The sequence below is a fragment of the Neolamprologus brichardi genome, chromosome 7, assembly GCF_056152115.1.
Source record: "Neolamprologus brichardi isolate AB-2024 chromosome 7, ASM5615211v1, whole genome shotgun sequence".
Classification (NCBI taxonomy): domain Eukaryota; kingdom Metazoa; phylum Chordata; class Actinopteri; order Cichliformes; family Cichlidae; genus Neolamprologus; species Neolamprologus brichardi.
The window spans coordinates 57,328,044-57,400,132 of record NC_142110.1 but is presented as its reverse complement, the minus strand read 5'-3'; the positions used below and the strand labels follow the sequence as shown (position 1 = coordinate 57,400,132).

The 72,089-nt window shown below is 38.9% G+C and overlaps 2 protein-coding genes, 3 long non-coding RNA genes and 1 pseudogene across 5 annotated transcripts in view; 5 read left to right on the top strand and 1 right to left on the bottom strand.

Annotated features, from left to right (window-relative positions):
- Window positions 1-5,297, top strand: part of LOC102779155 (protein phosphatase 1F) — a 15,206-nt gene extending 9,909 nt beyond the window's left edge. The window contains exons 5-8 of the mRNA XM_087843932.1: window positions 1-87; window positions 219-362; window positions 719-812; window positions 4,376-5,297. The exon at window positions 1-87 is cut by the window's left edge and continues 102 nt beyond it. Of these exons, the coding sequence (XP_087700058.1) occupies window positions 1-87; window positions 219-362; window positions 719-812; window positions 4,376-4,701 (651 nt within the window). The 3' untranslated portion in view covers window positions 4,702-5,297. The remainder of the gene's footprint in view (window positions 88-218; window positions 363-718; window positions 813-4,375) is intronic.
- Window positions 5,298-17,860: 12,563 nt separating this feature from the next.
- On the top strand, window positions 17,861-19,275 carry LOC148102243 (uncharacterized; annotated as a pseudogene).
- A 9,373-nt stretch (window positions 19,276-28,648) lies between these two features.
- LOC118454897 (uncharacterized) lies at window positions 28,649-30,158 on the bottom strand. The gene is made up of 3 exons (XR_004843936.2): window positions 29,995-30,158; window positions 29,210-29,298; window positions 28,649-29,010 (listed from the first exon to the last, which is right to left on the bottom strand). It is a non-coding gene; the product is annotated as an uncharacterized LOC118454897 (long non-coding RNA).
- A 2,959-nt stretch (window positions 30,159-33,117) lies between these two features.
- On the top strand, window positions 33,118-33,879 carry LOC148102242 (uncharacterized). The gene has a single exon (XM_087842714.1). It carries the CDS (start codon window positions 33,133-33,135, stop codon window positions 33,877-33,879), a length of 747 nt encoding a protein of 248 aa, XP_087698840.1. The 5' UTR covers window positions 33,118-33,132.
- Window positions 33,880-36,007: 2,128 nt separating this feature from the next.
- On the top strand, window positions 36,008-50,859 carry LOC148102241 (uncharacterized). The gene is made up of 7 exons (XR_015719308.1): window positions 36,008-36,523; window positions 42,005-42,036; window positions 42,983-43,014; window positions 43,927-43,953; window positions 46,456-46,486; window positions 48,262-48,288; window positions 49,851-50,859. It is a non-coding gene; the product is annotated as an uncharacterized LOC148102241 (long non-coding RNA).
- Window positions 50,860-59,904: 9,045 nt separating this feature from the next.
- LOC148102240 (uncharacterized) lies at window positions 59,905-60,726 on the top strand. Its single transcript, XR_015719370.1, has 3 exons — window positions 59,905-60,228; window positions 60,406-60,542; window positions 60,628-60,726. It is a non-coding gene; the product is annotated as an uncharacterized LOC148102240 (long non-coding RNA).
- Window positions 60,727-72,089: the final 11,363 nt, after the last annotated feature.

Here is a 72,089-nt window from a genome sequence, read left to right as displayed (position 1 = left end):
GAGATGCTGCAGAGTGATGCAACCACAGCCTTTAAAACAGCCTTCAAACGCACAGATGACATGTTCAGAAACAAGGCCAAGAGAGAGGTACTGAGAAAGCAGCAGCGCAGCATCTTGAGCACAATGTTTTCTGCTGACATTTACATGCTATAGTACTCAACTTGGTGTGCTGTCTTGCTCCGTCTTTTGTCTTTAAATTACACTTGTGTGTGCTGCAGCGTCTCCGGAGTGGCAGTACAGGAGTGGCAGTACTGATCCAGGATCAAGAGCTGACTGTTGCTTGGCTGGGAGACTCTCAGGCAATACTGGTCAGAGATGGGCATGTTGTTAGACTCATGGACCCACATAAACCAGAGAGAGAGGTAAGAATCCCACATACAAACACACAACCTCTGCTGCCTCAAATTTCATGCTATGTTGTATTCCAAAATGGGAATGCAGATAAAATATTTGAAAAGTTTATTGCGTGATATGGGTCAAACATTCCTCAGAGCTCTTTCTCACACACTCTGTGTGTGTGTGTGTGCGTGTGTGCGTGTGTGTGTGCGTGTGTGCGTGTGTGTGCGCGCGCATGTGTGTGTTTTTTAACTATTACTAACAAATGCAGTTACTTCATGTGAAGTTAAATTACTCATGCACTTATTTTTACATACTCACATATAATGGTGAGAAGCAAGCCAGAAGCTAAACTCCTTCTCTGATGTGTTAAACTGTCCAGGATGAGAAACAGAGAATTGAGGATCTTGGAGGCTGCATTACTTTCATGGGTTGCTGGCGTGTTAATGGCACATATGCTGTATCGAGAGCCATAGGTAAGTCAGTCCCAACTCACAAAACCACAGAAATGTAGATGTGATTTGACTGGCTGTATCATATAGTAGTTCTCAAAGTGTGACCTTAATTGACCTCCACTGCTACATAAACTGAGGTTGCTCATGTTAACTGAAAGTAAACGACAAACTTGGTTCCAAAAAAAGTTGAAACAGTGTGTAAATTGTAAATTAAAAGGGAAATCTAATGATTTGCAAATCTCATTAACTCATATTTGCAATCGGTGTTTAGATATTTAGAAAATGTACCATTTCATATATATAAAAAACTCATTTTAAATTATATGATGAAAAAAGATAAGCTTATTTCAGTTTTATTTAAACTGAAATAGAAATAAAAACAGAAATGAAAAACTGCTATTTTAGTATTATTGAAAGTGCATTGATAAGTATTATTGATAGTAAGGCTACAGCTAGAATAATGGATAGATACTTTATTGATCCCACAAAGGAAATTTTTGTGTTGTAAGCACGTATTCTGTTGATCATTCTTTTGATTGAGATACAGGTCTTGATGAAATGTTCACTGGTTTAGGTGTTTGAAATTGCAATGTTTTTAGTAGTTTACTGTAGTGCGAAAAAGTTTTTGCCCCCTTCCTCATTTCCTACTTTTTTGTATGTTTGTAACATTTAATTGTTATAGATCAAACACATTTAAATACTAGACAAAGACAATACAATTAAACCAAAATACAGTTTCTAAATGAAGGGTTTACTATTAAGGGGGGAAAAAATCCAAACCTACATGGTCCTGTTCCTGTGTGAAAAAGTGATCGCCCCCCCTAAGCCAAGTAACTAGTTGGGCTGCCCTAACTGGCAATGAGTCTTTTACAGTTCTGTGGAGGAATTTTGGTCCACTCATCTTTTCAGAATGGTTGTAATTCAGACAGATTGGAGGATTTTCAAACATGAACCGCCTTTTTAAGGTGACCCACTGGATGCTACTCATTTGATTCAGCCCTGCTTGCCACAGGTATCACTGTTCAATATTTATATAGCGCCATACCACAACAGTTGTGTTAAGGTGCTTTATATTGTAATGGAAAGACTACAGTAATCACTGCCAAATAAAGCAAGATAGCTGCCAACAACCTTCAGCAAGCAGAAGAATTTAAATAATGTGTCACCTGGACACATACATAGGGATTGGTATTAATAAGATTTTCACGATTCCGATTCCATTTTCGATTCTGTTTAACGATTCGATTCTTTATCGATTCTCTTATCGATTCTTTTTAAAAAAAGGAAAACACTAAGGTCGATTAGCTTAGAACTTTGTTTTATATCTTCTCTTTGAACAAGAAAGAAATTTAGGAGTAACATGGCCTTACAAACCCAGCAGTGAGATCCTTAAGAGATCGAGCCTACGGCTCTTCAATGTGGTGTCACGGGGTCCCCAGGGAAAAAAATTGTAAATGTAAAATAATAAAATAAATATTCTTCTGTAGCAATAACAAAGTATAACATAAATTGTTCTGTAGCAATTACACAAGAATATCCAGTAATGTCCCTGCCTACAATTAAACACATTCACTTACCGAAAATTGACCGTCTCACACTTCTGGGTGCAAATGGGTGCAAGCCTTTTACCACAAACTTAGACACTGCTCGGTGACATTCGTATATCCTGGCCTGAAAGGAGACGCTAACGGTAGACTGCAGCGAGAACTGGCAGCATCTGAGCCAACCAATGCGTCCTTCATTTCCCCGAATTTGAAGGATGGGTCAGGTGTGTCCTTCGTGGCCCACCATATCCCAGAATTCATAGCGCGGCCAAGCCAAATTTCAGCTGGCAACAATGGCGGCCGCTGCTAAGTTTTAAAATTAGTCTTATTACTCTTTCTGGGTCACAAAAGAAACTTTTAAGATATTTTCAGGCGAGAAAGAAGCTGTGTAAATTTCAAATATCTGCTTGGTTTATCAAGACAACGCATATTTGCAAAAGTACGCCAACGTTTTTGGAGACGTCTGTTAGCCACCCACTGGATAGCAAGCCGGGGGGTTCAGTGGTCACTCGAGCCGGCGAGAGCAGCGGAATCGCAGCTTCGTCGTTTTCAGATCCCCGCTCTTTCGCTACTCAGGTTAAACATGATATATAAGTCACTCGGTGAACTTAAAAATGTAATTGTTTGCCTTTTTTTCAGTGTTTTATTTGTTCCGGAGTAAATCGGTTTGGCTGAGATCAAAGTTATAAGATTATTAGATTAAATAAAACGTTATTAATCTATCTGGTGGGTTCCTCCGGGATTTTCACACAGCTGAATAAATGTCAAACAGAAAACTGATTAAACAGAAGTGTGAGACGGTCGAGAATTTACGCCAGTGTCCTGTTATATTTTAGATAGCAAGGAGCAGACAGCCGAGTTTATTAAACTCCACCGAGACAGCGGTGACGCAAATCTGAAGGCTAGACCGTTCCGTTTCACAGCCTCGCACTTCCGGCCTTCTCGGTGTTCGAAGGACCCAGCCCACGTAGACCGCGAAGGCCAGGTCCTCCGAAGGATGCAGCCGACGTTTTGGAACACAGCTTCTGTCTGTCTCTCTCATCATGGTCACCTAAATGCAGCGCACAGGTTTTGTAATAAGGCAGATCGCGCTAACATAATATGCACTGTTAGTTGATTATTTACCTGCCGCATTAACGGGAGAGGACGTACAAACGTTACCGCTGCTGCTGGGTTGAGATTCATGAGTCCGGAGCGGAATTAAAAACACGGCATTCATTTAAGGTCATCGCGTGTTTTGTGAGCAAATGCTTTTGCATATTCGTAGTGTTTCCTCCCTTAAATGAAATATCTACTTGCAAAGTATTGCAAGTTGCCCTGTCGTCATCCGTAAAGTATAACCAAACTTTTGAGCGTTTGAGCCGCTTAGTAAATGACGCTCCGCAACGTGGTGACCTCATTCGGGGCGACTGGAATCGATAAGGGAATTGTTTGCAACAATGGCAAACAATTCCAAGGAATTGAAACAGTGGGAACCGGTTCGCAACAAGAACCGGGTTTCGATACCCATCCCTAGACATACACGTTTTTTTATTTGCATCACTGTAAAGGCTGCCTCTTTGTTCTTCACCATGTGTGTAGACAGAACTAGACTGCAGCTCCATGTTAAACTACTTAGATGGTGACAAGTAATCCACACCTTACATGCAATATCTGTAAAAACAAATGTTGTGTGCAGTGCATGTGTTGGAGTTACTTAAATTGTTGCAGTCTTAATTGAGAGTCAGGGAGTCTTTATAGACTTTATTAATCCCACACTAGGAAACTGGGAATGAAAAAGTGACTTAGAGATATTAGAGAATTAAGAAAAATAAAGTAAAAAACAAGAGTAACTTGTGTTATGTACAAATGGTTACTATATACAGTAAAATATACTAAAAGGGAGGGGTTTTGTATACATAAAATGCAGTGTGAGTGATTATGTACACGTGTTTTGCCTGTTGATTTAATAAATAGTTTTCAGGCAATGACTGCAACAGTCTGATGAGGTTCTGCAGTATTCACTTGCAGCTGTTAACCACTCATCCATCCCTCGTTCAGGTGACTTTGACCAGAAGCCCTTTGTGTCTGGAGACGCTGAAAGCCTAACAATGAAACTGCAGGGTGATGAGGACTATGTGCTTCTGGCATGTGATGGTTTCTTTGATGCAGTTAAGGCGTCAGCAGTCCCACATCTAGTTATGGATGCACTAAAGCTGGCTGGTAAACCAGAAGGAGGAACTGCTCCAGTGGAACAGTCCGAGGATGATGTGGGGGCAAGAGTCGCCCAACAGTTGGTGGGTAATGCTAAGACAGCTGGTTCTAGTGATAACATCACAGTAATGGTGGTGTTCCTGCGCCCACCAGAGCAACTGCTGGCTCAGTAGACCACCCTAGGAGTACACAAGCTGCTCAGTACTCCACTTCTCGACATGCACCACAGCAATACAGGAAAGGTGTGGTGCACAGACACCATTGTGCCAAGCTGTTGCCTGCTTTTGTCCTCAGGTGCATTAAGACATGCTGCAGATTGACGCTAGTCCAGGGATGTCAAACTCGTTTTAAATTGTGTCCCACACAATTTGATTTTAAGTTGGGCGAACCAGTGAAAATATAAGAAAAATAAATGCAATTTTAACTGTACATCTCAGTTTCCATAGAATAGAGTAGAATAGAATAGAAAAAATAGCTCTTTATTGTCATTGCACAAGGGTTTAAGGGTGCCAACTGTGGAATGCCAGGACTGCCATAATGAATTAATTAAATACACCATTAAATAATTAATTAAATGTGGCAATAATTAATTAAAATGGGAAATAATTAATTAAATAAATAGTTATGACACATGTAATTAATTAATTATTGACACATTTAATTAATTATTTATGTATTTCACATTTTAATTAATTATTGACACATTTAATTAATTAATTATTGACACATTTAATTAATTATTTATGTATTTCACATTTTAATTAATTATTGACACATTTAATTAATTATTTAATGATATATTTATTTATTTCATTTTGGCAGTCCTGGCGCCTGGCTCTCACCATGAAATAATTTTATCTGTCAACCTCACCCATCAAACTCAGGGGGCGGAGTTAACGCTGATCGACTCAAAACCATTGCTTTGGCCTGGTGGCCATTGTTTTTAGCACACAACAACCAGCATGTGGAAACTAACAGAACTGAACTTTGAAAAACCCTGTTTGTGTGTGTCACCAAATACAGTTTTAATATTTTTTTAGCCGAGAATATAGTGGTTTAATCTTCATGTGTCTGGTCGGTTTGTCAAGATAGAGCCTCTTTGCAAAAGTGCTTCGATGATTTCGGAGATGTCTGCCCAGTCTCACTGCAAAGCGTGGGATAGACCCGCTCGCCTCGCAAGCAGTCGAGCTGTTATTACCGCCGACAAAGCGCAGGCCCCGGTACACAGCTGTAATAATCCCCGCTGACACGGACTTATTTTACTGAGGTTATATTTATCGGGGTTTTATTTCCTGATGTTCTTATGTGTCCTACGTGTTTCAGTCGCCAATTCTGAATTATAACTAACATTAAAAACATGTTTAAGGAGGAGAGAGAGCAAATAAATTCGATTAACAGCTGATCTTTGGGTTTTTGTTCAGTAATCAGCGTGACCTGTGTATAAACGCATAAAAGAGATAACGTTGGTGTTTCCTCATGTAGTAACTGCTGGCTTTACAAAGGTTGTTCGACACTATGACACACATACAGACTTCATGATGTTCGGCTAATATTTTTATTGTGAATATTAATCATGAGGGTAAACGGACCTGTACACCATGGAGCAAGATCAGCATATCCACGATATCTTCAGCTCTCTGAGTTAACCCAGAGTTTAACAGCTGACTAATCTAACTGTCATCTACAAATAATTCACTGGTCATATCAATATGATTTTACAGAAAAGCATCCTTAATACTGCCAACTATTCCAGAGACGTGAAAATCTACAGCATAAAGAACACAAAAATATAGCAGTCTAACGCAACACTGTAACAGAGATGAACCGTCAGTTTGTCACAGATCAAAGTGGAATGAAAGCGATTGGTTGAACAGGTGTTCGTGATCTGTGTTTTCTGCATTTTCATCAGCGTAAGAGACTCAGCAGTTATAACAGTTATACATTTAATAAATTACCAAATGAACGCAAGAAACGAGCAAACCTGTTCCAACAATTTGAGTTTGTGTTCCCTCAGCTGCAGACTCGCTGCTGTTTAAATGTTTGAGAGGAAGATTAGATATAAAGCAAACGTCAAACATAGACTCAGTCTGCGTTCACATTTGGTATGAGGCCAGGACGGATAATGGCTGTGTCCTGTTTTAAGATCTTAGATGTAAAATTGTTGTCTGACCTCCGTCGATCCAGCCGCTCAGAGTTAACTGAAGTTAACTTGGATAAATTATAGTTAAGGAGTATCACAGATAACACCCACGTGAGCTGTGTGACTGTTCACCACTACACTGAAATCAGTAGGCTATTACTGAAATACACGTGCTATTTCATAAACTATGATATAAATAGGGAGGTCCTACTAACATGTTTAGTTTTAAAGGACACCTTCCTGCCTTTAGTCTCATTCATGAGCACTATTAGTTTTCTTCTAACATCCAGAAGTCTGCACGATGTGTTTCATAGTTTGTAACAAACCTTTGACAGTTAAACATAACATGACCGAAAAAGCAAAAAAATAAATAAATTAATAAAAAGAGAGAGAGAGAAAAAAAATCACATAAATTATATGTTAACCTCATTTATTTTTAGTTAAGTAAACTCTAAAAATTCTAACAGATCGCTGGTGCTTAGAATACAGTTGAATAACTATTAAAAAACAGATGATATAATATTTCTGTCCAGGTTGCAGTCTGCATTATGAACATGTAGTTGGAAACTCTGCTCCTCTCGGTGGAAATGCGCCTTCTCTTTCCTCTTTGTATAAAAACATTTTAAAAGTCAGTTTAATCTCAAAATTCACTGTTAAATCCAAAACACACCAGATAAATAGTTCAGTCTAACACATGTGCCAGTGAACCATTAAACGTCTGTAAAACTGTGCAGTTCTGAAACGTAACTTTAACCTCAGCCAAACTGATTTGCTCAGTTGTAAATAAAACAGCGAAGTAAACGTGACCCGACAGACAAAACGTGAGTGAATTAAGTCCAGCGTTTAACCACTGAGAGCTAAAACTCAGGTGAGGGTTCAAAGCTGTGTGCCGGTGACATCAGCTGCTGATGAAGTGGGTTCGCCTATAAAGTGCTCTGTTGGGAAACGAGCTCCAGCAGCTCTGCGCTCGGGAAAAACTATATTTACTTATCTTGTGCAGAAAAATGTGCTGACATTGCGTTATATTGTGCACTGGCTGCCCAGTTAAACTGTGACAGGTAACTATCACCAGGTAACGTGGGCGTGTTTCTTGAATTAGTAGCAGGTGTTAAACAGGTGACAGGTGAGGAGGAGGATGCATGCAGGTAAACTGAGGGTCTGTTGAGCTGATCGCTGGTTTCGTGAGAAAAATGTCAGCTCGTTCTTTATGTTACAGAAGCACAGAGACACAAGACCAGGTGGAAAGAGACGATCGTTTGGTGAAAATGAGAATCTGCTAATGCAACATGTGGAACACGGAGAGTGGAATATGTAAACAAACCGGTTAACGTAACCCCCTCGGTGCACTCTGCATGCTGACTGTTAGCAGAGCAAGTGACATCTCTGAAAACATCTGTGCACTTTTGCAAACATGTTCTATGTTGACAACCTGACCAGACATGTGAAGATTACAGCGCGACATTCGCGGCTAAAACACTGTTAAAAGTGTAGTTGGTGACAGAAAAACGGGGTATTTTAAAACTACACCACCACCATTGCTGCCTGTGATTTGAAATGCATTCTGGGATACCTGGCTGCCCCAAGTCTACACAAGCAATCGATTATCTAGGATCGACCTGTTTTGACTTACTTTGCACGGCAACCAATCAAATGTTAGAGAAGCTGCATGGGCAGCGTTAACCCCGCCCCCTGCGTTTGATGGGTGAGGTTGACAGATAAAATTATTTCATGGTGAGAGCCAGGCGCCAGGACTGCCAAAATAAAATAAATAAATATATCATTAAATAATTAATTAAATGTGTCAATAATTAATTAAAATGTGAAATACATAAATAATTAATTAAATGTGTCAATAATTAATTAAAATGTGAAATACATAAATAATTAATTAAATGTGTCAATAATTAATTAATTACATGTGTCATAACTATTTATTTAATTAATTAATTCCAATTTTAATTAATTATTGCCACATTTAATTAATTATTTAATGGTGTATTTAATTAATTCATTATGGCAGTCCTGGCGTTCCATAGCCAACTGTGGAAAATTGAACTTTTATGTCCTTTAATCTTTTAGAGTCTTTATCAATAGAAATATGAATTATAGTAGTACAGTTAAAATCAATGAAATACTGCACATTTTCTGAAGTCTTCCAGCGGACCACATTAGAGTCTTTGCTGGGCTGATTCCAGCCTCTGGGCCTTATGTTTGACACCCCTGATCTAGTCTCACTATCGTGCTGCTTTGAAATAAAAGCTTACACTGCTGTATTGAGGCAACAGTGTTTGAAAAGTTCTAATAGATAATGCAAGGGCCACACTAACCCCCAGTGCTGCAACCTGTACATCCCAAATGTGCCTGCTCTCTAAAATAGCTACTTCACTTTTCCACTTGTTTGACTGTTACTGAATTTAAGGACAGCTTGTCCAGTTTTTGTTGTCAGTATTGATCTTAAAATATTGAAATATTGCATCAGAAATTATTATCATTTGTATTTCTATAAAAATACAACTGATAATAATTTCAAAAATTTTATATATGTTTCTGTTATGTTCCATTGTCACTCTGATGTGTGATTATGACAGAAGTCTTACTGAGTGATTCTGTGGGGGAAGCAAAGAAAGCCACAACTTGAACTTTATGAGCAGCTGAACACCCGTTTGTATAATGTATAATAATGTATATGTGTTAGTCCCCATAGGGAAATTGCTCCTCTGCATTTAACCCATTCACCCAGTGAAGCAGTGGGCAGCCACCAATGCAGCACCCGGGGAGCAGTCCCTGCTCCCCAGGTGCTGTAGGGACAAGGTACTGTAGGGACGGTACCTTGCTCAGGGGTACCTCAGGGTAGCCGTTCAGTGGAGTCGAACCCCCGACTTTCCGATCATGGGGCCACCACTCTACCTACTGAGCTATCCCTGCCCTGTTTGCGAGATGAAATAGCTACAGAATACTCACTGCTCAATAATCAAATCTCAGTTTAACCACAAAAATGGAGACTGTTTTTTAATATTTTCAGTGTTACCTCTGCTTGTTACTAACATCATATCCTGACACCTTTTTCTGTTTAAGATAGAAAGGTTTTCCTCCTCTTGGCCTACATACCGTTAAGACATTCTGTTACCCTTTTAATCTCTTCATTATCATGTTTTATTCATTTTTTTTGTTCTTGTTCACCATGCCTTATCAGTATGTCCTTATTGCAATATTAACATATAATGGAAATCACAGACAATGGCGGATAATGACATTATAAATGTGCTTTGTTTTTAATGTGCAAGTGATACCTTTATGTTACAAAATGAATAGTTTTTGTGTCAGTCTAAAAAATGCATTCAAGAGCTGGGGGATGGGGCGGTCACCTAACTCAGTTGAAGCGAGGGACCACTGATGTGGAACATTGATAATAAATTCTGATGCAATTCCTGTGTGTGTTTGTTTGTTTGTTCTAAAATGTCAGAATCTTTCAAACTGAAGTCTTGACAATAATGTTTCTCGTAACACACAAAGAAATAATAATACACTTCATATTGTGTATTGCAGAGAAGAAGATTTAATATTGTCTCAATAAACAGCCGTGCAAACACAATCTGGTCAGCATCTGTTTGTTTTGTCCTTATCGACAAGGTTTACAATATTCTCTGATGATAATCGATCCATTTCAAATTTTATTTATATAGCACCAAATGACTACAACAGTTGCCTCAAGGTGCTTTATATTGTAAGGTAGACCCTCCAATACATACAGAGAAAAACCCCAAAGTGATGTGATCCCCTATGAGCAAGCGCTTTGGTGACCGTGGGAAGGAAAAAGCAGGCTCGGGAAGGTGTGGCCATCTGTTGCACCCCGTTGGGGCGATAGAAGGAAGTCAGGACAAAAGACATGCTGTGGAAGAGAGACAGATTAATAACGGGTATGATTCAGTGCAGAGAGGTCTATTAACACATAGTGAGTGAGAAACGTGACTGAAGAAGAAATATACAGTGGGGCAAAAAAGTATTTAGTCAGCCACCGATTGTGCAAGTTCCCCCACTTAAAATGATGACAGAGGTCAGTAATTTGCACCAGAGGTACACTTCAACTGTGAGAGACAGAATGTGAAAAAAAAAATCCATGAATTCACATGGTAGGATTTGTAAAGAATTTATTCGTAAATCAGGGTGGAAAATAAGTATTTGGTCAATAACAAAAATACAACTCAATACTTTGTATCATAACCTTTGTTGGCAATAACAGAGGTCAAACGTTTACTATAGGTCTTTACCAGGTTTGCACACACAGTAGCTGGTATTTTGGCCCATTCCTCCATGCAGATCTTCTCAAGAGCAGTGATGTTTTGGGGCTGTCGCCGAGCAACACGGACTTTCAACTCCCGCCACAGATTTTCTATGGGGTTGAGGTCTGGAGACTGGCTAGGCCACTCCAGGACTTTCAAATGCTTCTTACGGAGCCACTCCTTTGTTGCCCGGGCGGTGTGTTTTGGATCATTGTCATGTTGGAAGACCCAGCCTCGTTTCATCTTCAAAGTTCTCACTGATGGAAGGAGGTTTTGGCTCAAAATCTCACGATACTTGGCCCCATTCATTCTGTCCTTAACACGGATCAGTCGTCCTGTCCCCTTGGCAGAAAAACAGCCCCATAGCATGATGTTTCCACCCCCATGCTTCACAGTAGGTATGGTGTTCTTGGGATGCAACTCAGTATTCTTCTTCCTCCAAACACGACGAGTTGAGTTTATACCAAAAAGTTCTACTTTGGTTTCATCTGACCACATGACATTCTCCCAATCCTCTGCTGTATCATCCATGTGCTCTCTGGCAAACTTCAGACGGGCCTGGACATGCACTGGCTTCAGCAGCGGAACACGTCTGGCACTGCGGGATTTGATTCCCTGCCGTTGTAGTGTGTTACTGATGGTGACCTTTGTTACTTTGGTCCCAGCTCTCTGCAGGTCATTCACCAGGTCCCCCCGTGTGGTTCTGGGATCTTTGCTCACCGTTCTCATGATCATTTTGACCCCACAGGATGAGATCTTGCGTGGAGCCCCAGATCGAGGGAGATTATCAGTGGTCTTGTATGTCTTCCATTTTCTGATGATTGCTCCCACAGTTGATTTTTTCACACCAAGCTGCTTGCCTATTGTAGATTCACTCTTCCCAGTCTGGTGCAGGTCTACAATTCTTTTCCTGGTGTCCTTCGAAAGCTCTTTGGTCTTGGCCATGGCGGAGTTTGGAGTCTGACTGGTTGAGGCTGTGGACAGGTGTCTTTTATACAGATGATGAGGTCAAACAGGTGCCATTCATACAGGTAACGAGTGGGGGACAGAAAAGCTTCTTACAGAAGACGTTACAGGTCTGTGAGAGCCAGGGATTTTCCTTGTTTGAGGTGACCAAATACTTATTTTCCACCCTGATTTACGAATAAATTCTTTACAAATCCTACCATGTGAATTCATGGATTTTTTTTTTCACATTCTGTCTCTCACAGTTGAAGTGTACCTCTGGTGCAAATTACTGACCTCTGTCATCATTTTAAGTGGGGGAACTTGCACAATCGGTGGCTGACTAAATACTTTTTTGCCCCACTGTATATTTATTAAGTGTGCCTATGCCAAGAGGCACACCTATTACTATTCGTCGGATTTATTATTGTGTGGATGCCTCAAAAGGCATCCACACTATTGAGTTCCTGTTTCTCTTTATTCTTTATTATTCCTCTAGTTGCTTCCGTACGTTTTTGCCGATTAACTACTCCCTCAGTTTTCAGCCGATTTTCTCCATTCAAACTTTAAAAATTCTGCTCTTTCTGCTAATGCCAGCTATGACTTTTGGTGCTCATAACTTCTATACTTTTTGAGATATTGAATTTTTTCTGCAATATTTTTTGCCCATTTCTGCCATATTATCAGTGGCCTCACTGATTTTCCTTGCCGGGCTGAGCTGTGTTTTAGCTCAGTGAGATGAGCAGCCGTTCTCAGACTGGGAGGCCCGGGTTCAAATCCCGCTTATGGCAACATTTCTTTCAGTTAACAGTTAAACTTTTTTTTAACTCTTTTCAGCAGAAATTCTGCTCATTCAACTCTTTTCAGCAAAATTTTCAGCCTTTTCACCTCTTATCAGCACAAATCTCAGCTGTTTTCAGAAAAAAACTCCTTTGAGCAGAAATTCTGCTGATTCCTCTCTTTTCAGCGCAACATTTTGCTTCTTTACCTCTTTTCAGCAGAAATTCTTCTGATTCACCTCTTCTCTGCAAAATTTTTAGCCTTTTCACCTCTTTATAGCACAATTCTCAGCCGCTTCTGCTCATTTCAGCAGAATTGTCAGTCTCTCCACCTTTCCTTTGTGAGAATGACTTTGGCTCAGTGAGATGAGTAGCCGCCTTGAGACCTATGGAGGACCACAAGAGCCACGCGCATCGAAATAAAACATTCTGTGCTTAAATAATGAATTGTAGAATAAAATGTGCATTTGTAAATTTATTTTTGAATTCCAATTTAATAAACTGATTTTTAAAATGCTTTTTAAGTCTTCATTTCAAAAAACATTTTTGAATTGCACTTTAATAAACTGCATTTCAAAAATCTTTTTCGAATTGCACTTTAATAAACTGCATTTCAAAATCCATTTCCCTTTCTTGTTCGCTCAGGGATCAACATGTGGATTAGCATTTGGATTAGCAGTTGGATTAACAACTTCATTTTAAAAATCCTGCTGCTATTCAAATTAGCCACACCGTGGGATGTAAGGAGCTCTCTGATTGGTTGGTCAGACACAGGCTGTCTGCCAGCCTGGATTTTTCTAGCTCATAGCTGCTTGTACAAAGGCCGTTCAGCCTCGGGATTTACACTCGGCTCGACACGGATATATAAAGAATGAAGGGACCCTGCAGCGAAACGGATAGCCCAACCTCTGACTGAGTGCCTGTTTTCGCAGTCTGACCACCTGTGAAGGTAACGTGCTAACGTGGCTAACGCTAGCATCACCACACGTAGCCCCGTTATTTTAAGGTCATCTTAGCTTATGAAAGTTTTACGTCGCAGCTGTACGAGCTAGCTACGTGTTTTGTAAGCTGCTGTGCTCTTCACAAATAAAGCTGGAAGCAGCTCAGACTATTAGAACCAGCACTGAGCCCTGTTACATTTATACAGTGTTAGAGCAACGGCTGCAGCCTATAGCCTTTAAACTAGCGATTAAAATGCTGACAGTAAACTCGTCAGTCCAGATGTTACCACATTACTTTGTGATACTTGTGAGATCACACTACTGATTTCAGCTCATTTAATATGTGAGTGCACAGATTCATTCTCAACTGGAAAGAAACGATGATCACAGGTTGTATATATATATATATATAACCCCACTGCCATGAGACTTTTTAACAGCGACTCTTGACATGTTCATTGCACATTTGTTTCTTTTATTCTAATACATATTGGTTGTAATCATATGAATTCTGAGTTGCTTTAAAGCTGAAGCTGTCTGCTAAAACTAGCTGAAAAAGCTGAAAAGTTGCAGAAATTGTAAAAACTTTGCAGAAGCAAAGGAACTTTGCTAAAAAGTAATAACTTAGCAGAACTGCAATATCTTAGAGGAAACATAATACTTGGCAGAAATACAATAGCATAGCAGAACTTGGCAGAAATATTGTAACTTACCAGAAACATGATAACTTCTCAAATATACAAGAATTTAGGAGAAATAGTATAAGATAACAGAAAGAATATATTTAGCCTAAAATACTTAAACATTACGGAAACACTATGATTTAGAAAAATAGTACAACATAGCAGAAATACTGTGATTTACCAGAGACACTGTCATGAACTATGACTATTGCAATTTTAAATTAATACTATGTTTTAGCACAAATACTATAATTTGACAGAAATACTATCATTTGGCAGAAATACTATGTTTTAGCACAAATACTCTGGTTTAGCACAAATATTATAACATAGCAGAAATACAATTATATAGCAGAAATGCTATATTTAGAAAGAAAAATATAATATAGTAGAAATAATATGATTTAGCAGAAATACTGTAATCAGCACATATACTGTAACATGACAGAAATTCCTCCACTTAGTAGTAATACTATAACATAACACAAATGTTATGATTTGGCACAAAAACCATGATTTGGCAAAAATACTATGATTTAGCAGAAATACTATGATTGAGCAGAAGTACTAAGATTTCTGCTATATATATTTGGTATTTTTCACTATTATACTTTTTAAAATATTAAGCTTTTTTCCTTTAATTTGTCCCATTGAAATGAATGGGAAACTTCCGCAATTCTGCTAAAACTTGCTCGTTTTTGAAACTTAACTACTTCCTCATACTTTCACATAGAAACTCCATTTAAACTTTAAAATGTTCACAAATTATTGGGCTATTCATGTATGATTCAGCTTTTTCATATCTGTTACCGTTTTCATCTTATCCCTCTTTAAGTTTTGAGTTTCATCTTTGTGATTTTTCACAAAATACATGGGTTGTTATGGTTGCTATGCAGTTGGTTCTAAGTGAGGCACTGTAAGTTTCGCAGTCTTCTCTTCATGTCCGAACAACTTCTTGCTACTTGCTCAATTTTCACTCAACCTCCACAAATTATACATCAAAACGTAGGTAGTTTTGCTGGCTTTCAGAAAATGTCACTATCATTGTTGTGGAATTTATAGAATTTTGGCAAATCTCCTCAGACCAACACAAAGTCGGAAAACTCTCCATAGAAAGTCAATGGAGAGTTTGTTCAAAATCACCGCTTGATTTCTGTAATGAGAGGCATATTCGAATCGTCATATCTCCTTAACGAAGCAAAGTTAAGACATGAGCCTTGTCCCGATATATCTTCAGACACTCGTGACGCTCACAATTCAAGAATTTTTTTCTCACCTATTACCATTTGGCCATGAATTACGTTTGTTTGAGGGTAGGAAATTCGTCTTTCGCTCAGATTTCTTCAGCTTTCAAACTCTGGAAATGAACCACTTTTTTCTCTCATCATATCTTTTTGATGGATTTCCATAGAGACCTGAAAAGTTCCATGGTTGTTCCCCAAAGCCTGCTGTCTCTTACGGTGAAAGAATGATATCGATACTCCAAATAGATTTAGAGTTACAAAGCGTTGTTTGAGGGCAAGTCAAGGCAGTTTTCGCTTGCCTCTACTCAGTTATGGTGCATTACAAGTCAAATATCTTTAATAATTCATATTTTAATGATAAATTGTCAAAAATTGAAGATTCCCCCATCTCTTCTGAACAAAATGGTGTAAGAATGACCGTTCTAGCCCCTACGGTTAGGAAATTATGGCCATTTGTTTGGAGGGTAGTCGTCACAATGAGAAATAGACAGCAAAAATCCTGTCTCTCTGCTGCGTGTGTAAAAAGGGCTGCACCTGTTTTGGCGGGAAAATGTACACAGCATCTCTGATTGGTGGATTCAAATCTAGCAGCTCCCAGGCTGCTTGACTGACCTAAAAACTTGCTTCTCTCTCTTTCTGTGTGTGTTATAGTATTTCTAAATTATAGTATTTCTGCTTTTTATAGTATTTCTGCTAAATTATAGCATTTCTGCTTTTTATAGTATTTCTGCTTTTTATAGGATTTGTGCTTAATATAGGATTTCTGCTAAATTATAGTATTTCTGCTTTTCATAGTATTTGTGCTTAATATAGTATTTCTGCTTTTTATAGGATTTGTGCTTAATATAGTATTTATGCTAAATTATAGTATTTCTGCTTTTTTATAATATTTGTTCTTTTTATAGTATTTGTGCTTAATATAGTATTTCTGCTTTTTATAGTATTTGTGCTTAATGTAGTATTTCTGCTAAATTATAGTATTTCTGCTTAATATAGTATTTCTGCTTTTTATAGTATTTCTGCTTTTTATAGTATTTGTGCTTAATATAGTATTTGTGCTTAATATAGTATTTGTGCTTAATATAGTATTTCTGCTTTGTATAGTATTTCTGCTTTTTATAGTATTTCTGCTTTTAATAGTATTTCTGCTTTTTATAGTATTTCTGCTAAACTATAGTATTTCTGCTTTTTATAGTATTTCTGCTTTTTATAGTATTTCTGCTTTTTATAGTATTTGAGCTTAATATAGTATTTCTGCTTTTTATAGTATTTGAGCTTAATATAGTATTTCTGCTAAATTTTAGTATTTCTGCGTTTTATAGTATTTCTGCTTTTTATAGTATTTCTGCTTTTTTTAGTATTTGTGCTCAATATATTATTGGTGCTCAATATAGTATTTGTGCTAAATTATAGGATTTCTGCTTTTTATAGTATTTCTGCTTTTTATAGGATTTGTGCTTAATATATGTCAGGGTTCTGGGTCTGAGCAACTCAGGATCCCTGAGCAGTTATGGACTAGTTATATTGTTGAACGAACAGACTGCGGACTGAGTGGCACATGTGTCCTGCACTCAATGGGGGATGAAGCTCTAGTGTAGGCAGCAAAATGTCAAATGAAACCAGCGTGTTGTCATGCTGATTTTTATACTGGGTTGGGGATTAGGTTTGGAGATAACTGTGTGCCCTGTAATGTGCCTTACGTCTGGGACCAGGGAGAAATGAATGTCTGTACCCCTCTCATGTGCCATCAATATCCACATTAACACATATATGATTATTATTATATCTTATGTATTTTTGGTGTTGCTTCCCCTTTTGCTCTATGCTTGTACTTATGTGTGTGGGTTGCTGTGTGTCTGAGCACTCGTTTATAGGAACCCTCAGGCCTGGTGGGTGTGGCCCTGCTAGGGGACTGGCCACACCCGAAGCCACGCACCTGCTGCTGATCAGGCCTCGTCGGGGGAGCGACTTAAGAGAGTCTTGGAGCTCCCACGCGGGATCATTGCGTGAGACTCCACGTCAGTCATCCAGTTGTGCTTGGTGTGTGCGTGCGTGCGTGTGTGCCCGCGATTGTATGTGTCCTGACGGCTGCTTCTATTGTGTCCCCAGGAGAGGGGTGGAGTGCCAGACAGCAGCCAGCACGGGGAGTGCTGAGACACGGGAGCGGAGAGCACAAACACTGGGAGAAGACACGACACGGGAGTCTGGGGAAAGCACGGGAATTTATTGTTGTTATTTCCACACACTGTAAATAAACGCACTGTTTATACACAGAGCACCGCGCCTGGGTCCTCCTTCCCCACACCCCCCACGGTTTGCCATGCCATACCGTGACAGAATGATCCCACCAAGCATGGACCCAGCGGTCTCTGAGGAGAGGCTCGGGAGGGAGGTGATGGACAAGGTTTACCGCCTATGCGAGTTGTGGTGGGAGAAGCCCGCGGAAGGTTTGCGTCACGCCGTGGAGAGGCGGCTGCAGGAGACGCTTGTTAAATTCCCCTGGCTGGTGTACTCCCTCAATCCAGTTGTCCTGGACTTCCTGCTTTCTACCCTCCACCTCCACTCTCCTCCTCAGGCTGCTCACCGGCCCGGACCGCTGGTGGCCCCGACGTCTACACGGAAACGACCTTCGCGCCGCCGGCTTTCCTCACCGCAGCCTAATCCACGAACTTCTCAAGAGTTGGCTGTGGTGAGTAGTACGGACAATTTTCCATTTCCCTCACCATCTGTGTTTGTGTCTGCAGTGGACGAGCCGACAGCACAGGTAACATCACCTCGGTCAGAGGTCTCCACACCACTCGCTGCTTCACCATCTGCAGCTGTGGCACCGCCGTCATCTCATCCGCCTGCAGTCACCCTTCTGCCATCTTCTTCACCGGCTGCTACGTCGCCACCCGGACCTGCCCTGCCCGAGAAGGAGCTCGGTGAGCCGTTGGAGCTCGCACTGCCCCGAGCAGGAGCTCGGCGAGCCGGTGGAGCCAGCGCCGCTGCCCGGCGAGCAGGAGGAGCCAGCGCCGCTGCCCGGCGAGCAGAAGAGCGGCGAGCCTGTGGATCCCGCGCTGCCCAGCTCGGAGGTCCGGAGAGACCCGCTCAGCCAGAACTGGAGGTCAGTGTGCCGGAGGGACCTCCACGTCTACCGCGCCCTCCACGCCGCCCACGTATAGCGCGCCCTCCACGCCATCCATGTCCAGCGCATCCACGTCAGCGACCAGCGCTTCATAGGCCATGTGGCACTCCTCGCTGTTGCTCACCGGAGCAGCGCCGCCGCCACTGGACCCGGGGCGGGCCGCCTGGGGGGGAGCAGCGCCGCCGCCACTGGATCCGGGGCAGGCCACCGGAACCGCTTCGCCGCTACTGCCGGACCTGTGGCAGGCCGCCGGATGTACGGCACCGCCACCTCTGGACGCGTGGCAAGCCACCGGAGCTGCAGTTTCGCCGCCACTGGATCAGTGGCAGGCCCTCGGGACTGTTTTGCCGCTGCTGCCGGAGTCATGGCCGCCCGCCGGAGCTGCAACACTGCCCCCACAGGACTCGAGGTCGGCCGCCTGAAGCGTCCTACTGCCATCACGGGACCCGAGGTAGGCCGCCTGAGACTGTTTTGTGGCGTTTTTCTTTTTTTTTTGCGCCGCTGCGGGATGCGCGGTCTGACTTTGGGACTGTGACCTGGGAGGGTTTGTTGTTTGTTGTTTTTGCTTGTTTTGGTTCTGGTTCTCAATATAGTATTTCTGCTTTTAATAGTATTTCTGCTTAAAATAGTATTTCTGCTAAATAGGGCTTTGGAGTTGACGTCACGCCGCAATGCATTATGGGAGCGCAGCGCCATTTTCGGGGTCTACGAATCCAAAGCCCTATTGCCCTGGCTGCTCTCCTGTGGTGACTTCTGCTGGGGCTTCACCTTCACATTCTGCAGCTCCATTGTGAAAGCCTGTCCAATAAAAAGAGTGCAAATACACAAGGGAATTTTAAAGTGGTTTATACATTAAGGCAGTATGAATACTCAAATGTTTGTGTTAACTGACTAAGATCAAGTTTTAAAATAAGAGATTGTGGTTGGGGGTGCGGTTGTTATTACCTCCTACTAGTGCTTTTTTTTGTTGCCGTTGTGTTTGCCTCCTGTGACGGTCTGAATGTGATGTTCGGATTTCGGAGTGCCCCATGTGTAGCGTTGGTACCCAGTCTGGATTTGTTTGATCCATTTCATAGGCAGGCTTCCCAACAGTTGTGCAAAAGAATTAGCGAATCTTTACATAGCACATATGTCTGCAAAGTCACTCCATTCATGTTTGATCGCAATTTCTATAACTTCCGAGACCACCAACGATAATATTATTCAGCTATAAAGTGTCATATGAACATATCTAGCACTTACCGGAATTAAAATGTCTGGAGCACACCAAGTGATATTTGGAGATGGAACAGAACTTGATATCAGCTCGTCTCACGGCTCCTATCCAGGCTCGACGCCTTCGTTTGGTAACATCCGATACATGAGCTCCTTGATATTGCTTCCAGGTTGGGAAAGCATAAAAAGACAACCCAAGCTTATTCCCGTGCCGATCGTAAGATCGAACATTGCAGCCGACCACACAGCAAGTACGAACCATGGCTGTGCTTTCGCTCCTTCGTCGCTTGCTCTTAGACCCTGAAAATGGCGGATCAGGCCAAAATCCTTTCCACGCCCACCCCCGTGACATCACGCTCCAAAGCCCTATTATAGTATTTCTGCTTTTTATAGGATTTGTGCTTAATATATGTCAGGGTTCTGGGTCTGAGCAACCCAGGATCCCTGAGCAGTTATGGACTGGTTATATCTTATGTATTTTTGGTGTTGCTTCCCCTTTTGCTCTATGCTTGTACATATGTGTGTGGGTGGCTGTGTGTCTGAGCACTCATTTATAGGAGCCTTCAGGCCTGGTGGGTGTGGCCCTGCTAGGGGACTGGCCACACCCGAAGCCACACCTGCTGCTGATCAGGCCTCGTCGGGGGAGCTACTTAAGAGAGTCTTGGAGCTCCCACCGACGCGGGATCATTGCGTGAGACTCCACGTCAGTCATCCAGTTGTGCTTGGTTAGTGTGTGTGTATGCCCGCGATTGTATGTATGCTGCTTCTATTGTGTCCCCAGGAGAGGGGTGGAGTGCCAGACAGCAGCCAGCACGGGGAGTGCTGAGACACGGGAGCGGAGAGCACAAACACTGGGAGAAGACACGACACGGGAGTCTGGGGAAAGCACGGGAATTTATTGTTGTTATTTCCACACACTGTAAATAAACGCACTGTTTATACACAGAGCACTGCGCCTGGGTCCTCCTTCCCCACACCCCCCACGGTTTGCCATGCCATACCGTGACAATATAGTATTTCTGCTTTTTATAGTATTTCTGCTAAATTATAGTATTTCTGCTAAATTATACTATTTCTGCTTTTTATAGTATTTCTGCTAAATTATAGTATTTCTGCTTAATCGTACTATTTCTATATATTACTGCCAGGTCCCCAGGCAGCCAATCCTCTGTGAGGACTGAGACACTTAGCCCTGAAATTTACATATCAGGGCCTGCACGGCTTCCCAGCCAGCCAATCATATCTGAGGTCTGCCGTTTCTTTTCTCATCATATCTCAGCGACGGTTGTACAAAGAGCAATGAAAATCGCAGTCAAAGTTCACCAAAGTCCGCTGATTCACCCAGTACAAGAATTATGCTTCTAGTCCACCTAGTTTTTGAGTTACACGACGTTTTGTAACTCCAAAAAACGGCGTTTTTCGCCTCTCACCGATCTAATTCTGACTGCTCATCACCCTGTTTTCCAGGCACCCGCTCTCTTTCCCAGTGGCGCAGTTGGTAATGACACGGGTCTGCAACCAAAAGGTCGTGGGTTCAATTACACCTTGATCAACATGTTTTTCTCCCTACAAATTAATACACTATCGCAGACCAGTAATTCATATTCATCATTTATTACAATCCGGCAAAGTTTTATGATTTTACCAGCTTTTCTAATATGGACCTCAGATTCTTGTTAACACTCCATGGCACAAATACTGTTCCCTTTAGGCTCTGTGTATGTGTGTGTATCAATATTTCTTCCATTTTAAAGTATTACTCCTCCATAATTGTATTTCTGTTAAATCAAAGTACTTTTACTACATCTTAGTACTTCTGCTCAATCATAGTATTTCTGCTCAATCATAGTATTTTTGCCAAATCATGGTTTTTGTGCCAAATCATAACATTTGTGTTATGTTATAGTATTACTACTAAGTGGAGGAATTTCTGTCATGTTACAGTATATGTGCTGATTACAGTATTTCTGCTAAATCATAGTATTTCTACTATATTATATTTTTCTTTCTAAATATAGCATTTCTGCTATGTTATAATATTTGTGCTAAACCAGAGTATTTGTGCTGAAACATAGTATTTCTGCCAAATGATAGTATTTCTGTCAAATTATACTATTTGTGCTAAAACATAGTATTAATTTAAAATTACAATATTCATAGTTGATCACAGTGTCTCCGGTAAATCACAGTATTTCTGCTATGTTGTACTATTTTTCTAAATCATAGTGTTTCTGTAATGTTTAAGTATTTTTTGGCTAAATATATTCTTTCTGTTATCTTATACTATTTCTCCCATATTCTTGTATATTTGAGAAGTTATCATGTTTCTGTTAAGTTACAATATTTCTGCCAAGTTCTGCTATGCTATTGTATTTCTGCCAAGTATTATGTTTCCTCTAAGATATTGCAGTTCTGCTAAGTTATTGCTTTTTAGCAAAGTTCCTTTGCTTCTGCAAAGTTTTTACAATTTCTGCAACTTTTCAGCTATTTCAGTTAGTTTTTGCAGACAGCTTCAGCTTTAAAGCATCCACACTGCATTTTCGCAGGAAATGCAAATTTTTCTAGTTGTGTGGATGCTTTAAGGCATCCACACTATTGTTTTCCTGTTTCTCTTTATTCTTTATTATTGTGTGGATGCTTTAAGGCATCCACACTATTGTTTTCCTGTTTCTCTTTATTGTGTGGATGCTTTAAGGCATCCACACTATGTTTTCCTGTTTCTCTTTATTCTTTATTATTGTGTGTATGCTTTAAGGCATCCACACTATTGAGTTCCTGTTTCTCTTTATTCTTTATTATTGTGTGGATGCCCTCAAAGGCATCCACACTATTGAGTTCCTGTTTCTCTTTAAACTTTATTCTTTTTCAAGTTGCTCGCGTTTTTCGGCACTTAACTACTCCTTCAGTTTTCAGCCGATTTTCTCCGTTCAAACTCTAAACTGTTCTGCTATTTCTGCTAATTCCAGCTATATCTTTTGGTGTTTATTACTATTATACTTTTTAAAATATTACACTTTTTTCCTTTTTTTTGTCCCATTGAAATGAATGGAAAACTTCCACAATTCTGCTAAAACTTGCTTGTTTTTCAAACTTAACTAGTTCCTCATACTTTCACCTAGGAACTCCATTCAAACTTTAAAATGTTCTCAAATTATTGGGCTATTCAGGTATAAATCAGCTTTTTCAAATCTTTTACCGTTTTATTTTTATCCCTCTTAAAGTTTTGAGTTGCAAAATTGTGATTTTTCAGAAAATACATGGGTTGTTATGGTTGCTATGCACTTGGTTCTAAGTGAGACACTGTAGGTTTCGCAGTCTTCTCTTCATGTCCGAACAACTTCTTGCTACTTGCTCAATTTTCACTCAACTTCCACAAATTATACATCAAAACGTAGGTATTTTTGCTGGCTTTCAGAAAATGTCACCATCATTGTTGTGAGATTTATAGAATTTTGGCAAATCTCCTCAGACCAACACAAAGTCGGAAAACTCTCCATAGAAAGTCAATGGAGAGTTTGTTCAAAATCACCGCTTGATTTCTGTAATGAGAGGCATATTCGAATCGTCATATCTCCTTAACGAAGCGAAGTTAAAACATGAGGCTTGTCCCAGTATATCTTCAGACACTCCTGACGCTCACAATTCAAGAATTTTTTTCTCACCTATTACCATTTGGCCATGAATTACGTTTGTTTGAGGGTAGGAAATTCATCCTTCGCTCAGATTTCTTCAGCTTTCAAACTCTGGAAATGAACCACTTTTTTCTCTCATCATATCTTTTAAATGGATTTCCACAGAGACCTGAAAATTTCCATGACTGTTCACTAAAGCCTGCTGTCTCTGACGGTGAAAGAATTTCATCGATACGCCAAATAGATTTAGAGTTACAAAGCGTTGTTTGAGGGCAAGTCAAGGCAGTTTTTGGTTCACCTCTACTCAGTTATGGTGCATTACAAGTCAAATATCTTTAATAATTCATATTTTAATGATAAATTGTCAACACTTGAAAATTCCCCCATCTCTTCTGAACAAAACGGTGTAAGAATGACCGTTCTAGCCCCTACGGTTAGGAAATTATGGCCATTTGTTTGGAGGGTAGTCCTCACTATGAGAAATAGACTGCAAAAATCCTGTCTCTCTGCTGTGTGTGTAAAAACGGCTTCACCTGTTTTGGCGGGAAAAAGTACACAGCCTCTCTGATTGGTGGATTCAAATTTAGCAGCTCCCAGGCTGCCTGACTGACCTACAAACTTGCTTCTCTCTCTTCTCTCTCTGCTAAATATAGTATTTCTGCTAAATTATAGTATTTCTGCTAAATTATAGTATTTCTGCTTTTTATAGTATTTCTGCTTTTTATAGTATTTCTGCTAAATTATAGTATTTCTGCTTTTCATACTATTTCTGCTTAATATAGTATTTCTGCTTTTTATATTATTTCTGCTTAATATAGTATTTCTGCTAAATTATAGTATTTCTGCTTTTCAAGGTATTTCTGCTTTTTATAATATTTCTGCTTAATATAGTATTTCTGCTAAATTATAGTATTTCTGCTACATTATACTATTTCTGCTTTTTATAGTATTTCTGCTAAATTATACTATTTCTGCTTTTTATAGTATTTCTGCTTTTTATAATATTTCTGCTTAATATAGGATTTGTGCTTAATATAGAATTTGTGCTTAATATAGTATTTGTGTTAAATTATAGTATTTCTGCTAAATTATAGTATTTCTGCTTTTTATAGGATTTGTGCTTAATATAATATTTGTGCTTAATATATTATTTCTGCGAAATTGTAGTATTTCTGCTTTTTATAGTATTTCTGCTAAATTATAGTATTTCTGCTTTTTATAGTATTACTGCTTTTTGTACTATTTCTGCTTAATATAGTATTTCTGCTAAATTATAGTATTTCTGCTTTTTATAGTATTTGTGCTAAAACATAGTATTTCTACTAAATGTAGTATTTATGCTTAATCATACTATTTCTATATATTACTGCCAGGTCCCCAGGCAGCCAATCCTCTGTGAGGACAGAGACATTCAGCCCAGAAATTTACATATCAGGGCCTGCAAGGCTTCCCAGCCAGCCAATCATATCTGAGGTCTGCCGTTTCTTCTCTTGTCATATCTCAGCAATGGTTGTACAAAGAGCAATGAAAATCGCAGTCAAAGTACACCAAAGTCCGCTGATTCACCCAGTACAAGAATTATGCTTCTAGTCCACCTAGTTTTTGAGTTACATGACGTTTTGTAACTCCAAAAAACGGCGTTTTTTGCCTCTGACCGCGATCTAATTCTGACTGCTCATCACCCTGTTTTCCAGGCACCCGCTCTCTTTCCCAGTGGCGCAGTTGGTAATGACACGTTTCTGGAACCCAAAGGTTGTGGGTTCAATCCCACCTTGGTCAACATGTTTTTTTCCCTACAAATTAATACACTATCACAGACCAGTAATTCATATTCATCATTTATTACAATTCTGCAAACTTTTATCATTTTACCAACTTTTCTAATATGGACCTCACATTCTTGTTAACACTCCATGGCACAAATACTGTTCCCTTTAGGCTCTGTGTATGTGTGTGTGTATCAATATTTCTCCCATTTTAAAGTATTACTTCTCCATAACTGTATTTCTGTTAAATCAAAGTACTTTTACTACATCTTAGTACTTCTGCTCAATCATAGTATTTCTGCTAAATCATAGTATTTTTGCCAAATCATGGTTTTGTGCCAAATCATAACATTTGTGTTATGTTATAGTATTACTACTAAGTGGAGGAATTTCTGTCATGTTACAGTATATGTGCTGATTACAGTATTTCTGCTAAATCATAGTATTTCTACTATATTATATTTTTCTTTCTAAATATAGCATTTCTGCTATATAATTGTATTTCTGCTAGGTTATAGTATTTGTGCTAAAACATAGTATTAATTTAAAATTACAATATTCATAGTTCATCACAGTGTCTCTGGTAAATCACAGTATTTCTGCTATGTTGTACTATTTTTCTAAATCATAGTGTTTCTGTAATGTTTAAGTATTTTTGGCTAAATATATTGTTTCTGTTATCTTATACTATTTCTCCTAAATTCTTGTATATTTGAGAAGTTATCATGTTTCTGGTAAGTTACAATATTTCTGCCAAGTTCTGCTATGCTATTGTATTTCTGCCAAATATTATGTTTCCTCTAAGATATTGCAGTTCTGCTAAGTTATTACTTTTTAGCAAATTTCCTTTGCTTCTGCAAAGTTTTTACAATTTCTGCAACTTTTCACCTTTTTCAACTAGTTTTTGCAGACAGCTTCAGCTTTAAAGCATCCACACTGCATTTTCGCAGGAAATGCAAATTTTTCTAGTTATTATTATTATTCTTGGGACTTCCGTACATTTTTCGCCGTTGAACTACTTCCACAATTTTTGTGCTATTTTCACCGTTCAAATTTTAAACTATTCTGCTATTTTTGCTCTTTCCGTATGGAATCAGAACAATGCCACCTTGAAACGAAACCGAAAAAAATATTGAAACCGAAAAAAAATATTGTCATTGAAATAAATGTACTCAAAAATCTTGTATTGAAACCGGAAAAAAAATTGATAGTGAAAAACAATTAATTGAAACTGTAATTCTTTTGTTTTCGCTTACAATTTTTTTTTTTCGGTTTCAATCCATTTTTCGGTTTCAATCCATTTTTTTTCGGTTTCAAACCATTTTTCAGTTTCAAACCATTTTTCGGTTTCAATCCATTTTTCGGTTTCAAACCATTTTTCAGTTTCAATCTGCTGGCACTGTTTTGGCATCCGGGTGCGCGCAGGGAGGGGGGCGGGGATTCCGGGCCGCATATATTTGCATACATTATAGAGGCCACTAGTGCTGACCAAGCTGCCATCTTTCTCTCTTCCCGTCATTCAATGGCTGCTTCAATTTCAGCTTGACCCTCCAAACCGCAAGTAAGTAATCATTTTTTGTCATCTTTCCTTGCTGTCCCACTGGACTGGACATTAGTTTAGTTTTTTTTACAGCTACAGCTGGTGAAGTTGTGGTAAAGTGCTGGTATTAGCCTATTTGTCGTAGCAAGCTAGCCTGAAGCTAATATTTGCTAAATTTAGGTACACCCGTGTCTCTTTAGGAGTTGGAGGCCGGTGTTTTAGGAACGGCACAAGATCTCATCAACAGGCAGTGTTGGGCAGTAACCTAATACATGCACCGGCGTTAGGTATTTAAAATACAAAATATGAGTAAATGTATCCGTTACTGTTCAATAGGTGATATTGAGAACACAGTTAGTTTGTTGAAATAAATGGATTACATGGCGGTATTTTCCTTTTTCATATGTTAGGCTATGGTCTCTCTATTTTTGGTAATTCCACGCCGGTGGAAACCCAAACAAAACACGCAATAAGAGCCTCTAAAAATTATTATACAAAAATGATTTAATATGAAGGCAATAGCAGAGTGTTACAGGCATCGCCCTAAACAATGTAGCCTCATGGGCAGTGTAGTCCGTGCTGCAGGGAGAACGGACTGCCATACCCGTTGTGTGTCTGTGAGCGAGGGAGGGAGAAAAAGGAAAAGAACGAGCTGTCACTGAGCAGAAACGGGAGCTGGAAGCATGTAAATATAATAATAACCACTGCAGCCAAAAAGAGTGCCTGATGAGCCCAGCTGTAAGAAAGCTGTTAAGACTGGACTGTACACTGTGTTCCTGTTTTCCTCCGAAACAATAAGCAGCCTTTCAACGCCTCTCTCTGTCTCTCGCTAGCAAAGTTGACCCAGACAACAAAGTAAAGCTAGTTTTCAGCTACAAGCCCGACATGATGTATTAGCCAGAGGTCCCTTTACTACGGTTCGGAGCCGCTGACCAGTTTTATATATGCGCTGAATAGTTTTCTACACGAGATCGCTGAAAAAAGTGCAGCCTTACCTAATGTCCACCTACTGTTACTCATTTATATTAAGATTTTAACATCTAGTTGGTATTGGTATGGCGAGTAGCCTTCAGTAAGAGTAATAAATCACACAGCAATAGTACATTCATGTAGTTGTAAAGTATTCAGAATACATTACTTCTATAATCTTTGGTGGAATACATTTTAAAATTAACCTTCCCAACACTGTCAACAGGTTAGCACCTCATACCACAGTGCACCAAAAGCAGTCTCATGAGCGCTGGAAAGGACAAGCCCAGAGCCCAAAACAGACAGTGCAGGAGATGACAAGGTTAGTAATTGTATGGTGAAAATTATACTTCTAGTTATCTTGATTGGCAAAAGAAAAGTAAATACAAAATCTGCTTCTCACATATAGGGCATTTCCAAGATTTTTTTTTTCAAAACTAATTCAATTTCTTTCATTACAGCTGTCCTGTGCCAGATATTCTGTTGCCCCACAGTGAGAGGCATCATTTCAGAAACACCAGGAAGACTGAAACTCATCGCCGGGATCAAGCAGGGCTCGTGATCCTCACCAACAGCTCCCTCACAAGAAGGATAAACCCAGCATTTCATGAACACTGATGGAGACCTTTGCTTTGTGTAATGTTAGAAGTACTCAGATAATCCTCAGAGGCTCTGGACTTTTACATAATATCATAGCTTTAAGTCCTGTAGAAAGTTAAATATATGTTGTGCTCTCTGGTTACTCTGGTATGAATGACTCTGAACTACTTTATGATAAATAACACACTATTGTCAAAAAACAGTGAAAGAATTCCAGATCAAGTTTTTAGTTCAAATACAAGTAACAACCTTTGACTTTAATCAGGTTTTATTTAATTGTGTCAGAGAAAACCTCATGTGCCCTTCATGTAGCTGAGTACATTCAGTGTTTAAAACAGAAGTTGTGCAGGTCTGAGATCAGCAGTTTTCTGAAACACCAAACTGAGGTACTGTTAATGCTGATGTATAGTGACACAGTTACATGAGTGATTAATCCTTTTGACTTTTTGTCTTTAAATTTATCAATAAAACAGCTGTAGCTTTCACTGACAGCACATGTGGTACTTTAACCTTTGTACTGTTTTCTTCAGTTAATTTTGGAGTTACTACAAAGATTGAAGATATAAGATGATCTGTCTGCTGTCACTGGGTGGTGCTGAGGTCTGAATCTGAGGACGGCTCCTGTAATCACAAACAGAACAGAATCATCACAAACTGAAATATAAAGATTATCTCTCAAATCTGAAATAGAGCTGATCCTTCTGTCCTCACACACTCGGGATCTGAAGTTGTCCAGTCCTACAGTTCTGCCGACAGCTGTTTATTTTTTATTTGTTTTAAAGGCCTTATATACTAACACATTTTCTAATATCATGTTTACCTTTGAGTTGTTGATGCTTTATAAATGGACATCTGCAAAGATGAGATGATGGAGCAGGTTTCAGTCAAGGTTCAGTCTGCTGCTGCATCCTGGTCACAACATACAGAGGTGTTATCAGCTCAGTATTGAACAAGAAATATTAATGTTTCAAATTATTTGTCCTAAAGGATGCAAGCTGTACAGAGTACTGCACATGTGACTTTGTGAACATAATTCATTAAAAATAATTAGGACAGTTTTTTAACCTGAATATTTGTAACAAGCTGAGTAAAAAAGAATGCTAAAAAAATAATCAGAGGAAAAATGTAACATTTAAACTTAAGCTGACAAGCGGAAGTAGTTGGTTTCAGTACATAAGTATCGGGCTTTGCTATTTAATTCGTAGCTATTGACTAATGAGGGGTTACTGAAGTTCCAGGTTTTTAAAAGTTGGCGTTAATGTCGTTCCACATGTGGAAAGCGACAGAAAACATGCTGCTGTTTGCACATATTTAATAATCAGCTCTGCACAGGAGCAAAAGCAGAGTCCAGCCTGTTGCTCTTAGAGTATAATACTCATATAAAAGTACAGTAACCGTGGTTAGTCACTGAGCAGCCTGGTGCGTTTCTCTTGATTTCTTTAGTCAGGGTAAATTCATTCACCTGCACGGGTTAGCTAAACGAACTTTACAAAACAAGTTTCCCCAACAGCCAAGTGATCATCTTAGCTAGCTAGGTCCTTAGCTAGCTAGGTAGCTAGCTAAGGACCTAAATTACGGATTAGTTTACAAACACATTTAACTTACCAAAAATAGTGCGGTGGGGTCTCAGGTCCTCCTGTCCGGTAGTCCAATTTACTGAAGAAGAATTTACCTCAGGCTGTCACTTTGAAATAGTCGGTAATGTAAACGCTAGACCTCTCAGCATCTGCCATTCCCGAACAGACACGTGCAAGTTTGTCCGTGACCGCAGCCGCGTCGTCAGTGTTTTCTCCAGTCATTGGTCAGCATTATAATATATGCAAATACATGCGGGTCGGAATCCCCGCCCCCCCAGACGCCAAAACAGTGCCAGCAGAGTGAAACTGAAAAATGGATTGAAACCGAAAAGTGGATTGAAACCGAAAAAAAATGGATTGAAACCGAAAAATGGTTTGAAACCGAAAAAAAATGGATTGAAACTGAAAAAAAAAAGTGTAAGCGAAAACAAAAAAATTACAGTTTCAATTAATTGTTTTTCACTATCAATTTTTTTTTTCGGTTTCAATACAAGATTTTTCAGTACATTTATTTCAGTTACAATATTTTTTTTCGGTTTCAATATTTTTTTCGGTTTCGTTTCAAGGTGGCATCGTTCTGATCCCATATTTCCGGCTTTATCTTTTGGTATTTTATACTATTATACTTTTTAAAATATTAAGCTTTTTTCCTTTAATTTGTCCCATTGAAATGAATGGGAAACTTCCGTAATTCTGCTAAAATTTGCTTGTTTTTGAAACTTAACTACTTCCTCATATTTTCACTTATAACAACCATTCAAACTTTAAAATGTTCTCAAATTATTGGGCTATTCAGGTATAAATCAGCTTTTTCAAATCTTTTACCGTTTTATTTTTATACCCCTTAAAGTGTTGAGTTGCAAAATTGTGATTTTTCACAAAATACATGGGTTGTTATGGTTGCTATGCAGTTGGTTCTAAGTGAGGCACTGTAAGTTTTGCAGTCTTCTCTTCATGTCCGAACAACTTCTTGCTACTTGCTCAATTTTCACTCAACTTCCACAAATTATACATCAAAACGTAGGTATTTTTGCTGGCTTTCAGAAAATGTCACTATCATTGTTGTGGGATTTATAGAATTTTGGCAAATCTCCTCAGACCAACACAAAGTCTGAAAACTCTCCATAGAAAGTCAATAGAGAGTTTGTTCAAAATCACCGCTGGATTTCTCTAATGAGAGGCATATTCGACTCGTCATATCTCCTTAACGGAGCGAAGTTAAGACATGAGGCTTGTCCCGATATATTTTCAGACACTCCTGACGCTCACAATTCAAGAATTATTTTCTCACCTATTACCACTTGGCCATGAATTACGTTTGTTTGAGGGTAGGAAATTCGTCCTTCGCTCAGATTTTTTCAGCTTTCAAACTCTGGAAATGAACCACTTTTTTCTCTCATCATATCTTTTTAATGGATTTCCACAAAGACCTGAAAATTTCCATGACTGTTCACCAAAGCCTGCTGTCTCTTACGGTGAAAGAATGATATCGATACTCCAAATAGATTTAGAGTTACAAAGCGTTGTTTGAGGGCAAGTCAAGGCAGTTTTTGCATCGCCTCTACTCAGTTATGGTGCATTACAAGTCAAATATCTTTAATAATTCATATTTTAATGATAAATTGTCAACACTTGAAGATTCCCCCATCTCTTCTGAACAAAACGGTGTAAGAATAACCGTTCTAGCCCCTACGGTTAGGAAATTATGGCCATTTGTTTAGAGGGTAGTCCTCACTATGAGAAATAGACTGCAAAAATCCTGTCTCTCTGCTGTGTGTGTAAAAACGGCTGCACCTTTTTTGGCGGGAAAAAGTACACAGCCTCTCTGATTGGTGGATTCAAATTCAGCAGCTCCCAGGCTGCTTGACTGACCTACAAAGTTGCTTCTCTCTCCCTCTGTGTGTGTGTGTGTGTGTGTGTGTGTGTATTTCTACTTTTTATAGTATTTCTGCTTAATATAGTATTTCTGGTAAATGATAGTATTTCTGCTTTTTATAGGATTTGTGCTTAATATAGTATTTCTGCTAAATTATAGTATTTCTGCTTTTTATAATATTTCTGCTTTTTATAGTATTTCTGCTTAATATAGTATTTCTGCTAAATTATAGTATTTCTGCTAAATTGTAGTATTTTTGCTTAATATAGTATTTCTGCTAAATTATAGTATTTCTGCTTAATATAGTATTTCTGCTAAATTATAGTATTTCTGCTTTTTATAGGATTTGTGCTTAATATAGTATTTCTGCTAAATTATAGTATTTCTGCTTTTTATAATATTTCTGCTTTTTATAGTATTTCTGCTTAATATAGTATTTCTGCTAAATTATAGTATTTCTGCTTCTTATAGTATTTCTGCTTAAAATAGTATTTCTGCTAAATTATAATATTTCTGCTTTTTATAGTATTTCTGCTTAATATAGTATTTGTGCTTAATATAGTATTTGTGCTTAATATAGTATTTCTGCTAAATTATAGTATTTCTGCTTGTTATAGTAATTCTGCTAAATTATAGTATTTCTGCTTTTTATAGGATTTGTGCTTAATATAGTATTTCTGCTAAATTATAGTATTTCTGCTTTTTATAGGATTTGTGCTTAATATAGTATTTGTGCTTAATATAGTATTTCTGCTAAATCATAATATTTCTGCTAAATTACAGTATTTCTGCTAAATTATAGTATTTCTGCTTTTTATAGTATTTCTGCTAAATTATATTATTTCTGCTTTTTATAGTATTTCTGCTAAATTATAGTATTTCTGCTTTTTATAGGATTTGTGCTTAATATAGTATTTCTGCTAAATTATAGTATTTCTGCTAAATTATAGTATTTCTGCTTTTTATAGTATTTCTGCTTAATATAGTATTTCTGCTAATTTATAGTATTTCTGCTTTTTATAGGATTTGTGCTTAATATATGTCAGGGTTCTGGGTCTGAGCAACCCAGGATCCCTGAGCAGTTATGGACTAGTTATATCTTATGTATTTTTGGTGTTGCTTCCCCTTTTGCTCTATGCTTGTACATATGTGGAGATGCTTGTTAAATTCCCCTGGCTGGTGGACTCCCTCAATCCAGTTGTTCTGGACTTCCTGCTTTCCACCCTCCACCTCCACTTTCCTCCTCAGGCTGCTCACCGGCCCGGACCGCTGGTGGATTCACAGCCTGAGATGCCGGCCCTGACGTCTACACGGAAACGACGTTCGCGCCGCCGGCTTTCCTCACCGCAGCCTAATCCACGAACTTCTCAAGAGTCGGCTGTGGTGAGTAGTACGGACAATTTTCCATTTCCCTCACCATCTGTGTTTGTGTCTGCAGTTGATGAGCCGACAGCGCAGGTAACATCACCTCGGTCAGAGGTCTCCACACCACTCGCTGCTTCAACATCTGCAGCTGTGGCACCGCCGTCATCTCATCCGCCTGCTGTCACCCTTCTGCCATCTTCTTCACCGGCTGCTACGTCGCCACCCGGACCTGCCCTGCCCGAGCAGGAGCTTGGCGAGCCGGTGGAGCTCGCACTGCCCGAGCAGGAGCTCGGCGAGCCGGTGGAGCCAGCGCCGCTGCCCGGCGAGCAGGAGAAGCCAGCGCCGCTGCCGGAGGGGCCCGCGCCGCTGCTCGGCGAGCAGGAGAAGCCAGCGCCGCTGCTCTGCGAGCGGGTGGAGCCCGCGCCGGAGCTCGGCGAGCGGGAGGAGCCCGCGCCGCAGCCGGGGGAGCTCGGCGAGCGGGAGGAGCCCGCGCCGCAGCCGGGGGAGCTCGGCGAGCGGGAGGAGCCCGCGCCGCAGCCGGGGGGGATCAGCGAGTTGGAGGAGCCCGCGCCGCAGCCGGAGGAGAGCGGCGAACAGGAGAGCGGCGAGCAGGGAGAGCGGCGAGCAGGAGAGCGGCGCTTTTTTTGCGCCGCTGCGGGATGCGCGGTCTGACTTTGGGACTGTGACCTGGGAGGGTTTGTTGTTTTTGCTTGTTTTGGTTCTGGCTACTTAAGCCTTAAGCTACTTAAGAGAGTCTTGGAGCTCCCACCGACACGGGATCATTGCGTGAGACTCCACGTCAGACATCCAGTTGTGCTTGGTTAGTGTGTGTGTATGCCCGCGATTGTATGTGTCCTGACGGCTGCTTCTATTGTGTCCCCAGGAGAGGGGTGGAGTGCCAGACAGCAGCCAGCACGGGGAGTGCTGAGACACGGGAGCGGAGAGCACAAACACTGGGAGAAGACACGACACGGGAGTCTGGGGAAAGCGCGGGAATTTGTTGTTATTTCCACACACTGTAAATAAACGCACTGTTTATACACAGAGCAACGCGCCTGGGTCCTCCTTCCCCACACCCCCCACGGTTTGCCATGCCATACCGTGACAATATAGTATTTCTGCTTAATATAGTATTTCTGCTTTTTATAGTATTTCTGCTATTTATAGTATTTCTGCTAAATTATAGTATTTCTGCTTTTTATAGTATTTCTGCTAAATTATAGTATTTCTGCTTAATCATACTATTTTTATATATTACTGCCAGGTCCCCAGGCAGCCAATCCTCTGTGAGGACTGAGACACTTAGCCCTGAAATTTACATATCAGGGCCTGCACGGCTTCCCAGCCAGCCAATCATATCTGAGGTCTGCCGTTTCTTCTCTCGTCATATCTCAGCGACAGTTGTACAAAGAGCAATAAGAATCGCAGACAAAGTACACCAAAGTCTGCTGATTCTCCCAGTACAAGAATTATGTTTCTAGTCCTCCTAGTTTTTGAGTTACACGACGTTTTGTAACTCCAAAAAAGGGCGTTTTTCGCCTCTCACCGATCTAATTCTGACTGCTCATCACCCTGTTTTCCAGGCATTGGTTCTCTTTCCCAGTGGCGCAGTTGGTAATGACACGGGTCTGCAACCAAAAAGTCGTGGGTTCAATCCCACCTTGGTCTACATGTTTTTCTCCCTACAAATTAATACACTATCACAGACCGGTAATTCATATTCATCATTTATTACAATTCTGCAAAGTTTTATGATTTTACCAGCTTTTCTAATATGGACCTCACATTCTTGTTAACACTCCATGGCACAAATACTGTTCCCTTTAGGCTCTGTGTATGTGTGTGTGTGTGTATCAATATTTCTCCCATTTTAAAGTGTTACTCCTCCATAATTGTTTTTCTGTTAAATCAAAGTACTTTTACTACAGCTTAGTACTTCTGCTCAATCATAGCATTTTTGTAAAATCATAGTATTTCTGCTTTTTATAGTATTTCTGATAAATTATAGTATTTCTGCTTTTTATAGTATTTCTGATAAATTATAGTATTTCTGCTTTTTATAGTATTTCTGCTTAATATAGTATTTCTGCTAAATTATAGTATTTCTGCTTTTTACAGTATTTCTGCTTTTTATAGTATTTGAGCTTAATATAGTATTTCTGCTTTTAATAGTATTTGTGTTCAATATAGTATTTCTGCTTTTTATAGGATTTGTGCTTAATATAGTATTTCTGCTTTTTATAGGATTTGTGCTTAATATAGTATTTCTGCTTTTTATAGTATTTGTGCTTAATATAGTATTTGTGCTTAACATAGTATTTCTGCTAAATTATAGTATTTCTGCTTTTTATAGTATTTCTGCTTTTTGTAGTATTTCTGCTTTTTATAGTATTTGTGCTTAATATAGTATTTCTACTTTGAGGCATTCAAATTTGCATATTGGGGCCTGCACAGCTTCCCAGCCAGCCAATCATATCTGAGGTCTGCCGTTTCTTCTCTCGTCATATCTCCGTGACGGATGTACAAAGAGCAATGAAAATCGCAGTCAAAGTACACCAAAGTCCGCTGATTCACCCAGTACAAGAATTATGTTTCTAGTCCACCTAGCTTTTGAGTTACACGACGTTTTGTAACTCCAAAAAACGGCGTTTTTTGCCTCTGACCGCGATCTAATTCTGACTGCTCATCACCCTGTTTTCCAGGCACTCACTCTCTTTCCCAGTGGTGCAGTTGGTAGTGACGTGGGTCTGCAAGCCAAAGGTCATGGGTTCAATCCCACCTTGGTCAACATGTTTTTTCCCCTACAAATTAATACACTATCACACACCAGTAATTCATATTCATCATTTATTACAATTCTGCAAACTTGTATCATTTTACCAGCTTTTCTAATATGGACCTCACATTCTTGTTAACACTCCATGGCACAAATACTGTTCCCTTTAGGCTCTGTGTATGTGTGTGTGTATCAATATTTCTCCCATTTTAAAGTATTACTCCTCCATAATTGTATTTCTGTTAAATCAAAGTACTTTTACTACAGCTTAGTACTTCTGCTCAATCATAGCATTTTTGTAAAATCATAGTATTTCTGCTTTTTATAGTATTTCTGATAAATTATAGTATTTCTGCTTTTTATAGTATTTCTGCTTAATATAGTATTTCTGCTAAATTATAGTATTTCTGCTTTTTACAGTATTTCTGCTTTTTATAGTATTTCTGTAATAATGGAATTTCCTACTACCCGTGAACGCCTCATTTTTTACCTGACTGGCTGACATCCGCCTCTCTGCACACTTTGTTGAGTCCGCTCTCGGTGAGTGCTGTTCCTCTCCTCTCCTAAATGTCTATACTCTGTTTGCGCGATTTAAGCAGTTCTTGTTAGTGATTTATAAAGCCAGCGGAGTTATAACTCATATTAAAGTAACACAATGGTTGCTTTTTAGTGAAAAATTGTCATTTTTGTATGTAAAAGCAGTGTTTGATGAGCTAACGCTAACAACCCAATGCTAACGCCTAGCGCTCTTATGAGCCCAGTGTGAAATGAAGATAATTCATTTGACTGTAAACCACGGTTATTGTATTGTTTTATTAATTACATTTGGTGTGTTCGTGTTTTTCAGTCTGTTAAATAAGGTGCAGTTAGCTCTCTTCACAAATCAGTTGGTTAAAACAGCCTCATTCTTTAGGCTGTAACGTTTTTAACGACCCCCATAGATTCAGTTTCAGCTGTCGGCAAGATCAAAGGAGCCATTTTATGCCTCTGACGAACACAGGAGAAAAAGAGTCACATTTGTCCAGGTCCGTTTTTGGTTTTAAAAGAATAATCCTGTCCACACATAAATGCAGGAAAACGCTGCCAGCAACATGCCAAAGCAACAGATGGCGATATATTCCTAACCGTGTAGAAATGTTGGCCAATCAGAAGTCTAGAAGCCTCGGTGGGAAATAGCAAACAAAGATGGGGCATAAAAGCAGAACCGAGTCATATGTGAGGGGGGACAGTAACTGTGTGTGTATATGTAAGCATTTAAACACTGCAGAGAGTACAATTAACAGTAACAGTATTGTAGAAATGCATTTCACTGAAACAATAACGTGGCGCACGGTGTGACGTCAAAAAAGGCGCTGCGTTTTCTCTGTTTTCCTGTCCACACATAAATGCAAAAATGGAGTTTTCGAAAATATCCTGGCAAGCGTTTTTAGAAATCTCCATTTTCAGTCACCGAAAACGCCGTTTAAGTGTGGACGAAAGATGCAAACGCATAGAAAAATTTCCCTTTTCAAAAGTACCTGTGTACATGTGAACATAGCCCAAGAATATTAAGAACTTCTAAACAGGAGACTTTAGGGCGATCGTGGCTCAAGAGTTTGGAGTTCGTCTTGTAATCGAAAGGTTGCCGGTTCAATTTTCAATTCAATTCAATTTTATTTATATAGCGCCAAATCACAACAAATGTCGCCTCAAGGCGCTTCATAGATACAGAGAAAAGCCCAACAATCATATGACCCCCTATGAGCAAGCACTTTGGCGACAGTGGGAAGGAAAAACTCCCTTTTAACAGGAAGAAACCTCCGGCAGAACCAGGCTCAGGGAGGGGCGGCCATCTGCTGCGACCGGTTGGGGTGAGAGAAGGAAGACAGGATAAAGACATGCTGTGGAAGAGAGACAGAGATTAATAACAGATACGATTCAATACAGAGAGGTCTGTTGATACATAGTGAGCGAGAAAGGTGACTGGAAAGGAAAAACTCAATGCATCATGGGAATCCCCCGGCAGCCTACATCTATTGCAGCATAACTAAGGGAGGATTCAGGGTCACCTGGTCCAGCCCTAACTATATGCTTTAGCAAAAAGGAAAGTTTTAAGCCTAATCTTAAAAGTAGAGATAGTGTCTGTCTCCCGAATCCAAACTGGAAGCTGGTTCCACAGAAGAGGGGCCTGAAAACTGAAGGCTCTCCCTCCCATTCTACTTTTAAATACTCTAGGAACAACAAGTAGGCCTGCAGAGCGAGAGCGAAGTGCTCTAATAGGGTGATATGGTACTACAAGGTCATTAAGATAAGATGGGGCCTGATTATTTAAGACCTTGTATGTGAGGAGCAGGATTTTGAATTCAATTCTGGATTTAACAGGAAGCCAATGAAGGGAAGCCAAAACAGGAGAAATATGCTCTCTCTTTCTAGTCCCTGTCAGTACTCTTGCTGCAGCATTTTGGATTAACTGAAGGCTTTTCAGTGAGTTTTTTGGACATCCTGATAATAATGAATTGCAGTAGTCCAGCCTGGAAGTAATAAATGCATGAACTAGTTTTTCAGCGTCACTCTGAGACAGGATATTTCTAATTTTAGAGATGTTGCGCAAATGGAAGAACGCAGTCTTACATATTTGTTTAATATGTGCGTTGAAGGACATATCCTGGTCAAAAATGACTCCAAGGTTCCTCACAGTGTTACTGGAGGCCAAGGTAATGCCATCCAGAGTAAGAATCTGGTTAGATACCAAATTTCTAAGCTTTTCAGCGCCGAGTACAATGACCTCAGTTTTATCTGAGTTGAGAAGCAGAAAGTTAGTGGCCATCCAAGTCTTTATGTCTTTAAGACATTCCTGCAGTTTAACTAATTGGTGTGTGTTATCTGGCTTCATGGACAGATAGAGCTGGGTGTCATCTGCATAGCAGTGAAAATGTATGCTATGTCTTCTAATGATGCTGCCTAGGGGAAGCATGTATAATGTAAACAGAATTGGTCCTAGCACTGAACCCTGTGGAACTCCATAATTAACCTCAGTGTGTGAAGAGGACTCTCCATTTACATGCACAAATTGGAGTCTATTAGATAGATATGATACAAACCACTGCAGTGCAATACCTGTAATACCTACAGCATGTTCTAATCGCTCTAATAGAATATTATGGTCAACAGTATCGAATGCTGCACTAAGGTCAAGAAGGACAAGCACAGAGATGAGTCCACTGTCAGAGGCCATAAGAAGATCATTTGTAACCTTCACTAAAGCTGTTTCTGTGCTGTGATGAGCTCTGAAACCCGACTGAAACTCTTCAAATAAACCATTCCTCTGCAGATGATCTGTTAGCTGTTTGACAACTACTCTTTCAAGGATTTTTGATATGAAAGGAAGGTTGGAGATTGGCCTATAATTAGCTAAGACTGCTGGGTCTAGAGATGGCTTTTTGAGTAAAGGTTTAACTGCAGCCACCTTGAAGGCCTGTGGTACATAGCCGATTATTAGAGATAGGTTGATCATATATAAGATCGAAGAATTAATCAATGGCAGAACTTCTTTGAGCAGTTTTGTAGGAATGGGGTCTAAAAGACACGTTGATGGTTTGGAGGAAGTAATTATTGACGTTAACTCAGAAAGATCGATTGGAAAAAAAGAGTCTAACTTAACATCAATGGAACTACAAGTAGCTGTAGATAATATTACATCTGTGGGATGATTATTGGTAATTTTTTCTCTAATGATAAAAATTTTATTTGTGAAGAAGTTCATGAAGTCATCACTAGTTAACGTTAAAGGGATGGTTGGCTCAAAAGAGCTCTGGCTTTTTGTCAGCCTGGCTACAGTGCTGAAGAGAAACCTGGGGTTGTTCTTATTTTCTTCAATCAGTGACGAATAGTAAGCTGTTCTGGCTTTGCGGAGGGCTTTCTTATAAAGCAACAAACTATTTCTCCAGGCTAAATGATGATCCTCTAAATTTGTGACACGCCATTTCCTCTCCAGATTACGAGTCGTCTGCTTGAGGGTACGTGTTTGAGAATTATACCACGGGGTCATGTACTTCTGATTAGAGACCTTAGTTTTCACTGGAGCTACAGTATCCAGAGTCGTACGTAGTGAGGAGGTGAAATTATTAACAAGATAATCGACCTCTGTTGGGGTAGCGTTCAGATAGCTGCTCTGCTCTGTGTTGGTACAGGGCATTGACGATGATAACAGTGGCTGGATTATATTCTTAAACTTAGTTACAGCGCTTTCAGAAAGACATCTACTTTGATAAAGTCCACTCTCCACTGCTGCGTAATCAATTATTGTAAATGTAAATTTTATCAAGAAATGATCAGACAGGAGAGGGTTTTCAGGAAACACTGTTAAATGTTCAGTTTCTATGCCATATGTTAAAACCAGATCTAGAGTGTGATTAAAGTGGTGGGTGGGTTCTTTTACATTTTGAGAGAAACCAATTGAGTCTAACAACAGATTAAATGCCATGTTGAGGCTGTCATTTTTAGCATCTACATGGATGTTAAAATCACCCACAATAATTATTTTATCTGAGCTCAGAACTAAATCAGATATAAAGTCTGAGAAATCAGACAGAAACTCTGTGTAAGGCCCAGGTGGACGATAGATGATAACAAGTAAGACTGGTTTCTGAGTTTCACAGCTGGGGTGGATAATGTTAAGCATCAGGCTTTCAAATGAATTAAAAGTCTGTCTTGGTCTTTCATTAATTAATAGACTGGTGTGAAAAATTGCTGCCACACCGCCCCCTCGACCTGTGCTTCGAGATTTCTGGTAGTTAGAATGACTCGGGGGTGTTGATTCATTTAAGCTAACATAATCATCCTGCTGCAACCAGGTTTCTGTAAGGCAGAGTAAATCAATTTGTTGATCATTTATTAAGTCATGTACTAACAGAGACTTGGAAGAGAGAGACCTAATATTTAATAATCCACATTTCACTGTTTTACTCTTTGGTTCAGGTGTGGATACTGTATTGTTCTTTCTTTGTAAATGTTTAAGTTGTTTGTTGCTGGTTTTTAGTTTGTTTTTTGTCTTTTTGGAAGCAGACACAGTCTCTATGGAGATGGGTTTTTGGGGGGGTAGCAGGAGGAGAGAAGCTGCAGAGAGGCGTGTAAGACTGCAACTCTGCTTCCTGGTCCCAACTCTGGATAGTCATGTTTTGAGGGGTTTAATAAATTTGTCCATATTTCTAGAAATGAGAGCTGCTCCATCCAAAGTGGGATGGATGCCATCTCTCCTAACAAGACCAGGTTTCCTCCAGAAGGTTTGCCAATTATCTATGAAGCCCACATCGAGTTCGAGCCCCGGCTTGGACAGTCTCGGTCGTTTTGTCCTTGGGCAAGACACTTCACCCGTTGCCTACTGGTGGTGGTCAGAGGGCCCGGTGGCGCCAGTGTCCGGCAGCCTCGCCTCTGTCAGTGCGCCCCAGGGTGGCTGTGGCTACAATGTAGCTTGCCATCACCAGTGTGTGAATGGGTGGATGACTGGATATGTAAAGCGCTTTGGGGTCCTTAGGGACTAGTAAAGCGCTATATAAATACAGGCCATTTACCATTTTAATTTTTAAGAACTGTTTAACAAAGGCTTGTTTGTGCCAACCTAAATCTGCAGCACAGTTTAAATTCTCACTTTGTGGAAAATTAATGAAATAAACAACAGCCCACCTTCACATAAATAAAATATGGCAGTATATTATTATTAGTATGGTACATAGATATTTATTTTAAAACTACAGCATATTTAATGATACTATGTGCAGTTGATAATATTTTAGGAAGTAGAATTTGAATGCAGACCACCTCAAATATTAAAGCCTTAAAAATATATCGTGCAGTTTTTCATGTAAAGGTGTTATTGCAATCTTAAATGAGATGTAGACCAAAGAAAACAGAGGAGAGTTGTTGTTTGTATTCCAGCTGTAGTAAACAAAGAAGTTTAGTGAATCTTTTTGACAAAAGAGAGTGATGCAGTATTGATGCTAATTTGAGTTTTCTGATCCAGTATTTTTGTCTTTTGTTACACAGAGTGAAATAGAAGCTTGGTTTTGCTTGTGCTGGTAAGTAAACAGTGATTGTAACTGAAGCAATATGAAATTGGGATTGTGTAACATGTTTAGCAATTTACATACAATAGTTTGGCTTTTTGTGATATCTTGCCATTTGCTCATGGGCAAAAACACATTTAGGATTTATAAGCAGTAAAGCCCCCCCACTAGACCTCTGAGTGTCCCTAAAAATGTCCCTGAAGTTTAATAGGCCATTTATGTCTAATTTTAATTTTAAAGGCTTATCAAAGCATTTCTGTAGTAATGTTTTTATTACACATGTTAAGGCCATTTGAGACTGCAATTAAATTTTGCCCTCTTTAGACTAAAGTGAGTTCATTTTGTCTGAGGTGCTGGGAAAAGTCTTTCTTCCTTGCAGATTTATTTTGTTCATGCTTTTTTGTCACATGTTTCAAATCATCTAACAGGGATGATATGAATAAATACAAAAAAGCATTTTTAAAGTGATGATTTCACGTATGAAGCAGAGAAAACCAAACCAGAGCTATCTGTTCTAATGTGAGAACATGCTGGTCTCTAATACCCAGCTGTGGAAGCCCTAATAGCAAGAACTACCATCAAGCATTTATAGTATCAAGTGTCATTTGTGATTGTTGCATGCTTTGAAACTGTGATGTTATCATTTGATCAAGTGTGCAGTGCGAGCAAATCATTGCTTGTGGTATCTGCTGTGTTATGTAATAGCACCAAAGTATTAGAGCTTTACGTTAATGAGGAATTTTTGTGGCTTATTGCAGATGGATAAAACGACACATCACTTTAGTAAAGACAGAAATCTTTAATAAAGTGCAGAAAGAGAAGATGGGGTGTTTATAGTAAAGCTGTTGTAAACAAAGAATTTAACAGATTTTTTTTTCACTACAGATTGTGATGCAGTATTGACTCTGATGCTGATTTCAGTTGTCTGATTCTGTGTTTTTGTTCTTTTGTTACACAGAGTGAAACAGAACTTTGGTTTTGCCTTTGCTGGTAAGTAAGCAGCAATTGTAACTGCAGTAATATGACATTGTCACTGTGTAACATGTTTAGCAACTTACCTAACGTAGTTTGGTTTTTGTGACATTACCATTTACCGATGGGCAAAAACAAATGGTCAGAATTTATACCTTGTAGCAGCAAAGGCCCCACACATGATCTCTGACTGTCCCTGAAGTTTAACAGGCCATTTATGTCTGATTTTTATGTTTGAACACGAACAACTGTTTTTATACAGTTGTTCGTGTTCTGTGTGTAATTTATATACACTAAGTTTAAATTAGTTTCTTAATAATTTGCTTGATACAATGTGTTTGAAAATTATATATAAAAGGGAAATATTGCAAAATACAAAAAGATTCCTGCCAACAGGTACAATGGAAGGACTTTTTATTATAATTTTTAAGAAATTGTAATTGCAAAAATGGTGTGCCACTGTTGTTACTATGACATGTCAAAATTTACATGTATTTTAGGATTTCAATATTCAGATCAGAACTAAAACCTGATGAGGTTTTCCGTTGATTCTATTATTTTTTTTTTTAAATGGTATTCAACATTTTTAATCTGAAATGAGGTTAACAGTTGTGTTTTTTTTCACACTTTATTAAGCACTGACTTGTGATAGAAAATGATGGAGCTAAAAAGCCATAATCTGTACCAACAAATACTGGTGCCTCTTCTTTGCACTTCTGTAGTATGCATGCCTTTATTACACATGTTATCGCCATGTGAGACTCTGTAACTAAAGTTTGTCCTCTTTAGACTACAGTGAGTTCATAAAGGCTTGAAGAAATTGAGGATTTTACTAGTTATTTCATGTCACAGTAAATTGGATTGTGTGTGAAGAGGTTCAACAGTCTAAGTCATTAAACAGTGATCTGATGTGTTGTTTCCTTTCTCTAGGATACTGATCTGATCGTCTCAAGTCTGGTAAGTAAAGGTTTTGTCTGCGGTACAGTGCTGAGAAAGGTCTTTCTTCCTTGCAGATTTATTTTGTTTATGCTTTTTTCACATGTTTCAAATCATCTAACAAGGATGACCTGGATAAATACAAAAAGCAGTTTTAAAGTGATGATTTCATTTTTGAACCAGAACAACCTGGTCTAATGTAAAACATGTTGGTCTCTAATACCCAGCTGTGGATGCCCTGATAGCAACAATTACCATCAAGCATTTACAGTAACTGGTAATCACTGGGGGATTTTGGTCCACTATAATTTCAGAATTGTCTTAATTAGATTCAAACAGGACAGGCAAAAAAAGAAAAGGAAAAAGTCGTAATTAAGGCCCAATATAGGGTTTTCAAGTCATACCAAGTATCTTAATTTCATTAAAGTCCAGACTGATTAGTTTACACCAAGAGTTTTGTTTCATTCATTCAATTGGACTTGCTTGTGTGCTTCAGATCAATTTCCTGCTGCAAATCCTAAGTGTGATTAAACTTAAGCCCAGGACCTGATGAGTTGATGGTCCTGAAGGTCCTGAAGTAGTAAAGGAACTCTGGGACATCACAGTAACAGCACCATGTTTGACTTTAATGCTGGTGTTTTTCTCTCACTATAGATGATTCAGTTTAGTGCAGTTAGTCAGCACAGCTCTTGGTTATCATCGAGGTATTATTAGGCAACTTGTTTTTGCCTGTTCAGCTACAACATCTGTGAGGGTTTTTGTTTCTGGGGTCTCCAAATCCTTAGAAATCTCTTAGTAAACCTTTACAGAACTATATCTGTTTGTTTCACGTTAGAGCAGCTCACGGCTAGCAGTTTAGGGACAATTAAATATTCACATAGGGCAGGGGTCTCAAACTCCACTCTTCAAGGGCCGGTATCCTGAAGCTTTTCCACGTGTCCCTGTTACAAAACACCTGAATAACATTTGTAGGTCATTAGTAAGAGTATAGAATTTGACTGTATGCTGAAGTGGCATCCCCTAAGACTACTAAAATTTAAGTAATTTAAGTGTTTGGAAAAATGTACTTCTAAAAGTACTTTCATTACATCATGTTCATTCACTCATGAGCTGCTATAACATGAATCAAATGGCTGAATTACCACCTCAGCATGCGGTCAAGTTCTGTAGAGTTTTGCTAATGACCTACTAATGTTATTCAGGTGTGTTGCAACAGGGACACATAGAAATGTTTCTGGACACCAGGCCTTAAGGACCAGAGTTTGAGACCACTGGTGATAGGCATTGTGGATTTCAAAAGCTTTTTCCCTTAAATCACTGCCTGAAAACTGCTTTTTGTAATTTGTCATAATGACTTGCAAAATATAGGTGGGATGAAAACATAAACATAAGAAATTTTATAGTGGCCTGATATTTTTATCAAGACTGTTTTTTGTTTTTTTTTAATAATCCTGCCCTAATTTACAAAAGAGGAACTGTGTCTGAAAGTCATGTTTGTTTGTTTCTTTGTTTGTTTAAGAAATGTGGGAATCTCCAGCAAAGACCTTACATGCAACAGCTCAGATACAGCACTCATTTCTGTTCTTTTTATCATGAAATGATCTACAAAGAAATTATCATCATACTAAATTTTGCTAATTAGGCCTTAATATCAGCTATGATAAGTTTATCATAGATTTAGGGGAGTGCTTATTGCTGTGTATCAAACATGCCCCAAATGTCACTGAAATATGTAGAAACTGCTGCGTAGAAACTAGCTGTCTCCAAATCTCTCATTTTGCCAAAATTCATACAGAGTAAATTGTTTTATGTTTTATGTTAACGGAACCCCAGATATTATGATATACTGTTGTCCCAAGCAAGTACACACAGACACAGGGATTTGAGAATTTTGGGGATTAAGGCACGTTTTTTGTGGGATAAATGTAAGTTGAGTGGATCTGAAGTGTTTAAAGCAGGTGGCCTGAAACTGTCTGCTCTAACCTCAGTGTGTTGGTTTTGTTGGACCATATAATATTTAGAGTAAGTTATTGTAGCAGCACATCTTGGTGTAAGTTTATAGACTCTGTTTGTTTTTATTGTGTTAATAGAATTTGAATGCAGGCCACCTCAAATGTTAAAACCTACAAACATTCCATACAAGCTATCATTTGTGATTGTTGCCTACTTTTAAATTGTGACATCACCATTTAATAAAGTGTGCAGTGCCAGGTGTAGCAAATCATTGGTTACAATATCTACTCTCTTATGTAACTGAACCTAAATTGTGGAGCATTACATGAATCAGAAACTTGTGTGGCTTATTGCAAATGGATAAAACTACATATTACCTTTATGAAGATGATAATATTTATTAGGGTGCGGAAAAAGAAAACAGAGGAGAGTTGTTGTTTGTATTCCAGCTGTGGTAAACAAAGATGTTTCCAGAATGTTTTTGACTACAGAGAGTGATGCAGTATTGACTCTAATGCTGATTGGAGTTGTCTGACCCTGTATTTTTGTTCTTTGTCTTTTGTTACACAGAGTGAACAGATCTTTGGTTTAGCCTTTGCTGGTAAGTAGACAGTAATGATAATGTTTAGTAATGTACTTACAGTAGTTTGGCTATTTGTGTTATCTTGCCATTCATTCATGGGCAAAGACAAATAGTCAGGATTTAGAATCTGTAGCAGCAAAGCCCCCACACAGGACCACTGACTGCCCCTGAAAATGTCAATGAATTTCAATAGCCCATTAATGTCTGATTTTAATTTTTGATGGCTTATCAAGTCCAAACATAGTTAAATGTCAGAGATATCTTTATGCAGTTGTTCGATTTCTCCTTATGTTTGTGGATTCAAGTGTGAGTATAGGTGGTACCTTAAACACTTAAGAGCACCACAGCTATCGATTTTTATTTTCTCTCTCATTCCACTTATAAATTAGCCAAAAAAGTCAAAACACTAGAAGTATTTTTGCCTGAGTGACGTTCACACTGCAGGCGAAAGCGCATCAAATCAGATTTTTTTTGTCATGTTGGTATCAGTGATGGTATCATGGTATGAAAGTGTGAACGGCACAAATCTGATATTTTCAAATCCGTCCTGGGTCACTTTCGTATGTGGTGCTGAATCCGAGACATATCCGATGTTTTAGAAAGCGACTGCTGTTTGAACGGTCATGTCGCATTAAATCCGTCTTTTACGTCACTGACAGAAGACAGACGCCAATTATCAGCACCAGAGAAGCGCCTGAGAAGACATTGCGAACGCTTCCTGGCCATCCATTGTAGATGTCAGTGAAACTGTTGGGAAGACAACGTGAACATTTTATTTGTTCTGTATAATCTGCAGATTCTGACAGAAATCTGCAACACCGCTCCTCTAAAACAGCAATAAGGATAATTATTAGGTTATTTACATTATTATGTAAATAACAAAATAACTTAAAGCAAAAATTGGGAAACGTAAAGTCCGAAACAAGTCTTTATATTAACGGCCATCAGTCAAACAATATTGTTTGCTCTAGGTCTAAACAGAGCGCGTTGTGTGTGACGTCTTCTTTTGTGCATGCGGGCCGCTTTGAGCGCTCACACTAGAGCGCGTTTGCTGTCGCATTTTATTTGTAGTGTGAACAAGCAGACAAAAAAATTGATTTGATCAAAAAATCGGAATTGAGCATTAAGACCTGCAGTGTGAACGTAGCCTATAAATGATAGCTTAAACACTTAAGCAATAATAAAATGTAAGAGAAGTACAGTTGTGAGTAGGTATATTAAAGCCAATGTTTTAAAATTAAATATAAATGTTGCCAAAAAGGGATATACTGCAAAACACATAAATATTGCTAGCAACAAATACAATGGAATGACCTTTAGTGTAATATTTTAAGAAATTTTCATTAAAAAAAATGGTGCGCTACTGTTGTTGTTGTGGTTTTCTGTTGCTTCTGATTTAAATGATTAATTTGTATTCAACATTTTTTAATCTGAAATTAGATTAAAAGTTGTCGTTCTTCACATTTTATTAGAGCTGACTTATGATAGAAAATGTTGGAGCCACAAAGCTTCTGTGTACGAAATATTTGGTATATCCTGCATTTGTGCCGACAAATATTGGTGCCTATTCTTTGCAATTCTGTAGTATGAATGTTTTTATTAAACATGTTAAAGCCATCTGAGACTCTGCAATTAAATTGTGCCCTCTTTAGACTACAGTGAGTTCATAAAGGCATGAAGAAATTGAGGATTTGACTAGTTATTTAATGTCACAGTAAATTGGATTGTGTGTGAAGAGGCTCAACGGTTTGAATCATTAAACAGTGATCTGATGTTTTGTTTCCTTTCTCTAGGCAACTGATCTGATCGTCTCAAGTCTGGTAAGTATAGGTTTTGTCTGAGGTACAGTGCTGGGAAAAGTCTTTCTTCCTTGCAGATTATTTTTTTCATGCTTTTTTGTCACGTTTCAAATCATCTAACAAGGATGACCTGGATAAATACAAAAAAAGCAGTTTTAAAGTGATGATTTCATGTTTGAAGAAGAGAAAACCAAACCAGAGCTATCTGTTCTCTAATACCCAGCTGTGAAAGCCCTGATAGCAACAACTACCATCAAGCATTTATAGTAACTAGTAATGACTGATTTACATCACTGGGGGATTTTGGTCCACTTTAATTTCAGTTGTCTTAATTAAGGTCCAAAATAGTGTTTTGAAATCTTTTCAAGGATCTCAATTTCATTAAAGTTGAGACTCTGGTTAGTCTACACCAAGACATTCAGTTGGACTTGCTTGTGTGCTTCAGATCAATTTCCTGCTGCAAATCCCAAGTGTGATTAAACTTAAGCCCAGGACCTGATGAGTTGATGTAGGTCCTGAAGTAGTAAGGGAACTCTGGACAATCACAGTAACGGCACCATGTTTGACTTTAATGCTGGTGTTTTTCTGAAATATTTCTCTCACTTTAGAAGATTCAGTTTAGTACCGTGAGTCCGCACAGCTCTTGCTGATCATCAAGATGTTTTTAGGCAAATGTGAGAAAGTTTTTGTGTTCTTTTTGGCCAGTCTATAAATAATTTTGAGTTTAATGGATATAAAGTGTTTAAAGCAGGAGGCCTGAAACTGTCTGCTGTAACCTCAGTGTGTGGGTTTATTTGGACCATATAATATTTACAGTAAGTTACTGTAGCAGCACGTCTTGGTTTGAGTTTATAGACTTAGTTTATTGTTTTAATAGAACGTAAAAATGTCCTTATAACAGTTCCACCATCATTTGTTAAACATTGTCATTCTGTTCAGTCCAATAATTTACTGTAGAACTCTTTACTAGTTAAAGCCCTACATGTACTGTATTTTTGAAATTATAAGGCATAATGTCAATAAACAAGTCTGTTTTTAAGGCACATTAAGCCAAACAAAACAGTCAGATAAGTCAAACTTTATTCAAGTCATTCACAAACAACTCTCAACACTGTTCAGTTGTAACACATAAAATACAGAACATTACACTCACTTTTTCAGTTCATTCCTCATCCACAAATCCATCAAACTCTTCATTGGTTGATCAGTTTGAAATCTGCTTCATAAGCATGTCTCTTAGCACGTGCCAGGTCCTTGTACACACACCATAATGTTATGTTGAAGCACCGTACAAATTACTCTGCGAGGGTCCTGACTATGGAAGCCATAATGCTCTGACAATACATCAAGCGGCGCAGCTTTGTAGCTTACAGAAGTCTTACTAAAATATTTGACAGAATTTTGAGCGCTGTGTACCACAGAAATCCCGTTCGAGGTCAGTAAGCACAACCAGAATCGATACACTAAGCACATTGTATATTTTTGAGAAAATGACAGGATTTTAGGTGTGCCATATAGTCTGAAGAATATAAATACAAGCATATTGGAAATACGACTAATTCCAGGCCTTTTGTGTCTTACAGGTGACCTGCTGCAGAAGATCCTCTCTCTCTATCATTATAAGCAATTCTGTCTATCCTATCACTCTCCCGACTCTATCTAATTTGACAGCCATTCCATCTTGTATCCCTCTATCTCTACTGCTCTATCTAATTTGACAGCCATTCCATCTTGTATCCCTCTATCTCTACTGCTCTATCTAATTTGAGAATCCAAGTTTTGAGAATCCAAGTTTTGAGAAATCCAAGTTATCAGTACTTGATCTATCTGTTACAGAATTCTGAGAGATCTCTGCTCTTACTGCTCCTTCTTTCCTGTCATTAAACTCTCACATTCAGTCATTTTGCTGGAAATTACAAGTAGAAAGTTGAATATACAGTAGTAGAATTACAGTAGAACTTATAGTAGAAACTACTTACACAGCCCTACATTAGTCATTTTAATTTTGCATTAGACTTTGGAATTAACACTGCTAGTTTGGCTTACTTTGATCAATTATATAAAATATCACCTTTTTAAAAGTTTAGTTGTAATAAGACAATCTGGTTATTTTGTAATACATACATTCAGATAAATAATAAATTAGATCCAAATACATTTTTCTAGTCTGTTTCATTGGCTATAACATTTGACTGCAACTTTATAGTATTATTATTTAAGGACAAACCCATTTTGTCACTCAGTGTAAGTATTCAGTTAGTATTGTCATCGAGAAGCGCCTGAGGACCCAGACTTCCTGTTTCCTGACTGCTGCAGAACATCCAGCTGAAGAATCCTCATCCCCAGTCATCTTATCACCACACCACCAAAGCTCCATATATTTGATTTAAATTTTAGATATCTGAAAGATTTACATAAACTCCCCTAAGAGCTAAGACTTTTATTATAGCCTGTTGATTGTTGAGATTTATTCTGCATATCATTTTACAGAAGTTGTATTTATTTACCAGTCTGGTTAAAAATATATAAGAAGTAAAATTATACCGTTTCTAAAAGAGCTACAATAAAACGGACCAAATTGTTTCCAGAGAACATTGAATTTCCTTTATTTTGAGTTTGGAGTACAAATCAGCTTTTTAACATCTATTTCTATATTCATAAAAAACATTTTAAAGTAGTTTAATAGTACATTTCTCAGATTTAACAGCAACTTGAGGAGTTATACGTTTTTCTGTGTTTCAAGGTTGAGTTTTGTTTACATTTGTGTATAACCACATATAAGCTCCAGGTTGTACTTCAGCAAAATGCCAAGTAAAGGTCAAAGGTCACAGTCCCAGAAGCTTAGACGTCAGAAGGAGAAAGAACAGGTGAATGTTTCTCAGAGCAGTGAGCAGGTAAAGGTGTGTGTTTCAACTTTTCCCAGCACAGAAGTGCAGAGCAGTGTTCAGACAGCCACAGTGTCTTATGCAGATGTGGTAAAGAGAGGTGTTCCCTCAGTGTCTGTCTCAAAGCCTGAAGTTATGCAGGTAATCCATATTGAACCCCAGGTAATTGTACAAACACAGCATGATGGAGAGACAGCCACAGTGTCTTATGCAGATGTGGTAAAGAGAGGTGTTCCCTCAGTGTCTGTCCCAGAGCCTGAAGTTATGCAGGTAATCCATATTGAACCCCAGGTAACTGTACAAACACAGCATGATGGTCCAGGACCGTCTCATGTAGAAGTTACAAACACTGAAAGTCATCCACAAGTGAGTAGTATCTGTGCATCCCGAAGCCAGGCCTCTCCCAAGTATGGAAAGTACCGGAATCAGCAATGCATGGCTAACAGTTTGATTTTCCTGTCATTCTTACACGAGGATGAATTCATTACCAAAGCAGATCTTAACACTGCATGGCCTTTGTGTTGGACAAAGGCCATGCAGTGTACTCAGATGCCAGAAAGAGGTTTGTGAACAGCGTGTTTCTAGCCTGTGATGAGCTTCCCTCAGTGGTCACCAGCCGCAGACGCGAGTATCAAGTGGATATGTCTCAGTTTGCTCGTTATGGCACATTCGATGGTACAGATCATCTTCCGAGTCTTGAACAGGGACTACAGTGTTTGGTTTCAGACATTCGCTACGCTTTGCTAGTCATGGGAGGAACAGTCATCGCAGTTTGCAGGCTGACTTCTGGTGAATATGCATATTTTGACCCTCACCCAGGTAAGTCTACAGGAATGCCATTGTTGCTAAGTGTAAGTGGTGGAACTGCAGTTATGTTGAAATTTGCACATCTTAATGACATGATTGACAGGATCAAACGTTTGTACCGAATGTTTAGCATCGCACCAACCTGCACCTATGAGCTACAGCCCATCGAGTTTCACAGTGAAAATGCTGCTGACAAAAGAGATGCTAATCAAACAACCGAATACAGACAAACAGCTACAAGTGCACCAGCACCAGCGTTAAATGAACGTGTTCATGAATTAAAGTCCGAAATATACACTAAGCAGACACGGAAACCTGTGACCAAAGATTTAACCAGTGAAGTAATGTCATCCAGAGCTGATTCTTCAAATGAGACAGCTGCTCCTGGAAAAAACCATCATCCTTCTGATTATTTTGAAAAGGAAACCTCTGCATCTTCTGTGAGAGAAACTCCGGTAACACCAGATTCTGTTCCTCAGAATGATTCAAGCACTGCCTCCTGTTCAACTAAGATAACAGAGGAACTCTCAGATAAACTGCTGAAACGTAATAAACAGGAAAGGCAAAAAATGAGGAGAAGATTATTGACCCAACAAAAAGTACCACAACGAAAGGAAAATCAGAAGATGAAAGAAAGGCAGATGTACAGGTTTGATGAAAGCTTCAAGACAAAGAAAAAAAACTCAACTAGGAAGTCTAATGATCCTGATCACAGACAGAAAAGGAGTCTGTACAGAAATGAACTGTATAAATTAAATGCTACCTATAAGGAGAAACACAGAGAACATTTGAGAAAGATGTATAGAGAAAGTGCTAAAATTAGAGAGAGAAAAAGAGAATGTGTCATAAGGAAATATAAAGACAATCCCCTATTCAGAGAAAAGCAGAAGGAACGTATAACAAGAACATATAGAGAGTCTCCCATATTCAGAGAAAAGCAGAAGGAACGTATAACAAGAACATATAGAGAGTCTCCTATAGTCAGAGAAAAGCAGAAGGAACGTATAACAAGAACATATAAAGAGTCTCCCATATTCAGAGAAAAGCAGAAGGAACGTATAACAAGAACATATAGAGAGTCTCCCATATTCAGAGAAAAGCAGAAGGAACGTATAACAAGAACATATAGAGAGTCTCCCATATTCAGAGAAAAGCAGAAGGAACGTATAACAAGAACATATAGAGAGTCTTCCATATTCAGAGATAAGCAGAAGGAACGTATAACAAGAGCATATAGAGAGTCTTCCATATTCAGAGAAAAGCAGAAGGAACGTATAACAAGAACATATAGAGAGTCTCCCATATTCAGAGATAAGCAGAAAGAGCGTATAAGAAGAACATACAGAACTTGTGCTGGATTCAGAGAAAAACATAAAGCTTACATGAGGACATATGTATATAACCTATATAAAGAAAGCGAAGAATTTAAAAAGAAAAAACGATCTTACATGACTAAGCGTTATGGAGAAGAGAAACAATTTCAGCAACAACACAAGGACAACATGAGAGAACGAATGAGAGTAAAATATTGGAACGTTTTTTCTTTCAGACAGATGCATAATGTCAGATGTGCAATGAACATAAAACGAAAATATCGCCAGATGCATCGACCAGCTGAGAGTTTACAGTGTCATCCAGATAACACTTTAATGAATGAGGCCATATCTCGTTTCAGATCAAACATTAAGTCAGCACCATCTCATGTTTGTACTGTTTGTCTAAAAGCTTCTTTTCCTAATCAGGTGAAAATCTGCAAAAGAGAAAATTACTCAAAACACCAAACTGTAGCTCAGCAGTGTCTAACTGGTAAATTTGTTCATGTGTGTGATGAAGCATGTAATGATCACTGCAGCTTTCCTGTTGAGAGAAAAAAGGAGTATATCTGTCACACGTGTCACAGTTCCCTCAAAAGTGGATGCATGCCCAGGCTTGCTGCTGTTAATGGTTTAGAACTGCAGGATATTCCAGCTGAACTTCGTGATCTCAACATTCTGGAGAGACATCTGATTGCCAAATGCATACCATTTGCTAAGATTATTCCTCTTCCAAAGGGCAGACAGAGACTCATACGTGGTAATGTGGTGTGTGTACCATCTGAAGTCCAACAAACAGTTGAATGTTTACCCAGACTCAGAAGCCATTCACAGATAATGAGGGTGAAATTGAAAAGACGACTGTGCTACAAAGGCCATCAGCTGTTCCAGACTGTCACCTGGTCTAAACTCATTCAAGCCTTGTGTAAACTCAAACAGATTCATCCACAGTACACAGATATTGTTATCAGAGATGATGCATTGCTTTGTGATCCAACATTACCTGATGATGACAGCAGTGATGAAGCCAGCATGGGAAGTGATGATTATGATGAAGCAGATTTAATGGAAATTGACAACTATGAAAAAGATGCCCTTTTGTGCGAAAGTGAGTCTGAAAGTGAACAAGATATTAATATGCAATCCTGTGATGAACAACCAGAGGAAATCAATCCAGAGGAACCAGAAAGTGATTTGAACAATGGAGGTTTTGCTCTAGAAAGTTGTCTGCAGCCTGTAGACATTTCAGAAGAGATTCTCTGTTTCACTGATAACACATATTGTGTGGCACCTGCAGAAAGAAACAATCCTGTTAGCTTCTTCAGAACTCCTCATTTGGAAGCCATGGCATTTCCTGTGCAGTTTCCTACTGGTCAGAATACACTGGATGAAAAGAGACGTCTCAAGCTCACACCGAGTGCTTACTTCAAGTCAAGGCTTTTCAACATTGATGCAAGATTTGCTAAAGATACAAATTACCTTTTTTTCTCACAGTTTGTCACTGAAATACACTTGGCTAATTCCAGCATGACAATACAGTTAAGGAAAGGTAAAACTATGACGAAAGATGGACGCAAAATCACATCAGGAATGTTACAAAGTAAGACAGAAGTAGAGAAGCTGGTAAGAAATAAAGATGCAATCAGATTTATGCAGCCACTCAGAGGAACTCCAGCTTACTGGCAGAAAACTACCAAAGATCTATTCAGTATGGTTCGTCAAATAGGAACACCTCAGTTCTTTGTCACTTTCTCTGCTGCTGAGATGAGATGGCCTGAAGTGACTCAAGCAATAAAGAGACAGCAAGGTGAAGAGGTTGATTTTGAAGCCCTGGACTGGTCAGAAAAGTGTGAAATCCTAAGATCAAATCCAGTAACCACCATGCGAATGTTTGATAAACGTGTTGAGGCTTTGTTCAGAGATTTGCTTTTTTCTCCTGCACAGCCCCTTGGTGAAATCATTGATTACTTTTACAGAGTTGAGTTCCAGCACAGAGGTAGTCCACATATACACATGTTGCTGTGGATTCAAGAAAAGGTAGAAGTAGATGTGGATGATGACCAAACTGTATGTGACTTTGTGGACAGATACATCTCAGGTCAACTCCCTGATCCAGAAAAACAACCTGAACTGCACAAAAAAGTCAGTGAACTACAAAAGCACAGCAAAAACCACACAAAAACATGCTTTAAGAGTGTGAACTCTGGTTGTAGATTTGGGTTTCCAAAACCACCAGCCACAAGAACAATGATTGTGAGACAAGATGAGGATTCAGACACTGAAGCAGCAAAAGCCAAACTCAGACCTTTGATGAACCTGCTGAAGGAACCTGAAGCTGCTTCGCTCACCATAGAGCAGATTCTGTCACGATGCAACTTGACAATGAATGAGTATGAACAATGCCTCCAAGACATAAACAAGAAAACAGCTCTTATTCTGAAACGTGACCCAAAGGACTGTTGGATCAACAATTACAACCCAGACCTGCTTGAAGCCTGGAACTCTAATTTAGATGTCTCATTAATTTTGAATGCCTATTCATGTATAGAATACCTCTGTAAATATATAACGAAGAAAGAATCTGGCCTCTCTGAATACCTGAAGACAGTTATTGATAACTCTGCAAAGAACACGGTCAATGAATGTGACGAAATGAGAGCTGTGATGCAGGCTTACTCAAAAAAGAGAGAAATCAGCGCACCGGAGTGTGTGACTCGAGTCTGTGGCCTAAAAATGAAAAAATGTTCCCGCAGTGTTGTATTTGTACCAACAGATGATAACCCAGTAAAAATGAGTCGCCCGATGAGCTACCTGGAAAGCACAACACATGACAGTTGTAATATTTGGATGACAAGTTTGAGTGATAAATACAAATGCAGACCTGAGACACCAGAATATGAGGAAATGTCACTGGCTGATTTTGCTGCCTTGTGCAGGTTGGTGAGTGGTCCAAATGAAGGAAAAGATGTGCTTCCTCTTCTGAACCAGCTTGGATTTGTACAAAGGCGAAAGAATGATAAACCAGCTATAATCAGATATTACCACTGCTCACAAGAAAAAGATCCTGAGCAATATTATGGTCGACTGTTGAGACTTTACCTTCCACACAGATCAGAGCAGGAACTGAAACCACAAGGGTTCCAAACCTATCAGTCCTTCTACAACTCAGGTTGTGTACGACTTCCATGTTCAGACCACAGTGAGTCTGTGAAAAGGATTGTAAAGAGAAATAAAGACAAGTATGAGAAGAACTCTGAGGATATTGAGAGTGCACTGGAAGAGTTTGAACAAAATAGGGATGTTGTGATCGATGAATGGTGTAATCTGGCTCCTGAATCTGAAGTTGTGAGGCTGCAATGTGATGAGAATCTTCCTGAGAGACATTCTGATGATGAGAACAAACAGGAGAATGTTCCCGACTACAGTCGTCAGTCTGATGCTGTAACAGAGATCAGAGCCATCAGAGAACAACCTGCAGTCGATCCAGCCGTGGTACGTGTAATGTATCAGAATCTGAACCAGAAGCAGGCCTGCGTGTTCTATGCTATAAGAGACTGGTGTATTCAGCGCGTTTGTGGTTTGAACCCAGATCCATTTTTCTTCTATATCAACGGTGGTGCAGGAACTGGAAAGTCACATCTGATTAAGTGTATTCACTCTGAAGCATCAAAGATCCTGAGCAGACTGCCTTCTAATGCAGAAGAAGCTGACATATCAAATCCAACTGTTTTACTGACTTCATTTACCGGTACAGCAGCTTTTTCTATCAATGGCTCTACATTACATTCTCTACTGAAACTACCCAGGAGTCTGAAACCACCCATTCAAGGACTTGGTAATCAACTGGATGAAGTCAGATCTGAGCTTATAAATGCTGAAATTATTGTTATTGATGAGATTTCAATGGTTTCAAAACCCCTTTTTGCTTATGTGGATGCAAGACTGAAACAAATCAAAGGCACTCAAAGACCTTTTGGTGGAATGTCAGTTTTAGCTGTTGGAGATTTTTACCAGCTGCCACCAGTGCGACAGTCTAAACCTCTGTGTGTTTACGATCCAGAACAGATTGACCTATGGCAGGAACATTTTCAGATGATCACTCTAACCGAGATCATGCGTCAGAAAGATGATGTGGCCTTTGCAGAGATGTTGAACAGGATTAGAGTCAAAGAAAAGACAGATGAGCTTTCTCAGTGCGACAAAGATTTGTTGTCACAGGCTGTGACTGCACCAGAAGAATGTCCAACTGAGGTCTTACACATTTATGCCACCAACAAGAATGTGGAATCCCATAACACAGATACCCTGAAGAAGCTTCATTCAAACATCATAATCATCACTGCAGACGATTTCCAGAAGGATAAATGTACAGGCAGAATGGCACGAAGAGACAAACCATTTACAGGTGGGCGAAATAATTTACCTGACACTCTGAACGTTGCTGAAGGAGCTCGAGTGATGCTGACCAGAAACTTGGACACACTAAACGGTTTAGTCAATGGTGCTTTTGGTATACTGGTAAAGGTGGTGAGATCTGAAAATGATGGACAAATAATTAAACTGGGGCTCAGAATGGACAACCAGCAGTCTGTAAGAAGCAACCGCAGTGCTAATGCAGCATCTGATGATCTGGTTTACATTGAGAGAGCAGAGGAGAGTCTGAAGTTTAAAGGAGCGGTACGCAGACAGTTTCCTGTAAAGCTAGCATTTGCCTGCACAATTCACAAAACTCAGGGTCTTACAACACAGACAGCTGTAGTTTCAATGAAGAACATTTTTGAACCAGGTATGGCTTATGTTGCTCTCAGCAGGGTGACGTCTCTCAGTGGATTGTATTTACAGGACTTGGATGAGAACAAGATTTATGCCAATCCTGAGGTAACTGCGGCGCTCCAAACCATGAGACAAGCAAGTGTTGAGGAAATGATGCCTCTTCTTCAGGTCAGAGAAACAGCCAGCAGACCTGACACTCTTACACTGATCCATCACAATACGGAGGGTTTGCCATCTCACATCAGCGACATCAAGAGTCATCATGAAATGTGTTTAGCAGATGTTTTGTGTCTCACAGAGTCTCACCTCCAAGGCTCCTTTGTTGCAGATAGTCTTCATTTGGACGGCTACACCATGTTCAAACGCAACAGACATGTGTCCTACACAAACTTTCCTCACATGGCCAGCAGAAGTGGTGGTGGAGTTGTTGTGTATTTGAGGAATCATTTTCAGGTTCAGGTAAAACAGTATCTGCATAATGTCACTGATCTTGAGTTTTTAGTGTTGAAGGTTCAGGCTCCATTCCCTGCGCTCATTCCTGTTGTGTACAGACCCCCTGACTACAGTTTGACACCGTTCATGCAAAACCTGGTAAGTCTTTTAGATTCACTTGAAATAATGGACTGTCACCCAATAATTGTGTGTGGAGATTTTAATGAGAACCAGTTACAGAGTGGAAGAAAACAGATTCTGGAGCAGTTTCAGTCGAGAGGGTATTCACAGCTGATCACTTCTGCCACTACAGACAAGAACACCCTGCTTGACCTCATTTTCATTTCTCAGCCACAGAAAAGCCTCCATTCAGGTGTTCTGAGAACATATTACAGTTACCACAACCCTGTGTTTTGTTTCCTGTCCTCGAGCCAATCATGAAGTCATCTGGTGAGTTTTGAAACAATTACAGATCATGTTTGTTACAGAGTTTACTGATTGTAGAGCCTGAAAAAGATTTTTCATTGAAAAAAGTGTCTTCCCTACTCTGTCTGTCAGAAGACCCTTTCTTATTGCAATGTTATTAATCATTTCACCAAATCATTGGCTGAACTTCATGCAGAGCAGAGAACATCTGCTATCATGCACCTCTGATCTGAAATGTGCTGCAACATTTATTAAACCAACATAATTTTTTTTATTCTCATGTTTTAAATGACTAAATCTTTTTACTGTGACGTATCTCAACAAACAAGATCTTCCCCTCCAAGGGCTTCAAAATATGAAATAGTAAATAAATAAATCCCAGATAAATGCAGGTATTTATTATGAGTCACATGAATAAATACAGACAATTATATTTTCTTGATTATAGTAGATTTTGTAGAATCAAAAGTTTTTGTGATTAATGAGTTTTTGCTCATCATGTTTTACAGGTAAAAAATGTCAAAAGTTTTAAACTATCTTTAGGCTACCAGAGATGTCTATAATGATACATTATGTAGAGAAAAACATTTGTACAGCTTACAGAATTTGTATAAAAACTGATTTAGAAGTAAATGGATAGTTTTCTGAATGTTCCCGACTACAGTTTAACACCACCCACCCAGCTCAGCCCCCAAGTGTCTATGTAATGCTGGTATGGTGTGTGAGTTTGACTTGGCCTTTATCTGGGTGGGTTTGGGTTTGGGTGGATAAAGGCCAAGTCAGAATTCTCTGAGCAGCTGGAAAAAGCTGCTAATAAACAAAGACATCAGAAAGTGTGGGCTTTAGGTGTAGCCCACGCTTTCTGATGCACTAATTAGACTTAGTAACCGACACCCCATACCAGCATTACATAGACACTTGGGGGCTGAGCTGCGTGGGTGGTGTTAAAAGCACTTGTTTTGTAGATGTATTTTTTCCAGACAGAGCACAGGCTCCTTTGTGGCAAAACCTTCAAACTTCACCATCCTCAGCTGAAACAACAACATCTTAACACCATCTTCATGAACTGCTGAGCCAAACCTGATCCATCAGTGCTGGACTGCACAGATAACTACATGCCACACAGAGTCTGCTGTTTTATGAACTGCCATACCAGTGTGTTTTCAATGGAGAAGATGACACACCCATCACCTGACCTCCTGCCTGATCTGGAGACCATCATCATGCTGCCACACTACACACCTCTGAGACCATCAATTATGACTGATACTGAGGAAACTGTATTTCCTGTCAGAGATGCTCAGTGATCCTCAGAGCAGAGAGAGGTATGATTCTTTATTTTTGATAAAAAATGTCAGTGCTTTTAATTCAATTTATTTAAATCCTGTTTATTGCATAAATAATTCCACACTCAAATGATTATACTTGTTGAAACTTTTAGAGTTTTAATTGACATTATGGATTACAAATCTATGCTTTTTCTACTCTGTCTCTCTGTGCAGGTATTGCTGTCTTCTGAGTTCTTCAGTGTCCCAACTGAGACATTCAAACCTCATTGCAGAGTTCATGTCTTTCCTCATCATCATGTGAGTGTGAGATTGCTCTGGATTCTGGTTATGTGGCCTGCAGCACCTATAAGGTATTTCAATATTGTTCATTGTATAACTTATTTGTCTTTTAAGGCCTTAACACAAATAAAATGTTCCTTTTTCTGTATTTTTTAGAACAAGCTCGTCCAGTGTGCCTGCATTCCAGCTTCTTAGACTCTACAAAAGTGGACAGAGTATAAGTGTTTGGCCACTCTTACAGACACCGACTTCTGTCAACTTACTGATCAGGCACCTCACTCCAGGAAGACACAGGGCTGCAAGCCTGTCATCATTTCCAGTGTGGCTTTGTATTCTTGGGGTAGCATCAGATTTTTCCCACAAATATTCAAAGGTAACACTTGTTTTAAGCTTAGTTATTAAATCAAAAGTCTTCCCTTGTGTTATGTCTGTGAAGGTTCTCATGGTGTCCTTTGATGTAGTCTCTCTCTTCACGTGCATACCCACTACAGAGGCAGTGGAGACTATCAGAAAATGACTACAAGAAGACAGCTCCTTGGAAGACAGGACCAACTTCACACCTGATCAGATTTGCACACTGTTAGACCTCTGCCTTACCACTACATATTTCAAATACAACGAGGGTTTCTACAGACAAAAACATGGCTGCGCCATGGGCTCCCCCGTGTCACCTATTGTAGCCAACCTTTGCATGGAGGAAGTGGAAAGGAAGGCTCTTGGCTCTTTTAAAGGGAGAGTACCCAGCCACTGGTACAGATATGTAGACGACACCTGAGTCAAAATCAAAACACAAGAAGTGGAATCCTTCACTGCGCACATTAACGCCGTGGATAAAAACATCAAGTTCACCAGGGAAGACACAAAGGACGACTGTTTGCCTTTCCTGGACTGCGCTGTGCACATTGAAGAGAACGGCAACCTCAACATCGAAGTTTACCGGAAGCCCACACACACGGACCAGTACCTCCTGTTTGACTCCCATCACCCTCTGGAACACAAACTTGGAGTAATTAGGACCCTACCCCACCGGGCAGAACATGTTCCCCCTAAGCCTGAAGGGAAAAAGAAGGAACACTCACATGTAAAGGAAGCACTTAAAACATGTGGCTATCCTAATTGGGCGTTTATAAAGTCAGCAAAGATGCACAGAAAAGAACATCAGACACCAGCGAGGGAGGATAAGAAAGACAGATGCAACAACATTGTCATCCCCTATGTAGCCGGTGTATCAGAGAAACTCAGGAGAGTTCTCTCCAAATACGACATCCCAGTGTACTTCAGACCCAGTAACACACTCAGACAGAAACTGGTTCACCCGAAAGACAAAACTCCTAAACACAAACTTAACAATGTGGTGTACGCTGTACAGTGCAGCGAGGAATGCCCAGACCTCTACATCGGAGAGACCAAACAGCCACTTCACAAGCGCATGGCACAACATAGAAGAGCCACCTCCACAGGACAAGACTCAGCTGTCCATCTGCATCTTAAGGTCAAAGGCCACTCTTTCGAGGATGCCAATGTTCACATTTTGGACAGAGAGGACAGATGGTTTGAAAGAGGAGTGAAAGAAGCCATTTACGTCCACTGTGAGCGACCATCTTTGAACAGAGGCGGTGGTTTACGACACCAACTGTCTGCCATCTATAATCCAGTTTTGAGATCCCTTCCCAGACACCTTAACGCCCACTCACATCCTGGGCCATCTGACCTCAGGAAATCACATGATAGGGTGGGGCCAGGTTTCACAATAAGCTCACCCGAAACCCTGGCTGATTGGGACCCACACCCACTTTCACACCTTGGCTCATGTGATTAGGTAGAGGATCATCAGGGGGTCCTTTGTCCCTTTTTGGAGGGAAACTCCCACTGGGTTTAAATCTGGGACTCTCCACCATTGACTCTTAGAACTGAAGAAGCTTCTCGGCTGAGAGGTGAAACGTCTTCAAGCAACTCAAAGAAGTCCAGACATTTTTCTTTCCAAGCTCATTAGACTTCCCTTGTGTTAACTACATTTTATTTGTTGTTGTTTTCTTTTAGATTTATATGCGGTGATTGGATGCGGTGGAGCTTTGTTAACTGTGTGGAAAACATCTATTTGTGATGATATTTACAATGAGGCTTTAAGGTGACAGTTTCCATGTTATTTCAATCCTTTTACTAAGCAAAAACATGTTTGCAATTAACATATTTTTTCAGTTTTGTCTTTTGGATTTATGGTTAACATTCCTCTGTGACAGCAAATACTAAACTGGTCCAAGTAACCAGCATATCATTGGTCAAAGGCAAAAAGGACCACATGTCACATTAGCAATAAATTTTTGACTGTGTTTGTGTTAGTATAGAGTAGGTCTAACAGTGGTTTTCCACATCTGCTCTAATATATATAGATAATGGGTCAGAAATATAAAGTCATTTTGAAAAGTTCATAAAGGTCACATGTGTTCCTCTTTATCATTTTATATCAGGTCACACTGCTGACTTGAGTTTTGATCAGAGTAGAACCATAACATTCATGCTAATGGTTCTACTGTTTACAGTTACTTTATGATGGATTTCACCCTGGTCACAGCACTATGTGAAAAGCTGTTAGCTCTTCCTTCTCTCACCCCAACCGGTCGCAGCAGATGGCCGCCCCTCCCTGAGCCTGGTTCTGCCGGAGGTTTCTTCCTGTTAAAAGGGAGTTTTTCCTTCCCACTGTCGCCAAAGTGCTTGCTCATATGGGGTCATATGATTGTTGGGTTTTTCTCTGTATCTATGAAGCGCCTTAAGGTGACTTTTGTTGTGATTTGGCACTATATAAATAAAATTGAATTGAATTGGTTTTCTTCCTTTTCTAATGTTTCTGGTAATTTTTCACAGTTAAACAAGTAACTTTGAGGTTACTTCAGCGTTTTCAGCTGTTATCTGTTGACAGTTTTGCCTAATTATTACATTTCTGCAAAATTATAGCAGTTCTGGTAAGTTGTAATATTTCTGCCAAGTTATTAATTTTCTACTATATTATATAATTTCTGCTAAGTTATGTTATTCTAAATTAATACATTTCTGCTAAGTTGTAGCTTCTGGTAAACTACAATATTTCTGCTGAATTGTTATGTTTCTTCTAAGTTATTGCATTTCTGCTAAGTTATTACATTTTTGTTAACTTGATGTTGTTCTGCAAAGTTATTAAAATTTCAACAACTTTTTAAACACTGACTTTGATTTCTTCAGCTTCTTCAGCTATTTTCAACTATTTTCAGCAGATAGCTTCAGCTTTAAAGCATCCACACTGCATTTTCGCAGGAAATGCAAATTTTTCTAGTTGTGTGGATGCTTTAGGCATCCACACTATTGTTTTCCTGTTTCTCTTTATTCTTTATTATTGTGTGGATGCTTTAAGGCATCCACACTATTGTTTTCCTGTTTCTCTTTATTCTTTATTGTGTGGATGCTTTAAGGCATCCACACTATTGAGTTCCTGTTTCTCTTTATTGTGTGGATGCTTTAAGGCATCCACACTATTGAGTTCCTGTTTCTCTTTATTGTGTGGATGCCTGAAAGGGCATCCACACTATTGAGATCCTGTTTCTCTTTCTTCTTTATTCTACTTTATTCTAGTTGCTTCCGTACGTTTTTTGGCGCTTAACTACTCCCTCAGTTTTCAACTGATTTTCTCAGTTCAAACTCTAAACTGTTCTGCTCTTTCTGCTAATGTGTGCTATATCTTTTGGTGTTTATTACTATTATACTTTTTAAAATATTACACTTTTTTCCTTTAATTTGTCCCATTGAAATGAATGGAAAACTTCTACAATTCTGCTAAAACTTGCGTGTTTTTAAAACTTAACTACTTCCTCATACTTTCACGTAGAAACTCCATTCAAACTTTAAAACGTTCTCAAATGATTGGGCTATTCCTGTGTGATTCAGCTTTTTCATATCTGTTACCGTTTTCATTTAATGCCTCTTTAAGTTTTCAGTTGCAGCTTTGTGATTTTTCAGAAAATACATGCGTTGCTATGGTTGCTATGCAATTAACTCAGAGTGAGCACTGGTGCGTTCTGAATTTTCTCTTCATGTCTGAACAACTTCTTGCTACTCGCTCAATTTCCACTCATCCCCCACAAATTATACATCAAAACGTAGGTATTTTTGCTGGCTTTAAGACAGTGTTACTATAATTATCGTGCGAGTTACGTTTTTTTCACAATTTGCCTCGAAGTGACACGAAGTCTAAAAACTCCCCATTCAAAGTCTATGGGGAGGTTGTGAAACTCAGAGCTGAAATACTGAAACTGAAGGCATTTTCAAATCGTCATATCTCCTTAACGAAGCAAAGTTAAGACATGAGGCTTGTGCCAATTCATCTTCAGACACTGCTGACACTCACGGTCGGAGCAGTTTTTACAGTCATCTTACCGTTGAGCCATGAATTACGTTTGTTTGAGGAGTGGAAATCTGTCCTCCTCTCAGTTTTCAAACTCCGAAAATGAAGCCGTTTCTTCTCTCGTCATATCTCCGCGACGGAAGTACAAAGAGCTATGTAAATCGCAGTCAAAGTTCACCAAAGTCCGCTGATTCACCCAGTGCAAGAATTATGTTTCTAGTCCACCTAGTTCTTGAGTTACACGACGTTTTGTAACTCCAAAAAACGGCGTTTTTCGCCTCTTACCGCGATTTAATTCTGACTGCTCATCAACCTGTTTTCCAGGCGCCCGCTCTCTTTGCCAGTGGCGCAGTTGGTAATGACACGGGTTTGAAGCCCAAAGGTCGTGTGTTCAATTCCACCTTTTCCACATTTTTTTTTCACTACAAATTAATACACTATCACAGACCAGTAATTCATATTGATCATTTATTATAATTCTGCAAAGTTTTATGATTTTGGCAGCTTTCCTAATATGGACCTCAGATTCTTGTTAACGCTCCATGGCAGAAATACATACAAGTACACAGCCTGATAAAGCAGACAGAAGAAATACCTCTGACTGGTTCAGCATTTTCACCTCCTATCAGTACAAATCTCAGCTGTTTTCAGAAAAAACTCTTTTGAGCAGAAATTCTGCTGATTCATCTCTTTTCAGCGCAACTTTCTGCTTCTTTCCATCCTTTCTGCAGAAATTCTGCTCATTCAACTCTTTTCAGCAAAATTTTCAGCCTTTTCACCTCTTATCAGCACAAATCTCAGCTGTTTTCAGAAAAAAACTCTTTTGAGCACAAATTCTGCTGATTCATCTCTTTTAAGCAGAAATTCTGCGCATTCACCTCATTGCCATCATTCAGCCTTTTCACCTCTTATCAGCACAAATGTCAGTTGTTTTCAGAAAAAACTCTTTTGAGCAGAAATTCTGCTGATTCATCTCTTTTCAGTGCAACTTTCTGCTTCTTTACTTCTTTTCAGCAGAAATTCTGCTGATTCACCTCTTTTCAGCAGAATTTTAAATTTTTTCACCACTTTTCAGCACAAATCCCAGCTCTTTCAGCTGTTTTCAGCAAAAACCTCTTTTCAGCAGAATTCTGCTCATTCACCTCTTTTCAGCAGAATTCTGCTCATTCACCTCTTTTCAGCAGAAATTCTGCTTATTCACCTCTTCTGCAAAATTTTCAGCCTTTTCACCTCTTTTCAGCACAAATCTCAGCTGTTTTCACAAAAAACTCTTTTGAGCAGAAATTCTGCTGATTCATCTCTTTTCAGCGCAACTTTCTGCTTCTTTACCTCTTTTCAGCAGAAATTCTGGTGATTCACCTATTTTCAGCAGAATTTTAAATTTTTTCACCACTTTTCAGCACAAATCCCAGCTTTTTCAGCTGTCTTCAGCAAAAACCTCTTTTCAGCAGAAATTCTACTTATTCATCTCTTTTCTGAAAAAAAAATCATCCTTTTCACCTCTTATCAGCACAATTCTCAGCCATTCTGCTCATTTCAGCAAAATTGACAGTTTCTCCACCTCTTCTTTGCGAGAATGACTTCGGCTCAGTGAGATACTTTTTGCAACTTTTCAACTTTTTCAGCTTTTTTCAGCAGACATCTTCAGCGTTAAGGCATCCACACAGCATTTTCGCAGGAAATGCAAATTTTTCTAGTTCTTTATTATTATTCTTCAAGTTGCTTCCGTACGTTTTTCGCCGTAGAACTACTTCCACAATTTTTATGCTATTTTCACCGTTCAAATTTTAAAATATTCTGCTATTTCTGCTAATTTGCGCAATATCTTTTGGTATTTTTTGCTATTATACTTTTTAAAATATTAAGCTTTTTTCCTTTAATTTGTCCCATTGAAATGAATGGGAAACTTCCGCAATTCTGCTAAAATTTGCTTGTTTTAGAAACTTAACTACTTCCTCATATTTTCACTTAGAACAACCATTCAAACTTTAAAATGTTCTCAAATTATTGGGCTATTCAGCTATAAATCAGCTTTTTCAAATCTTTTACCGTTTTATTTTTATCCCTCTTAAAGTTTTGAGTTGCAAAATTGTGATTTTTCACAAAATACATGGGTTGTTATGGTTGCTATGCACTTGGTTCTAAGTGAGACACTGTAGGTTTCGCAGTCTTCTCTTCATGTCCGAACAACTTCTTGCTACTTGCTCAATTTTCACTCAACTTCCACAAATTATACATCAAAACGTAGGTATTTTTGCTGGCTTTCAGAAAATGTCACTATCATTGTTGTGGGATTTATAGGATTTTGGCAAATCTCCTCAGACCAACACAAAGTCTGAAAACTCTCCATAGAAAGTCAATAGAGAGTTTGTTCAAAATCACCGCTGGATTTCTCTAATGAGAGGCATATTCGAATCGCCATATCTCCTTAACGAAGCGAAGTCAGGACATGAGGCTTGTGCCAATATATCTTCAGACACTCCTGACGCTCACAATTTAAGATTTTTTTTCTCACCTATTACCATTTGGACATGAATTACGTTTGTTTGAGGGTAGGAAATTTGTCCCTCGCTCAGATTTCTTCAGATTTCAAACTCTGGAAATGAGGCAATTTTTTCTCTCGTCATATCTTTTTTTTGGATTTCCACAGAGACCTGAAAATTTCCATGACTGTTCACCAAAGCCTGCTGTCTCTTACGGTGAAAGAATGATATCGATACTCCAAATAGATTTAGAGTTAGAAAGCGTTGTTTGAGGGCAGGTCAAGGCAGATTTTGCTTCGCCTCTACTCAGTTATGGTGCATTAGAAGTCAAATATCTTTAATAATTCATATTTTAATGATAAATTGTCAACACTTTAAGATTCCCCCATCTCTTCTGAACAAAACGGTGTAAGAATGACCGTTCTAGCCCCTACGGTTAGGAAATTATGGTCATTTGTTTGAGTTTAGTCCTCACTATGAGAAATAGACTGCAAAAATCCTGTCTCTCTGCTGCGTGTGTAAAGACGGCTGCACCTGTTTTGGCGGGAAAAAGTACACAGCCTCTCTGATTGGTGGATTCAAATTTAGCAGCTCCCAGGCTGCTTGACTGACCTAAAAACTTGCTTCTCTCTCTTTCTGTGTTGTGTTATAGTATTTCTAAATTATAGTATTTCTACTTTTTATAGTATTTCTGCTAAATTATAGTATTTCTGCTTTTTATAGGATTTGTGCTTAATATAGTATTTCTGCTAAATTATAGTATTTCTGCTTTTTATAGTATTTGAGCTTAATATAGTAATTCTGCTTTTAATAGGATTTGTGCTTAATATAGTATTTGTGCTTTTTATAGTTTTTGTGCTTAATATAGTATTTCTGCTTAATATAGTATTTCTGCTTAATATAGTATTTCTGCTTTTTATAGTGTTTTTGCTTAATATAGTATTTCTGCTTTTTATAGTATTTCTGCTTAATATAGTATTTCTGCTTAATATAGTATTTCTGCTAAATTATAGTATTTCTGCTTTTTATAGTATTTGTGCTAAAACATAGTATTTCTACTAAATGTAGTATTTATGCTTAATCATACTATTTCTATATATTACTGCCAGGTCCCCAGGCAGCCAATCCTCTGTGAGGACTGGGACATTCAAATTTTCAAATCAGAGCCTGCACGGCTTCCCATCCAGCCAATCATATCTGAGGGCTGAGGCATTAAAATTTGCATAAATTTGCCTGCAAAAATCCTGTCTCTGTGCTGCGTGTGTAAAAACGGCTGCACCTGTTTTGGCGGGAAAAAGTACACAGCCTCTCTGATTGGTGGATTCAAATTTAGCAGCTCCCAGGCTGCTTGACTGACCTAAAAACTTGCTTCTCTCTCTTTCTGTGTTGTGTTATAGTATTTCTAAATTATAGTATTTCTGCTAAATTATAGTATTTCTGCTTTTTATAGGATTTGTGCTTAGTATAGTATTTTTGCTAAATTATAGTATTTCTGCTTTTTATAGTATTTCTGCTTTTTATACTATTTGTGCTAAAACATAGTATTTCTACTAAATGTAGTATTTATGCTTAATCATACTATTTCTATATATTACTGCCAGGTCCCCAGGCAGCCAATCCTCTCTGAGGACCGACATTCAAATTTACAAATCAGAGCCTTCACGGCTTCCCAGCCAGCCAATCATATCTGAGGGCTCAGGCATTCAAATTTGCATATTGGGGCCTTCACGGCTTGTAAGCCAGCCAATCATATCTGAGGGCTCAGGCATTCAAATTTGCATATTGGGGCCTTCACGGCTTGTAAGCCAGCCAATCATATCTGAGGTCTGCCGTTTCTTCTCTCGTCATATCTCAGCGACGGTTGTACAAAGAGCAATGAAAATCGCAGTCAAAGTACACCAAAGTCCGCTGAGTCACCCAGTACAAAAATTATGTTTCTAGTCCACCTAGTTTTTGAGTTACACTACGTTTTGTAACTCCAAAAAACTGCGTTTTTTGCCTCTCACCGCGATCTAATTCTGACTGCTCATCACCCTGTTTTCCTGGAGCCTGCTCTCTTTCCCAGTGGCGCAGTTGGTAATGACACGGGTCTGCAACCAAAAGGTCGTGGGTTCAATTCCACCTTGATCAACATGTTTTTCTACCTACAAATTAATACACTATCACAGACCAGTAATTCATATTCATCATTTATTACAATTCTGCAAACTTTTATGATTTTAGCAGCTTTTCTAATATGGACCTCACATTCTTGTTAACACTCCATGGCACAAATACTCTTCCCTTTAGGCTCTGTGTATGTGTGTGTGTATCAATATTTCTCCCATTTTAAAGTATTACTCCTCCATAATTGTATTTCTGTTAAATCAAAATACTTTTACTACATCTTAGTACTTCTGCTCAATCATAGTATTTCTGCTAAATCATAGTATTTTTGCCAAATCATGGTTTTTGTGCCAAATCATAACATTTGTGTTATGTTATAGTATTACTACTAAGTGGAGGAATTTCTGTCATGTTACAGTATATGTGCTGATTACAGTATTTCTGCTAAATCACAGTATTTCTACTATATTATATTTTTCTTTCTAAATATAGCATTTCTGCTATATAATTGTATTTCCGCTATGTTATAATATTTGTGCTAAACCAGAGTATTTGTGCTGAAACATACTATTTATTTAAAATTACAATATACATAGTTCATCACAGTGTCTCTGGTAAATCACAGTATTTCTGCTATGTTGTACTATTTTTCTAAATCATAGTGTGTCTGTAATGTTTAAGTATTTTTGGCTAAATATATTCTTTCTATTATCTTATACTATTTCTCCTAAATTCTTGTATATTTGAGAATTTATCATGTTTCTGGTAAGTTACAATATTTCTGCCAAGTTCTGCTATGCTATTGTATTTCTGCCAAGTATTATGTTTCCTCTAAGATATTGCAGTTCTGCTAAGTTATTACTTTTTAGCAAAGTTCCTTTGCTTCTGCAAAGTTTTTACAATTTCTGCAACTTTTCAGCTTTTTCAGCTAGTTTTTGCAGACAGCCTCAGCTTTAAAGCATCCACACTGCATTTTCGCAGGAAATGCAAATTTTTCTAGTTCTTTATTATTATTCTTCAAGTTGCTTCCGTACGTTTTTCGCCGTAGAACTACTTCCACAATTTTTATGCTATTTTCACCGTTCAAATTTTAAAATATTCTGCTATTTCTGCTAATTTGCGCAATATCTTTTGGTATTTTTTGCTATTATACTTTTTAAAATATTAAGCTTTTTTCCTTTAATTTGTCCCATTGAAATGAATGGGAAACTTCCGCAATTCTGCTAAAATTTGCTTGTTTTAGAAACTTAACTACTTCCTCATATTTTCACTTAGAACAACCATTCAAACTTTAAAATGTTCTCAAATTATTGGGCTATTCAGCTATAAATCAGCTTTTTCAAATCTTTTACCGTTTTATTTTTATCCCTCTTAAAGTTTTGAGTTGCAAAATTGTGATTTTTCACAAAATACATGGGTTGTTATGGTTGCTATGCACTTGGTTCTAAGTGAGACACTGTAGGTTTCGCAGTCTTCTCTTCATGTCCGAACAACTTCTTGCTACTTGCTCAATTTTCACTCAACTTCCACAAATTATACATCAAAACGTAGGTATTTTTGCTGGCTTTCAGAAAATGTCACTATCATTGTTGTGGGATTTATAGGATTTTGGCAAATCTCCTCAGACCAACACAAAGTCTGAAAACTCTCCATAGAAAGTCAATAGAGAGTTTGTTCAAAATCACCGCTGGATTTCTCTAATGAGAGGCATATTCGAATCGCCATATCTCCTTAACGAAGCGAAGTCAGGACATGAGGCTTGTGCCAATATATCTTCAGACACTCCTGACGCTCACAATTTAAGATTTTTTTTCTCACCTATTACCATTTGGACATGAATTACGTTTGTTTGAGGGTAGGAAATTTGTCCCTCGCTCAGATTTCTTCAGATTTCAAACTCTGGAAATGAGGCAATTTTTTCTCTCGTCATATCTTTTTTTTGGATTTCCACAGAGACCTGAAAATTTCCATGACTGTTCACCAAAGCCTGCTGTCTCTTACGGTGAAAGAATGATATCGATACTCCAAATAGATTTAGAGTTAGAAAGCGTTGTTTGAGGGCAGGTCAAGGCAGTTTTTGCTTCGCCTCTACTCAGTTATGGTGCATTAGAAGTCAAATATCTTTAATAATTCATATTTTAATGATAAATTGTCAACACTTTAAGATTCCCCCATCTCTTCTGAACAAAACGGTGTAAGAATGACCGTTCTAGCCCCTACGGTTAGGAAATTATGGTCATTTGTTTGAGTTTAGTCCTCACTATGAGAAATAGACTGCAAAAATCCTGTCTCTCTGCTGCGTGTGTAAAGACGGCTGCACCTGTTTTGGCGGGAAAAAGTACACAGCCTCTCTGATTGGTGGATTCAAATTTAGCAGCTCCCAGGCTGCTTGACTGACCTAAAAACTTGCTTCTCTCTCTTTCTGTGTTGTGTTATAGTATTTCTAAATTATAGTATTTCTGCTTTTTATAGTATTTCTGCTAAATTATAGTATTTCTGCTTTTTATAGGATTTGTGCTTAATATAGTATTTCTGCTAAATTATAGTATTTCTGCTTTTTATAGTATTTGAGCTTAATATAGTAATTCTGCTTTTAATAGGATTTGTGCTTAATATAGTATTTGTGCTTTTTATAGTTTTTGTGCTTAATATAGTAT

Bases quoted from the DNA above. Each gene is read 5' to 3' on its own strand.
- LOC148102242 (XM_087842714.1), top strand. From the start codon at position 33,133: ATGCCGGCCCTGACGTCTACACGGAAACGACGTTCGCGCCGCCGGCTT.